At 41.1% G+C, this 72,089-nt stretch overlaps 3 protein-coding genes and 1 non-coding gene across 5 annotated transcripts; 2 read left to right on the top strand and 2 right to left on the bottom strand.

Annotated features, from left to right (window-relative positions):
• Positions 1-20,774: 20,774 nt before the first annotated feature.
• On the top strand, positions 20,775-30,144 carry LOC110929933 (DNA mismatch repair protein MSH5). Its single transcript, XM_022173124.2, has 34 exons — positions 20,775-20,936; positions 21,621-21,652; positions 21,880-21,974; positions 22,220-22,300; positions 22,378-22,450; positions 22,907-22,970; positions 23,162-23,316; positions 23,394-23,495; positions 23,565-23,592; positions 23,668-23,699; positions 23,795-23,852; positions 23,968-24,054; positions 24,196-24,252; positions 24,576-24,677; positions 24,784-24,828; positions 24,946-25,023; positions 25,121-25,171; positions 25,310-25,391; positions 26,189-26,262; positions 26,347-26,446; positions 26,689-26,785; positions 26,896-26,985; positions 27,123-27,187; positions 27,276-27,334; positions 27,497-27,573; positions 27,673-27,759; positions 27,846-27,907; positions 27,976-28,037; positions 28,114-28,167; positions 28,621-28,706; positions 28,777-28,808; positions 28,888-28,911; positions 29,690-29,805; positions 29,901-30,144. The coding sequence occupies exons 1-34, from the start codon at positions 20,898-20,900 to the stop codon at positions 29,985-29,987; spliced, it is 2,433 nt and encodes an 810-aa protein (XP_022028816.1). The 5' UTR covers positions 20,775-20,897; the 3' UTR covers positions 29,988-30,144.
• Positions 25,628-25,823, top strand: LOC118490910. The gene has a single exon (XR_004890135.1). It is a non-coding gene; the product is annotated as a U2 spliceosomal RNA (small nuclear RNA).
• Positions 30,145-30,227: 83 nt separating the features above from the next.
• Positions 30,228-35,006, bottom strand: LOC110929934 (GTP-binding protein OBGC, chloroplastic). Its single transcript, XM_022173125.2, has 7 exons — positions 33,990-35,006; positions 32,970-33,243; positions 31,676-31,964; positions 31,428-31,587; positions 31,223-31,331; positions 30,986-31,123; positions 30,228-30,575 (listed from the first exon to the last, which is right to left on the bottom strand). Exons 1-6 carry the CDS (start codon positions 34,979-34,981, stop codon positions 31,031-31,033), a joined length of 1,917 nt encoding a protein of 638 aa, XP_022028817.1. The 5' UTR covers positions 34,982-35,006; the 3' UTR covers positions 30,228-30,575; positions 30,986-31,030.
• Positions 35,007-39,743: 4,737 nt separating this feature from the next.
• LOC110929935 (E3 ubiquitin-protein ligase Praja-1) lies at positions 39,744-42,787 on the bottom strand. 2 transcript variants are annotated; one of them, XM_022173126.2, is made up of 6 exons: positions 42,635-42,787; positions 41,336-42,164; positions 41,154-41,204; positions 40,721-40,819; positions 40,414-40,578; positions 39,744-40,075 (listed from the first exon to the last, which is right to left on the bottom strand). In XM_022173126.2, the coding sequence occupies exons 2-6, from the start codon at positions 42,137-42,139 to the stop codon at positions 39,932-39,934; spliced, it is 1,263 nt and encodes a 420-aa protein (XP_022028818.1). In that variant the 5' UTR covers positions 42,140-42,164; positions 42,635-42,787; the 3' UTR covers positions 39,744-39,931. The 2 variants fall into 2 exon arrangements, with proteins under 2 accessions (XP_022028818.1, XP_022028819.1); XM_022173127.2 differs by having other exon boundaries at positions 42,573-42,779.
• Between the last annotated feature and the right edge of the window lie 29,302 nt (positions 42,788-72,089).

Raw genomic sequence — 72,089 nt, 5'->3', positions numbered from 1 at the left:
ATATTTCGCCACAACTTTATTTACAAATAATCGGAGGTGGGATTTTCACAAAAATAAACGTGATAAGTATATATTCGGTAAATATATTTTGTCACCTCACTGTTTATGATTATTTTGTGAAGATATATAAATATTATTTTTAGAGTAAAAATAATATTTACTAACCTTGTCAAGCCCGAAATAATTCAAACGCTTATACGTCGAGAATATAAGTTACAACGGTAATTATCATTACCACTTAATCACCAAAACGTAACTTACGCTTTATTCAGAAGTATTCATAAGCGCGTGTGTTGTCAATATATTATTTTGGGGAAAATATTATGAGAAAAAGGAAATATATTATTTTTGAGAAAAATGAATATATTTTGAAATAAGAAATAAAATATATTAAGTGGGACTTAATAAAATAAAATAAGTATACATGTATTTAAATCCCCCATCCTTGGGAAGGAGAATGCGTATCAAATATATATACGAAACGGTTGACTAACTGTTTCCCAAAAATGTAAACTATGAAGCTAAAGCACGGCCATCCGTCTAATAGAATTAGCACATGTAGGTCGTTGCACAACACCTGGATATTGGATTGCTTGATTTTGTGACGCGTTCACTGTGAGTTCATGTCCCCCTTTTCTCTTAACTGTTTTCAGTTTTATAAACTGCGGGGGTGAAATACATGTTACAATGATTATGGATATGTTATACATGGTATGGTTAGCGTAAGGAGGGTTACTTAGATCATGTGAATGGGTAGGCGGAAACTTGAGGTCATTAATCCTCAGGGTAGGACCGAGGGGCAGGAGCGGTAGATCTATTTGGGTGTAGCGAGCCCAGTCCCAGGTCCAGCAGAACGGACCTTGGGATGACTTTGTTCCCGACGCATAAATTTGCTAGGTTTGAGCCTTCCTACTTGCATTTACACATATCAATGGCCTTGCAAACCATTGGTGATCTCTTTTTCCTTATTTGCTACATACCAGGGTTTTTGATAAAGATAAAGGTTTATTTACTCATTTTCGCATGAACTCGCTCAACATTATTGTTGATTTTTCAACTTACATGTATTTCAGGGAATTAAGGATCTGGCACGGTTTAGCAGGATTTCCCGCTGCATTTAGACTCAGAGTCATCCGGGTTCAAGGCTTATGGCTCTTTCCTGGACAAGCCTTAGCCCCTGAACCATGTTTATTTATGTTTGCATCATGGTAGTAGTTGTACTGTTTAAGACAAGTAATGGTTGTTGGGTGTTTACCCATTTAGACAATGTTTGACAATTTTATTTTCAATGGATGACTTTGCATGATTTTAAATTCATATAGCTTGTTATGGTTAAGCTATGGTATTAAGAAGTCACACCAAATTAACCACGCTTCCGCAAAAGCCAGGGTGTGACAGCTTGGTATCAGAGCTCTGATCATAGCGAACTAGGGTTCATTTTGAGTCTAGACTATGATCACTAGGGCTCTCACGAAAATGTTTTTCTGCATACCACTTAAGTCCAGATCCAAAACTTTTTATAAACAAATGATTGAGCACATTTTATTATTTTAGGCTCGGTCTGGGAGGCCGAGGCTCGATCTAACGGATCGAGGTAGTTGTCTAGTGGGACTAGGGAGTCAGTCTGGGAGGCTGGGAGATGTTTGCTAGTGGGACTAGGGAGTCAGTCTGGGAGGCTGAGAAAAGTTGGCTAGTGGGACTAGGAAGAACAGTCTGGGAGGCTGGGAGGCTAGTGGGACTAGGAGGAATATGTGATTATTATGTGGTAACTTGTGTGATTACCTGATTTGCTGATATTTGTGCATACTTGTGATTGTATTACAGACTCATGGACACCTCAGGTACTGGAGACTCGGACACTACTGGACCCCGACCCATGGAGTCAGACGAGATTATGTCATCAGAGCACGAGGTGCACACCTCGGATTATACTAGTACAGACGACGACGACTTTCAGCCGTTCGCACTACCTGACGGCGTCGATGAGCCCATCGTTGGTGGTCCTGCTGCGGATCTTCCTCTCGCTGTGATTCCCGCCCCGATTCCTCTTGCATCCTACCCAGCTTATGAGCTTATGCTTGATGCCGAGGCTGGTGGCGATATTGATCTTTTCGATGATGAGCTATACGAGGACGAGGTTCCTGACCCAGCTCTTTTGCCCGCTGGCGGTCTTTTGATGATCGCCGGTGCTCCTGTCGGAGACTCGCCTGTTCATTCTCCAGCCCCAGACTCCTTCGAGTCTGTGGCATCTGCTCCATCACATGTGGCGAGCACGCAGCTTTTCGTTCGTGACTCGGATCCTGACCAGGCGTCATCTGCCGCCCCTATGCCGAGCTTTGTTTTTGAGCATGACGATATCGAGGATTCTGACCCTGTATTTCCCCCTGGATTCGATCCAGACCGTGATATTGAGTTCGTTCACATGGACCAGCCTGTAGAGGACCCCGTTGACCCTGCCGACCCTTTCGATCCTATCGATCCGGACTTTGACTTCGATATGGCGTTTGTCGATCCCGAGCCTGCAGTAGCTCCAGAGCAGGCCGCTGCTTTCGATCCCGCACATGAGCATGGTTTGGCGCATGCTGATGTTCCTGTTGATCCTATTTTGGCGGGTCAGCCACTTGGCGACGTTCCTGTTGATGATATACCTTTGTTAGATGCTGACCATGTTGTTGATCCTCTTGTTGACCCTCCGATCGCTGACGTTCCAGTTGACCCTCATGTCGATCATATTGATCCAGTTGTTGCTCACGTTGATCCTGTTTTAGCTCCTGTTGATCCCTTACCTATTGAGCCCGAGCATGCTCTGTTTGCAGAGCACATGGATCCCCCTGACGAGGAGGCTCAGCACGGTTGGATACCGGCTGACGAGGATGTTCCGCCGCTTCCTCCTCACCGCACTGATGCTCACCATCCTGAGTTCTCGTTTCAGATTCCTTCATTCATACCTCCAGCGGGGCCTGGAGAGGGCTCTTCCGCCCATCCACTTGGCCATGTACCGATGCCATTACCTGTCATGCCTCAGATATCTCCTGTTTCAGCATCCACTCCGTCTTTTCCTGTTATGCCTTTTGGCACTGTCAGCGAGCCTTCTTTCTGGTCTTCGCTACCCGTTGACCCACCTCATATGGGGCATACCCTAGAGGACCTATTGATGTCATTTGTTCTTCAGCATGATTCCCATTCTCAGCGTTTGCAGGAGCTCGAGAGAGCTCAGATGCCTCCTTATTCATGTCATGGTCCGTCATCCTCATCTGCTCAGCCGTTTCGGTCTTTTCCTCCTGACATTGCTGCTCGACTTTCGATCCTAGAGCAGCAGATTGCATCCGTGATCCGCACCCAGCAGGCCTTAGAGGAGGACTGGCTTCTTTTTCGCCGCTTGCATTATCCTGTCTATCCTCCTCCACCACCACCACCCGTCTAGAGCTTATCGACGTTACCAGGGTAGACACGGGTGAGACAGCCGCGATTGTTATGCACAGCTTTTGAAGACCATTTGACTACACAGATTTTGTTGATACATGTGATGTATTGATTGTATGTAACACTGATATGATGTATTTTGTACAGGGGTGATGTAACCCCTATGTGATTGATGGATGTACTAACACACTTACTATGCTTATGGTCTTGATATATATGCAATCGCCGCATTCTCATCATATCTGATTTACTTGATTGATTATTTTTGTATTTGGACATGGGATGTTGGACATGGGATGTTGTGTGTGATATATTGATAACATGAGATGTTATATGCTATTACTATTACTATATACGTATGATTTCTATGGCCTAATCGACGTACGCATCTTTAGAAAATGGCACCAAGACGTCAACCGCAGCCGATGCCCACGACTCAAGAAGAACTGCAAGGAATCATTGCTGCCGCGATTGCTCAGTATGCTGCATCGCAGGGAGGACCCAGCTGGAGTAGCTCCAACGGCAATGGCAACCAGAATCCCCCTCATGGTAACCCTAAGTCTTTAAGACGTACCATGGTCTAATTGGATTCCTGTAGCAATTGCTAATGTAGTTCCTATATCGAAACGAATGTGCAGGGTGCACCTTCAAGCAGTTTCTGGATTGTAAGCCCACAAACTTCGACGGCACGGGTGGTGCTGTTGCCTTCGTTCGTTGGGCAGAGAAGACTGATTCCACCATCCGCATGAGCAAATGTGCGATCGACCAGCAGGTCACTTACATTTCAGGGCTGTTTCTAGATGGAGCCCTATCTTGGTGGAACCTTCAAGTGCAAACTCTAGGCGAAGCTGCCGCCTACGCCCTGTCTTGGGCCGAATTGAAAGAGCTTATGCGGAAGAAATACTGCTCTCGCGCGGAGATTCAAAAGCTTGAAACCGAGTTTTGGCACTTAAAGATGGAAGGGTCGAAGATAGCGGAATATGTTCAGAGATTCCACGATCTGTCTCACGTGGTACCTTATATGGTTACGCCCGAGTTTAAAAGGGTTGAGCGCTTCATCTGGGGATTGGCTCCTCAGATAATCAGTATGGTGACTTCTTCCAAACCCGCAACCATCACAGAGGCCATTGATCTCAGTGTGGCTCTTACTGAAGAAGCGATTCGGTTAAACAAGTTCGATGAGATTGAACCCAGGAAAAAGGAGACTCATGTGGAGTCATCTAGTGGTAATAAGCGGAGGTTTTCGAGTTTCAAGCAAAGCACCGGGACGGTGGTCAAGAAGGGAGAATCGAATGCACCAGCTCAAGATTCAGTTGGTGGTAGAAAGAAGAGCAGGGGATACATTGGTGCACAGCCCAAGTGCAACTCATGTCAAAAACATCACTCCGGTCGTTGTGGGTTGAAAGTTTGTGAAGCATGTGGAAAGGTTGGCCACCTGAAGGAGACTTGTTGGGCAAATGCTGGCCGGGGAGGTCAGGGAGGAAATGGAAATAGAAACAACCGTGGTGGTGCTGGGAACCGCCCACAAGGAAATCAGGGTGGAGATGGAAACCGTGTTAACCAAGCAGGCACCGTGAACCGAAACCAGGGAAACCACCAAGCTGGGAACAATGGTGGAAACGGGCAGAGGCCCGGATGTTTTAATTGTGGAGATCAAGGGCACTTCAAGAGGAACTGCCCGGAATTGAACCAAGCTCGTGGAAGAGTTTTCAACATGGAGGCCAGGGAAGCGCGCCAGGATCCCAATGTTGTTACTGGTACGTTCCCTGTAAACCAACGCTATGCGTCTGTTTTGTTTGATACTGGTGCCGATTATAGCTTCGTATCGCTAGAATTTAAGAACATGCTTGGTTTAGCCGCTAGTAAGTTAGATATTCCTTATTCAATCGAGCTAGCAAATGGGAAGTTAGTAGAAGCCAATGAAGTGATTAGAGGTTGCGTAATCGAGTTAGGAGAGCGCGAGTTTGCTCTCGATCTACTACCAGTCCAGTTAGGAAGCTTCGACATGGTAATAGGGATGGATTGGTTAGCGAATAACAAAGCAGAGATTGTTTGTCGCGAGAAGATTATCCGTATTCCGACCGACGATGGTGAGACCATTGTTGTTCATGGAGAGAAGCGTGAGACGCCGTTGCGGATTATTAGCTGTCTGAAAGCAAGGAAGTGTTTAAAGAAAGGGTGTGTTGCTTTTCTAGCACACATTGTGGATAAAAAGGCTGCTGAGCCAAAGATCGAAGACATCCCTGTCGTAAGGGAGTATCCGGAAGTCTTTCCAGAAGACTTGCCTGGCTTGCCGCCTCAGAGGCAAGTGGAGTTTCGCATCGACTTAGTTCCAGGCGCCGCGCCTGTGGCTAAGGCACCTTATAGACTTGCCCCGTCTGAGATGCAAGAGCTATCAACGCAACTTCAAGAGTTGTTAGATAAGGGTTTTATTCGACCAAGCTTCTCGCCTTGGGGAGCTCCAGTTTTGTTTGTCAAGAAGAAGGATGGTAGTTTCCGTATGTGCATTGACTACAGAGAATTGAACAAGCTGACGATCAAGAATAGGTATCCTTTGCCAAGGATTGATGATCTGTTCGATCAACTTCAAGGTTCAAGTTTCTACTCAAAGATCGATCTTCGATCTGGATATCACCAGCTCCGGATACAGGAGGAAAGTATCCCGAAGACAGCCTTCAGAACTCGTTATGGGCACTACGAGTTCCTTGTCATGCCGTTTGGTTTAACAAACGCACCTGCAGTGTTCATGGATTTGATGAACCGAGTTTGTAAGCCGTACCTGGATAAGTTCGTGATTGTGTTCATCGACGACATCTTAATCTACTCAAGGTCGAAGGCAGAGCACGAGCAACACCTCAGAGCTATCTTAGAGCTACTGAAGAAGGAGCAGCTGTATGCCAAATTTTCTAAGTGTGAGTTTTGGCTGAGAGACGTGCAATTCCTTGGGCACGTGGTAAATGAAAGTGGAATTCATGTGGATCCAACCAAGATCGAGGCGATCAAGAGTTGGGAAGCGCCAAAGACGCCAACCGAGATCCGGCAATTCTTGGGTTTGGCTGGTTATTATCGAAGATTTATTGAGGATTTTTCAAAGATCGCTCAGCCATTGACGCTCCTCACGCAAAAGGATAAAAAGTTTGATTGGGGAATCAAACAGGATGAAGCATTTCAGTTGCTGAAGGATAAGCTTTGCAATGCGCCAATCTTAGCTCTACCGGAAGGTACCGACGATTTTGTGGTATACTGCGACGCTTCGCGTCAAGGATTGGGTTGTGTGTTGATGCAACGTCAAAAGGTTATCGCCTACGCATCACGCCAACTGAAAGTGCACGAGAAGAACTATACCACGCATGATTTGGAGCTAGGCGCAGTGGTTTTTGCTTTGAAGATTTGGAGACACTACCTTTACGGGACAAAGTGTACGATCTTTACAGATCACAAAAGCCTCCAGCATATATTCAACCAGAAGGAGTTGAATATGAGGCAAAGGCGATGGGTTGAGCTGTTGAACGATTACGACTGCGAGATCAAGTATCATCCAGGGAAGGCGAATGTGGTCGCCGATGCCCTAAGTCGCAAGGAGAGAATCAAGCCCATAAGGGTTAGGGCTATGGAAATGATTATCCAAACCGATCTTCCCTCGCGCATTAGAACAGCGCAAAAAGAAGCTCTCAAGGAGGAGAACCTTGAGAAAGAATATCTCCGTGGGATGGAGAAGATATTGGTTCCAAACAAGGAAGGAACGCTATGTTTTGAGAAAAGGATTTGGGTTCCTTTGTTTGGTGATTTAAGAGAGGTTATTTTTGATGAAGCTCACAAGTCACGGTACTCTATCCACCCGGGAGCGGATAAGATGTACCAAGATCTTAAGGATTATTATTGGTGGCCTAGGATGAAAGGCGATGTTGCTATTTATGTGAGCCAATGTTTGACTTGCGCTAAGGTTAAGGCGGAATACCAGAAGCCTTCAGGACTTCTGCAGCAACCAAAAATTCCCCAATGGAAGTGGGAAGAAATATCCATGGATTTCATTACGAAGTTGCCAAGGACGCCTAAGGGCCATGACACTATCTGGGTGATAGTGGATCGCTTGACGAAGTCAGCACACTTCTTGCCTATCCGCGAAAAGGATCATACAAGCAAATTGGCGGAAATTTACATGAGAGAGATTGTCACTCGCCATGGAGTACCCCTCTCGATTATTTCTGATAGAGATGGAAGGTTCGTATCGAGGATATGGCAATCCTTCCAGGAAGCTTTTGGCTCGAAGCTGAATATGAGCACCGCATTTCACCCGCAGACCGACGGCCAAAGTGAGCGGACGATTCAGACATTGGAAGACATGCTGAGAGCATGTGTGATGGATTTAGGCGGTAGCTGGGATAAGCATTTACCCCTGGTTGAGTTTTCATACAACAACAGCTACCACACTAGTATTGGTGCCGCGCCATTCGAAGCTTTATATGGGCGCAAGTGCAGGTCGCCGCTCTGTTGGTCTGACGCAGGTGATAGACAATTGGTAGGTCCCGATGTAGTTCAGGAAACTACAGATAAGATCGCGCAAATCCGAGATCGCATTAGCGCGGCTCGTGATCGCCAGAAGACCTATGCAGATCTGAAAAGGAAACCTCAAGAGTTTGAGGTTGGGGATATGGTTTTGTTGAAGGTATCACCCTGGAAGGGTGTAGCACGCTTTGGGAAGCGTGGGAAGTTGAATCCACGCTACATTGGTCCTTTCAAGGTTTTGGAAAGAATTGGAACAGTAGCATACAAGTTGGATCTACCTGCCGAGCTGAATAACGTTCACGATACATTTCATGTATCCAATCTAAAGAGGAGTCCAACTCAAGTTAACGTTGCCATTCCTACCGACGAGATTCATATTGATGACACGCTCCACTTCGTTGAAGAACCTGTTGAGGTCACAGATTGGAAAGTTAACAAGACCCGCCGGAGCAGTGTCAAGCTCGTCAAAGTTCGCTGGAATGCTAGACATGGTCCTGAATTCACCTGGAGCGTGAAGACCGAATGAAAGAGAAATACCCCCACCTGTTTCCTAAGAACCCTGCTTCTTCAAGCAGAACCTAAATTTCGGGACGAAATTTATTTAACGGGGGGAGAATGTGACAACCCTCTCAAAACCAGGTATCCGTACGACTTAATTAATTATTAATTATTGCCTAATTACTGTGCTTTACTGAGTTTGCTGATAAACTGCTACTTGATTGTTGTTACTTGTACATATCTGCATCATACTTTGATGTTCCTGTCACTACACTACTTAATTGCTGAACCTTAGTGACAAACATGATGCACAAAAGCACAGTAGCACTAAACGGATACACAGTGAACATGCTGATATAGCCAGCATCAGGCAAACACTGCCTCTAAAGGCCTGAATGAGCCAGAATTATTTTACTACACCCATAGTGTGTGTAGGGATACAAGGGTTGTATGATTACGTCTCTAGGAATAAGATATAGAGATTTGGATGTGCCTAAAACATACTTTAAGCACGAAACACAGCACTTTTATTTACACACTAGCTTCTAGCTAATTAATAAAGTGCCAAAATATGAGGAATTATTCCCGACACTTTGCAGAATAAATTGTGTCGCTAAAAATATTATTTATGACGCTTAACGGATATCTTAAGCACTTTAACGGATTACTATCCGACCGAACAACCGGACAATACCCGGAACATAAAAATATTGCCAAAATTAATATTGGTACTTTTCTGAGCCAGTTAGGGTCCCTGATTACCCTAACACCCGCTTTTAATGCACTAAAGCAACTAACGGGGTTAGACCTCGCACTTAACGCACTTAACCAAACTAAACCGTAACTGAACGATTGGAAACGAACCGAGTACCATTACAACTCAATGGAATCGGCCAACTAGTGGGACCGGGAGAGTACGTCCTTTATTATTTTATATTAGATTACGCGAAGATCGAGACGACTTTTTCTATAAATATCCTCACCTCTCACACCTAAACACACACACACCTCACCTTCACTCTCTCTCCCTCCCTTGCTCTCCCTCTCGGCCGAACACTATCACCACCACCCACCCGCTTTCGAGTTCAAGTCTTGCAATTCCAAGTCCATACAAGTGTCGGTGGTTACGTACAACGGAGCTCGGAACAAACGGAACGCGAAGGACCTCTACCGTTTGCTATTATCCACGCAGTTTTCGACTAGTTTCTTCCCTAGCCCCGAGCTAGAGGTATAACGTTTAAAACTCATTTTTGGTCATGTCTAAAGTGGTTAAAAGGATATTTGTCGGTTGAATGTCGGTAACCCGCTTAATGGAACTTTAAAGTTTGCTAAAACGTGTATATCGTTGGATAAAAGCTCAAAACGCGTGTAAATGTCGTAGTATTTGAATATGTTGATTTTTATGGCCCGATCTATGATGTGGTGGCTCTCATCATCGTTTAACCCGACTTTGTTAAGATCCCGAATCTTGACATGCACTAGATGCCAGCGGTTCAAGGGTTAAAAGGTGAAACTCCACCATACGAGAAACATGAACTTGTATAAAAGTGTTTTAACATGAAAAATAGTATTTAAAACAAGCCGATCTACGTATGTACAAGTGGTATATTCGTAGGACCGGGTGTCGAGAAAATCATGTTTTTATAAAAGTGGATAAAGTGTTAACAAATATGATTTTTATAAACTACAAGTATAGAAACACTTGTAGAATAAAAGATCCGACAAAATAACAATGTTTACAAAAATTGTCGGGAAGTTGTAAGAAGTGATTTGTTCCAAAAACGAGGTTTTTGCAAGACTAAGTTATGTTATGTATAGATCCACTAAAAATAACGAGATCTACACCGTAGTTTTTGTAAAAACTACAAGTTCATGAAACAACGCGGTTTTACATACTAGTCTTCTATTTGAAGTGTTGAAAATTGATTCGGTTGATTTGATAAAATTGTTGAGATGATTTTATAAAAGAAAATGATACGCTTGAAAGCGTGGCCACCTCCAGTTACAGGGGAAACTCTGGCGAAATTTTCTAAAAATCTAACACTTAGAATTATTTACAAGTGTTAGACTACTTTGACATGTTTTCAAAATATATTTCGCCACAACTTTATTTATAAATAATCGGAGGTGGGATTTTCACGAAACTAAAAGTGATAAATATTTATTCGGTAAATATATTTTGTCACCTCACTGTTTATGATTATTTTGTGAAGATATATAAATATTATTTTTAGAGTAAAAATAATATTTACTAACCTTGTCAAGCCCAAAATAATACAAACGCTTATACGTCGAGAATATAAGATACAACGGTAATTATCATTACCACTTAATCACCAAAACGTAACTTACGCTTTATTCAGAAGTATTCATAAGCGCGTATGTTGTCAATATATATTATTTTGGGAAAATATTATGAGAAAAAGGAAATATATTATTTTTGAGAAAAATGAATATATTTTGAAATAAGAAATAAAATATATTAAGTGGGACTTAATAAAATAATATAAGTATACATGTATTTAATTCCCCCATCCTTGGGAAGGAGAATGCGTATCAAATATATATATACGAAACGGTTGACTAACTGTTTCCCAAAAATGTAAACTATGAAGCTAAAGCACGGCCATCCGTCTAATAGAATTAGCACATGTAGGTCGTTGCACAGCACCTGGATATTGGATTGCTTGATTTTGTGACGCGTTCACTGTGAGTTCATGTCCCCCTTTTCTCTTAACTGTTTTCAGTTTTATAAACTGCGGGGGTGAAATACATGTTACAATGATTATGGATATGTTATATATGGTATGGTTAGCGTAAGGGGGGTTACTTAGATCATGTGAATGGGTAGGCGGAAACTTGAGGTCATTAATCCTCAGGGTAGGACCGAGGGGCAGGAGCGGTAGATCTATTTGGGTGTAGCGAGCCCAGTCTCAGGTCCAGCAGAACGGACCTTGGGATGACTTTGTTCCCGACGCATAAATTTGCTAGGTTTGAGCCTTCCTACTTGCATTTACACATATCAATGGCCTTGCAAACCATTGGTGATCTCTTTTTCCTTATTTGCTACATACCAGGGTTTTCGATAAAGATAAAGGTTTATTTACTCATTTTCGCATGAACTCGCTCAACATTATTGTTGATTTTTCAACTTACATGTATTTCAGGGAATTAAGGATCTGGCACGGTTTAGCAGGATTTCCCGCTGCATTTAGACTCAGAGTCATCCGGGTTCAAGGCTTATGGCTCTTTCCTGGACAAGCCATAGTCCCTGAACCATGTTTATTTATGTTTGCATTATGGTAGTAGTTGTACTGTTTAAGACAAGTAATGGTTGTTGGGTGTTTACCCATTTAGACAATGTTTGACAATTTTATTTTCAATGGATGACTTTGCATGATTTTAAATTCATATAGCTTGTTATGGTTAAGCTATGGTATTAAGAAGTCACACCAAATTAACCACGCTTCCGCAAAAGCCAGGGTGTGACAGTAGAAATGCCTCAAAGAAGGCTGATAAATAGAAATTTGAAGCCTTAACGCCTAATTAAGATGTTTCGGTGTATTATGCGAAATGATGTCTAAAGAGGGTTCTAAACATGTCTTGTAAATGAACTCTATAGGACAAGATACCGGGACATCGAGCGGGCAAGCTGGTGGTGATTCTCGTTTGAAGGGCGTGCGCTAAGGTATGTAACATGACTCGTTACATTATGTGAGATTAGATCATGGTAGTTGATTATCAAAGTTTCTAGTTATTTTGAATTGAAGCGAAGGCATTGTTGTATTGAATACTTGTTTGAATAACGAATTAAACTCGTTGGTAGTTGTCATAAAGGAAGGAATTCCATAGACAAGCCAAACGGGTCAAATAATCAAATAAAACATGATTTACATTCCAAACATGATAAATTGATGTATGTAGTGGTTATATTATGACGTACTAGAAATATCAGATTTTTACTACATTGATAATGCAGAATGTTGAAACCCGAGAGTTGGGATTTTGGTTGAATTGCTCAAACCAAACAAAAACATGGATTCCCAGGTGCTACCGTAATTTACGGTGTCACCGTAAATTACGGTAGAGACCAATGATTTACGGTGGTTTTCTACTGTGTTACGGTGGATCCAGGAATTTCCAGCACTCACCGTAATTTACGGTGGCACCGTAAATTACGGTGGAGCCTGGAAAACTTTTATATTTTTGTTGTTTCAAAGTGAAGTTAAACCTTGAAATCTTATCATTCATAAACGTCATAGCTAATGACTTATTTGTTGATTCTTAGGTAATTAGGTGGTCACATGGATGGCGATCAAGCGACTTGATGATGAACCGAACACTCCACTTCGAAGCTTCCGCTATGTTTGAACTTGTTAAATTGTTGTTCTTTGGTTGTAAACAAATTCTTAAACACACTTAGTACGTTCTATCTTAGTCCTTAGTAGATTAAGAAGTGTAACATTTTTGAAACTTATGTTAAACTATTATCTTTTGGTATAAATTAGCTATTAATTCTAGTATAAATATAAGGGTGTAACATAAACCTTCTGTCTTCAACTCCTGGAACCCCTTCCTTTATCTTATAAATCCACTTGCATACTACAACTTTCTGATCTTTAGGTTTCTTCACTAATTCCCAGGTCTTATTCTTGATCAAAGAATCCATCTCTTCTTGCATTGCCCTATGCCATTCTTCCTTTTCTTTAGAACTGATTACTTCATAGTAAGTAATAGGCTCATTGACACATTCATTTTCTGCTGTTATGAAGGCCACAGCAGAAACATTAGTGTTTTGTCTAAACCTTAAAGGTTTAACAACATTTCGTCTTTCTCTGTCTCTAGATAACCAGTAATCACTCTGCTCACTGGTTGTTTCAGTCTCAATAGTTGGATTCTCTTCATTATGAACATCACTTGACATGCTCTCTGATGTCTCCACCTCAATTTGAACATCTTCTTGGCTGGTATTCACTGACTTTGAAGGCTTTCCATTTATCACTTCCTTATAGTAAACCTTTTCTTGAAAGTCAACATTTATACTTTTGATGATTCTTGGACTTTCACCTTCTAACTTCCAAAGTCTATACCCCTTTTCCCTTTCTTGATAACCCAAGAAAATACACTTTACAGCCTTGGATTCAAGTTTATCTTGACTAGTATGAGCAAATGCTAAGGTGCCAAAAATCCTTAGACCTTCATAATTGGGTGGCTCTCCTGTCCACACTTCCATTGGAGACTTCATATTGATAGCTCTAGAGGGACACATATTGATAAGATAAGCTGCTGTCTTTACTGCTTCAGCCCAGAAAGTCTTTGGTAGACCTGCACTTAACCTCATACACCAGACCCTTTCCAGCAAAGTTCTATTCATCCTCTCAGCCAGCCCATTCTGCTGAGGTGTCCCTGGAATTGTCAAATGTCTACCTACACCACTTTCTGCACACAGTTCTTCAAACTCCTTGTTACAATACTCAAGGCCATTATCAGTCCTTGACTTCTTAATCTTTCTCTCTGTCTGATTTTCTATGTAGACCTTCCATTCTTTGAACTTCTTGAAGGCTTCACTCTTGTGTTTGAGAATGAACACCCACACCCTTCTTGAAAAGTCATCTATAACTGTCATGAAGTATCTAGCTCCACCTAGGGACTCAACTCTGGCAGCCCCCCCACAGATAAGAGTGAACATAATCTAGAATTCCTCTAGTGTTATGTTTCCCTTTCATGAACTTGACCCTCTTCTGTTTTCCCATTATACAGTTTTCACAGAATCCCACATCATAACTAGTTAACTATTTTATAACTTGTTGTTTCTTTAGTTCCATTAAGCCTTGACTACTCACATGGCCTAATCTCCTATGCCACTTCAGAGTGGTTTCACTTTCTTTTTCAGAAATCACAGCAGATACTTCATTACTAGCAACACTACCATCCAACAGATAAATGTTATTGTCTTTTCTAGTGCCAGTCAACACTACCAGGGATCCTTTTATCACTTTAGACTTCCCATCCTTTAGTAACACATGATAACCATCCCTTTCAAATGTTCCCAAAGACAATAAACTTCTTTTTAAAGAAGGAATATACCTGACATTCTTCAAGACTACTTCAGTACCATTGTTCATTTTGAACACAATGGTTCCAATGCCAAGAATTTGACATGGTCTGTCATCTCCTAACTGGACTGTTCCAAGGCTGTACATCTTCAATTCTTTAAAATATTCTCTTCTTGGAGTCATATGAAAAGAGCACCCTGAATCCATCACCCAAAACTTCTTAACCTCATCCCAAGTTACACTCAGCACATTTGCACTATCATAGCCATCAGAAGACTTTTCTTGAACTGAATGACTTGTATATGATTTAGAATTGCTGGACTCAGTTTTCTTCCTCTTCCACTCTGGACAGTCTTTCTTCAAATGTTTCTCAGAATTGCACACAAAACATTTCCTCTTAAACTTAGTCTTGGATTTGATCTTGAACTGGAACCCTTGAATGACTTGGAACTTCTATTTTCAGGCCTTCCTCTAACATGTAACCCATCACTACCTTCTTCTTTATCAACTGTCTTTTTCTTCAACTCTTTTGAGTTTAAGGCAGCCAATACCTCCTCCATAGACAAAGTTTCCCTAGCATACATAAGAGTATCTACAAAACTCTCATATGAACTGGGTAAGGATGTCAAATAGAGTATTGCCTTATCTTCATCCTCTAAGGTCACTTCAATATTCTCAAGATCCAAAACAAGTTTATTAAAATCATCTGTGTGCTCTTCTAAAGACTTACCAGACTCCATCTTGAACGTATACAACCTCTTCTTCAGGTATAAACGATTTGCCAGAGACTTGGTCATGTACAGGGTTTCCAACTTTGCCCAAATTCCGGCTACAGAAGTTTCTTTTGATACTTCTCTCAAAACCCTGTCACCAAGACTCAAAATGATTGCATTATGAGCCTTCTCTAATATCTCTTTCTTTTCTTTAGCGGAGAGCTCATTCGGAAGCCTATCTTCTCCCTTCAATGCATCTACCACGCCATTATGCACTAACAACGCTCGCATCATCACTCTCCATAAACTGAAATCGTTTCTGCCATCAAATTTCTCCAATTCGAACTTAGTTGAAACCATCTTGATCTTCAATTGCTGTTGAACACCGTCGTCTTCTTGAATCGAGCCAACAACCAGGCTCTGATACCAATTGTTGTAAAAACACACCAAGAATCAGACTATAATCAATCACCAACACCAATTGTTTTATTACTCTCAAGAAAACGAAAACTATTACAAATGAATTGAAAGAAACAATAATAACTCACTGAACTCTATTACAAGCCCTAATCCCCTTTTATTACACCAGCTAACTGACTTGTAACGGAACTATGACACTGATTAACATCTTTAACCCCTGTACTTATAAGGAATAAGCACTGAGGCCCTTCATCTTTTATTAACCTTCCAAACGTAAAAGAACTTTATAACTGTTGACCTACTTTGACTTTAATATCCTCACAGTCGGCTTAGCTAAGCCGACGCCTTTTATTAAAAAGTGTAGACTAAATCCTAATCATTTAGACTGGTAGAGGTGATGTGTAGGATTTTAAACTTTAAAAAGTTGAAAAACGATGTCTAATTTGAAAGAAGAAAAAAGTCAACTATATCAACTTTTGTATTTATCTCGATTTATTATATTTGTTTTGAAATAAGAAAAGGAGTGAATTATTATATGTTTGTTTTGAAGTTATGAAAAATAATTAATTAAAAAAAAACTATTGTCGAAATCTATGAGTTTAAGTTTATTAATGTTACCTTGTGTTAAGTCTGAGTTTACAAGGTTTATGAAAAACTAACAATTAAGCTTAAAACAATTTTGTATTGATATAAAGATATGTAATTACAAACGAAAAGTCATCATTGTTTTTCATTGATTCAAATGTTTTACAAAATTGATTCTACATACTCCCTCTCAGACTGATCACTATAATAGAGACTGTTCAAATTTGTGCAAATCTAACATTTGATCTAACTATGTTAAACATTGATACAAACCACAAGTACTGTCACATTGGGAAACCTCTTTTTGAGCTATCCCCTGTTGTTTTGATTCCAAACATCTGTTTGGCCAGATAGATGTTTGGTCTTCTTCATCAGACATTTGCTTCTACAGACCTTTCCTCTTCAACAGATCTTGTTTCTTTTTGGACAGCTGTTCCAAGGCTTTGATCAGATGTTTGCTTGTCTTCAACAAATGTTATGATTTAGGTGTTCAAGATTCACTATCTTTAGGGAGAATCTAGTTCAAGCTTCTCTTTAATTCTTGAATACTTGATCATGTTTTGGCTTTAAATATCATCTGTTCTTTTTGTAGGTCCAACACCTTGTTTGTTTGGTTAAAACTTATAGCTAAAACAATTGTTATTTTGTTTAGTTATAGCTAAACAAATAAGGGGGTGTTTGGCGTTGCATTTTCAAAATAGATTATGCGTTTTCAAAATAGATTTTGCGTTTTTAAAACTGCGTTTTGAAAAAGCATGTAGGTACATGCTTCTCCAAAACTGCGTTTTGGAGGCAGATAATCACTTTTTCATCCAAACACTTTTTTAGATTATTTATGTTTTACAAACGCAATAATCAAATAATCAATTCAAAACGTAATCCCAAACACCCTCTAAATATAGCAAGTCCCCATATACATGATCTAATTCATTTACGGATCTATTAGTTGTTAATATATGTGTTGGTATCCACCCATTTTACCACCTTTAATCCATACTAAGAACATATGTAGTCATAAAGCCCTTTGTGGGGCGTTATGTGACAAGTAGCGAAACGCGTAAGAGAGGGCCTTTATGGGGCTTTATATCACAAGAGGGTGTAGTGGAGGTTATATATGTATGGGGCTTTGTATATATGTATGTATATATATGTATGTGAGTGGGGCTTTGAATCTTTCTTCCTTCACGCCGCTAGGGGACTCAAAATCTTAAACCCATAGCGCCCCCTGTTTTGGTGTACATGAGCGCCATGGGGCGCTATGGTTCATTTGTGAGTAATATACCACCCCATTACACATACTCTAAGACGAAGATTTCACCAACAATATTCAAGATATCACTTCATGGGCATGGTGACTTCCTCATTGATTCAAGGATTTAACCCGCAAGCTATTTTCTGAATGGTTTTACCAACTACCACTTTATGCTTCTTTTTCTTTTGTAGATAGTGGTATCATTGTAGCTTATAGTAGAAAAAAATCGATTAAACCGACATGAGGAAAATGGCTATAACCATGGCGTGGTTAATTTATTTTGTTAACCATGGGATAACGATGCAGTTTGTTGCTCCTCTACCTACTATTCTTATGTAATTTGCCCTAATGATTGGAATGAAATATTATACTCTAAAAAAACTACTAATTAGTTGGAAATTTTTTTTAAGGTAATATTCATAGTTGAATATGTGTCCGATACGAGTTCACCATGTTTTTTTATTGCTTGAATGTTTTAAATAATTCTAGTCTTGCTTCATATCACACTTGATCTTGTATCAACCCAAAATCTTGTTTTTACCTTTTAAGTACATTTAATGACAGAGGCGGAGAAATATATCACACACAAGATGATTCAAACACTATTAACATATAATTTAATAAGGTATGTTATGTTAAAATAATCTAAATATATACTGAGAATTAGAATCATCGCTCAAGAGAAAAACAACAAATTTTCTCAACAAGGTAAAACCTTCAATCGAATGTTGACTAAAGAATATTGAACCACCATTTGAAGAGTGGCAATCAATTTTTCTAAAATCAATCAGCTATTGTTTTTTATAACCGAAGTGTTTGATTATTGTTTGATTTAAGGCAATAAACAAAGCGACTCGTACTCACCCAAACTTATTTGCCTAGTAAAACGCCAACATCATTATCACTTGCAACTTCAACCAATCAAATATCCAACAAAATCCGAACACCTATCTCTTTAGTCAAAATCCTTTATTTCAATCAAGATTTCAAGCTTCAAGCCATAACCTAAGCTCATCAAAAAGCTATCTTTCTTGAATCAATAAATAGATAAATTAGTATAACAAACAACCCCCACAAGCTACAAATATGAGGTTTAACATGAATACGTAAAATGCACATACACATTGTCAATTGGTGCACACATACATAGAGAATTAGGTTTCAACCGTAAATCAAATACACCTGTATAAATATGGGTTTCATACACAATCAACTCCAAAATTGAGTTCCAATGCTGAATTAAATGCGCACACACACAACTTTGCAAAAAGCTTAAACATAAGGGTGGAGGGTATGGTTAATCACTCTAGGGTGATTGAGTGAAATCCTACCCAATAATATTATGTCATGTCAACTCTCCATTCCACTCCTCATTTTGCACTTAATCACTAGGTATGGTTAATTAGGGGCAGCAATTCTTGACACGACCCGTTAACCCGACCCGAACCCGACACGAAAAAAACAGGTTTGGGTCGACTAACACGACCCGTTTAAAAAACGGGTCGGGTTCGAGTTGACCCGTATTAAAAACGGGTCGGGTTCGGGTTGACCCGTATAAAAACGGGTTGACCCATTAACCCGTTTAATTATTTAGATAAAAAATCTTTTATATTTTTGTTTTTGTTTTTGTTTTTTCGGTTTCTAATTTACATGGTTAGTTATAATAATGTTAATTTTGACACATTATATTATTTATTTATCACACCCATACTCATCATGAAACATGTTATCGATAACCCGCTTAAAACCGAACAACTCGTTTATAAATCGTCAACTTATATCACTCATTTAAAAATATGGGTTAAACGGGTCGGGTTCGGGTTGATCCGAATTAATATTGGTCGGGTTAGGGTTGAAATCTTTGACCCGAATAATAATACGGGTCGGGTTCGGGTTGAACATTTCAACCCACCAACCCGCCAACCCGTAACCCGCCAACCCATCAACCCGACACGATTGCCACCCCTATGGTTAATCACTCTAGGGTGTTTGAGTGATTCTCACTTTTGAATGGTTGTTCTCTCATTTCTCTCTCTCCTCCATCACTCTTCAATCACATTCGGTGATTGATCACCGTTTTTGGTAACCTCTCTCCTACTCACCGAAAAACATCAACACTAGGGTATGGTCACCGCGCGGTGACTCCTCCTCCCCGCTTAACTCCCCGCACATCATACCCCCACCCTAAACACACATCACATGCGACCCTAAATTTAAGAACATAATTTAATCACATATAGAATTTATAAGGGTGTTTGGCAATGAGTCTATTATCCCTCCATGGTTATGTTGGAGCGGTAACAATTGTTGTAGTTACGCTATTTCTCAGGACAAGAGGTGACTTACAATAAAGGGTGAGATGTTTGAAGAGGAAGAGATGAAGAACTTTTGTTAAGATTTAAGGCATTATTATAATAGATAAAAAGGTTATTTTAACGTGTGATTAAAAACTTAGGTTAAAAACATTGTGTAATTAATGATTTACCTTATAAAACAATAACTTTGGCTAAAAATCAACGGTTAAAATGTTATCCCTCAAATTTCAAACAAATACTTTTTAAAACATAAGATTTCTAGCAAACTTAACAACTTCAAAAGCAGCATTAAATAACTATTTATAAATACTTGTTTTCTAAAAAGTATATTATTTGAATGACCTAACTTAAATAATCAACAATTTCTTACATAATCTGAACTATATCTATAATTTCTAGTTTTATTAACATTAACACTAATAAATATACATAACAAACTCAATACAAATGGTGTAACTTTGCAGCAGCACCTGATATTTTAAAAAAGAGAAAATTACAAAACTAGTTATTGACCACACCTTCTTTTAAAACTAGTCTTCTTATGCGTTTTTTGGAGCGACCATTCAAACATGGGATGCGCCTTTGAAAGTCTTTCGGGAGCTGAAGCGTCCGACATATGGGATGCGTCTTTCAAGCACGGGATGCATCTTTGAATGTCTTTCCCATGCGTGCGTCTAGGACTTCTCCCATGCATCTTTCATACCACATGTTTTTTTTGGGGTTTCAGGGATGCGTCTTTGAAGGTCTTTCCCATGTGTCTGGTACTTCTCCCATCTATCTGAGACTTCTCCCATGCGTCTTCCACGTCACATGTTCATTTTTTATTGGGTTTAAATGACTTCGCTTCAAAGACGCATTAAAAGGTCGCTAGAAAGACACATAAGATGCATAAGATGACTATTTTTAAAAAAGAATGTGGTTAATGGTTACTTTTTAGTTTTTCCATTAAAAAAAGTACCGACTCACATTTCCTTCTTGTTTAAACCCAACGGTACTACAGTGGTTAACGTGGGTGGGTTGCAAGTATAAATCGCTATACCACTCCATCCCAAACACACACACACACACAACTCTCTCTCTCTCTCTCTCTCTCTCACACACACACACACACGCGCGATCGCTTGGCGCCATGGAGGAGGAGGTCGACGAAACAGAATCCGTGCATCAGGTATGTTTTCGAGTAGTTATCACTCGTAATCTGTATAATATTCACTCGATCAGTTCGTTTCTTACATGCATTTGCATTTTATGTGACCTAATTTTTCGCTGTTCCTTTTTTCATGTTATCGTTTGGTGATATCTCAATTAGGCGTTCTTCCTGCTGATATTTGATTTATTGTGCGTTGTGATTTCATATTCTATGTCTATATAAATTTGGATGAACTATTGCAAATCGATCTCTGGTCAACTGCAGATTATTGTTATCATCGATAATTCAGTAGAATAAACTATTAAGTGAGCGATCAGTAAAAGAAGAAGATGAGAGAACAAGGAGTAATAGAATGATATCTTAATAAGCCAATAAGGCCTTTTAAAAAATGGTCAAATTAGGCATTGCCACGTGGATAGGTACTACTCCACATTTTTAACTAACTTTCGGATTAATAAAATGATAAAAACAAAGTTATATTAACTAATGAAAAGTTATACTCCACAGGTTCGTCAGTGATCCAAATTTGTCGTTCAAAAAAAAAAATAGTTAAAATCATCAAATTAATGCTGTTTATTTCATGAATTCCCGCCAAAAAAACAATATAATGTGCTTCCTGAGTGTTATTTTGTTTGTACCAACATTTGATAATTCAATATTATGCTTGTGCTTGTTTGACACTAACATGGCTTTTCCATGCAGGTCTACATGGCATGCCTCATGCATGGTCATAGGTAAGCTATTTAGGTGAACACACCTCAATATTCGTTAATTCTATTGTGATGGTATGCATTGTAATCCAGCCATTCTAGGTTAATAATTAGCATAATGTGCTCCAAATGCTAAGACTACCATCTTGATGAAATTTCAGTTTGTCATTATCATTGAATTGAAGTTTACATATTATTCTTGAATTTTACAATATCCTGCAGTTAACTTATTATGCAAATTATGTTTTCAGAGTTGGAATTTCCTATTATGATAGTCTTACACGTGAACTCCATGTGCTGGAACTTTGGGAAGACGGTACTGCAGATTTTCCTCTAATTGATATGGGTAAAAGATACTTTTGCTTGTTCTCTTAGATACGATATTTTATCCGAATTGGAGCCAATTTTGTTAGCTAATCAATAAGATTTCGATTTTTATTTCCCGATATTGGGAGGATTTGATCGCCCTTCCCCTTTTCAGTGTTAATTTTATTACCTCTTTCCACACAATGGATCAATATCTAACTGTAGGTAACTTACTTCAGTTTAAACAGCAAAATGTTAATATCATAGTTTTTTATAATGTCTCAGTCAAGTATCAGGTTAAGCCGTTGATCATATACACAAGTACCAAGAGTGAAGAATCTCTCTTAGCTGCTTTACAACAGAATGGTAATATCATAGTTTCCTTGTAGTCTTTATGCACATTGAGCTTGTGAAGTCTGTATTTACTCCTGTCAGTAATACAGATGGTGCAAGTGAGGCGCATACGGTGAAGCTTATGAAGAGTTCAGTATTTAGTTATGAACAAGCATGGCACAGGTGTAGTATACACTGAGAAGGTCTTAAATTATACAATTCCACCTGCTATTTGGTTGCCGCCAAAATTTATAGTTAATGATAACTGCTTTTGAGGGTTGGACAAACAAACTTGTCAAGTAAATGGTTAATAATTCTGTCTACCTTTTAGCAAATATAAACATATGGATTCGATAATAAACAGTTCATGGGTATTAGTAAATACTTTCTTGACTTATATTTGTCATATAGCCAACGTTTCCTTATAATCTGTCTATATAGCTTTTGTTGTTTAAGTTGAACTATACAGATTTTAGTGAGTAAGATAGTTGACTGTTCTTAGATAATAGAGGCAAAGGAGTTAATTTGATTACAGTCTTTTCAGTTGCATCTTTTCATTTTGCCTAATGATGTAGACATACTCTAATCTTTCTTCTTAATACCTTTGTTGATATTATCTCTCTTATTATATTAACACAGATTAGTATATCTTCGGGTAACTGGAATGGATGATGGGTTAAACGTCAAAGAAAGAATCTGCTTTGTAAGTTATCACATCATTTTACCAAGTTCCCCTCCTCCATAGGTTCATTGTTGGTTTGATGCATTTCTTAATCATAAATGATATCAGCCCATACCATGTCTTCTTTATGTATTTAATTTCTATGATAGGCCGATGAAATCACATGGTTGTGTCATGATCTGAGTCATCATTTTACTTTTATTAAACTGTAGCTAAGTTCTATGATGGACATTGAGAGTGAAGTGCAAGTTCGTGCTAGTGGGGGTCTTCTTGCCATATTGGAAACCGAAAGAGTCGTGGACACCATTGAACAAAATGAGTGTGGGAGTGTATCAATTGCAATCAATTCTGTCATGCAAATTTCATTGTATCTTATCATAATCTTTTCTTTATTCATACTAGAATCTACTGGTTCCTGCTATAGTTTTCCCATCTTAAATGCAGAAACAAATTCCTTAAAGTTGACTCTGCTGCTCACGAGGCATTGCAGATATTCCAAACCGACAAACATCCAAGCCACATGGGAATTGGTAGAGCAAAAGAAGGGTAATTTTTTTTTTCCTAATTCTGTTTTTTATGTCTCAAAAGTAAGTAATAATATTTGTTTATTTGCAGGTTTTCTGTATTTGGCATGATGAATAAGGTGTGGAAAATGCATTCTTCTTTTAAGTCTGCTTTTCCTTTAAATTTATTATCTGATCGATCTTTTCTATTTTAGTGTGTCACACCCATGGGTAAACGTCTTTTAAGGTAAACATTGATTTCCATGTTAATTTCAGTAATTATAAAACTTTACCTACAAGTCCGTACTGTTGGTGTTGAATGATTGTTGTTTTCGGTACCAGGACATGGTTTCTCAGGCCCATACTAGACCTTGACAACTTGAACAGTCGTCTTAATGTTGTATCCTATCTTTTGTATAATATATTGAAGTTTAAGGATGACTAATACTCAATGTTCTGTGCTTTATTCCATATCCACAAAAACAGTTGTGACTTGTTTCCTTTAATAGATTCAGATATCGTTCTTTGTTTCATCTGAAGAACTTTTAACTTCTTTACGTGATACACTGAAATCTGTCAAGGATGTTCCCCACATACTGAAGGTGCAACACTTCTTTTTCTGTTTGATCATTATAGCTAGTGTCAAGTCTATTAATATACTATAACTGCATAAGAATTATTATTTCTATATCTTTATCATGTATAAGTTTCTCTTCATCGTTTTCATTTCTTTGTCATGGAAGAAATTCAATTCCCCAAGTTCAGTATGCACCTGTGGTGATTGGACTGCGTTTCTAAAGGTAATCTTTGCTCTTTGTTCCATCCTTCTGTTGAAGTTCCACTTAGTAGTACTCATTTAACTGAATAGTGCATAGCGATCAAACTATATCCTATGTTTTTGGGCCGAAACACCTTATTATGTTAAAATCTGCTTCTGCAGTCAGGAACTCATGTTAACTATCTTCAGTGTATGAATGATATTAACAACTGGTTTGCATTTATGCATCTGTTGTAGTTGTTGATTATTGACATGAATATTAGATGACAACTTGTGATGCATGCCTATACATTATATGGCTTTATTAACAACTTTTCTATAACCATGTATGCTTTTATCTTGTAGAGCCTTTCTGCACTGCTGCATATCAACAAAATATTTGAACTAGGAATTTCTGAAAATCTTCAGGAGCAAGCTAACTATTTCAGTGTAAATATTGTTGAGAAGGTATTAATTAATTTTCCCAAGCATGGTATCCCTGCAGTATATTGTCATTTTTACCATACTGTCGCTTTAATTGACAGGTTATTAACCAGTTTTTGGGTTATGACAGGCTGCTTCATGCATATCAATGGATTTAGCTTATGTATATGAACTGGTTAGAAAGATATCTGTTTCTTCCTCCTCTAAGTTCTAGCTTAATGTTAAGTAATGTGGATAAATGATTCCCGGTTGAGTGTAACAGTTATTTTCTGATTTCGTGTTATATTTATAGGTAATTGGTGTTGTTGATGTAAACAGAAGTAAAGACAAAGGCTATGAGACAACTGTGAAAGATGGTTTTTGTGACGAGGTTTAGGACGTTATCAGTGGCTTTCTTAACTACCCGTTTACTTCTTTATGTGTATTTCCATTCTCTTGACAAAACTTCTTTTCGTATTTAAATGCAGCTGGATGAACTGAGGCAAATATATGAAGAATTACCAGAATTTTTGGAAGAGGTGCTATTAATTCACATTACAAATTGTTTTCTGGTTATACAAATGTTCCTAATTGAGGCAGCATTGGAACATTAAACAAAATTATCAAGTAACTTTGGGTATCTATTGTGCTAATCTGATTATACCACTGCTCAACAGGTGTCATCATTGGAACTTGCACGTCTTCCTTACATGTCTAGAGACAAACTGCTTCCACAAGTTATTTATATAAATCAGATAGGTATGCTACATTTTTTACCGTGTTTGATCTTTTACTGTTTATGAGACATTAATCAGTGGTACTTTTTGATCTTTAAAGGCTAGTTATACTAAATAATAATATGCATTACTTAAGGTATGAATTTTAAGAGATGACAACGAAAGGGAAAAATTAACTCACAGTCCCACATCGACTCTATGAACAATAGCAGCTGAAGGCTGTGCCTATATAATGAGCGGCCCAGGAATGGAGAAAGCATACCTTTCTCGGCCTTTTGGCTAAGATCAAGTGTAGTATCTGTTCTTATCAGTTTAATATCTGATACGTGGGCCATCGGCCCACTCGATATTAATCTAATTTTTTATGGGGAAAGGCCCATCTCAATAGCTTGCTATTGGGGCCTTTACGCGTCGCCTTGGTGTTGCACTATTGCCTTGGCCTGGCGCACCCCTCCAAACCCTAGTTAAGATTTTATAAAAGAAATATGTTATTTTAATTTATTCATTATCTTACTGATAATCTTAATACTTAAATTATTACTTTTTTATATAAATTTTAGTAAATTTTAATCAAGTTTTGTAGTTGAGTGAACTGCTATCTATTGAAATAGGTACGTTAAATTTCTTTTAGTTTTAGTGAAATTATGTATTTTACATTAATACCTGAAAATTGATCTTTTAGAAACTGTTGCAAGGATCATATAAAATCTGGAATTGAGTGGACTGATAGCTTTTCAAACAAGTTGAGCTATTGTTTCTTAAATGTTGAAATTGAAGACGTCTTTTATGCTCTTACTTTCGATTAATGTTTCAAAATAGGATATCTGATGTGCATCTTTGAAGAAAAGCTAGATGAACGCATTTTAGAGGAACTTCAAGACTATGAATTTGCTGTAAGCTGGGTTATTTTAAGCATGTCCTGCTCCCGAAACGCTTTTTTCGGATCCTAATTTAGAAAACGCATGTTCTGTTCCTAGTTCTCTGATGAAGATGGTGATGTTAAGAGGTTCTATTACCGCAATGCAAAGACAAGAGAACTGGACAGCCTTTTAGGAGACATATATCATAAAATTCTAGGTAATAAAAAAAGGATCATGTTCCTTTCTCGTATTTTTTTTAATGAAAATTAGAAACAGATGCTTGAAACCAGTGAAATGAGTGTAAAAATTCATTGAAATTTTCATTCAGAAATTCCTTTTTCTGCACACAAATATACTATATATGCTGCGACTTTTGGAATTAAGTTGACTCTTCTTGCTTATATATGTTTTAATTAAAAAATTCTCATTTCCTTTTTCTATTTACCCGATCCTATCAAGACATGGAGAGAGCTATCACAAGGGACTTGGTGTCACATATTCTCAAGTTCTCGATGCATCTGCTCAAGGGAATCAATTTTGCAGCAGAACTTGACTGGTTAGATACATTCTTAATTTGTTTATTTCATTTTTTCTTCATTTCCATAGAAGGATTCTGTAACATGATATTTTGTATGTTCCTGACTATAATTGCTCATGGCTGTGTAGCTTTTTGTCATTGGCATTGGTTGCTCGTCAAAACAATTACGTAAGGCCCATACTGACTGCTGAAGCTGTGCTTGATATTCGTAACGGAAGGTCAGAACTTTGTATTTATACTTTTTTTCCTCTTCAAAAATACAAATATGATATTCTTCAAGCCGCCCTTTTCATAATGGACTGCTTAAGTGAATTCATATGCATTTAAGTAGAGAGTAACAGATAGCTGGTTCTAGACATGTTTTGCAGGAAATGACAGTTGACACTTTTATTCCTAATGATACAAAGATTATTGATCATGGTATTGTTTCTTAGTTTATTTGGATTTAGATATCATTTATTACATCATAACGTTTCATTTATGATTTTTTTCATATTTCATTTTTCAGGGAACGTTCATATAATTACAGGACCTAATTATTCAGGAAAAAGCATATATATAAAGCAGGTTATATCTATATAGCATATGTTTCTATTTTCATTTGTTTCATATAAACTTTCACGTAGAGTCCTATGAAGCCCGTGTTCAACGGTCACGGAAAATCAAAAGTTATCATGGTTGATTTTTTCTAATTCAACAATCACATTGTCATTAAAAATTAAAATACAGGTAGCATTAATAGTTTTTCTTGCCCACATTGGAAGTTTTGTTCCAGCAGATGCTGCGAAAGTGGGCTTAACTGATAGGTTGGGTTTTTTTAATCCTTTTTATTTTATATGCGATTATAATAATCTTGAAATGAGTTTACTAATAGAAGACTGACTACCATAAATGGCAAATGATAGAATTTTCTGTGCCATGGGAAGCAAGCTTATGACTGCGGAACAATCCACATTCATGATTGATTTGCACCAAGTTGGAATGATGCTAAGGTATCTCTTTTATGTAAACTGAATGAGATCTCACCATCCAATCAATTTTTTTTTGGAAGTCTATACTGATGTTAAAAACTTCAAAGGCATGCTACTTCTCGGTCATTATGTTTACTAGACGAATTTGGCAAGGGAACTCTTACTGAAGGTTAGTCATTAATTTTCCATGTTTAATCGATTTTGTATTGTACACTAATCATGCTCATATTTTTCTAGATGGTATCGGTCTGCTTGGTGGAACTATTGATCATTTTATCTCGATGTATGCTCCTCCGAAGGTTTGTTGCTCTTTAAATGTCACTCATTTATCATATGAGACTGTTTCCTAGTTGTACTCATGCACTTATGCTGCAGGTTCTAATTTGCACTCACTTGACCCAGATATTTGTTGATAGTCATTTATCTCAGGTATGCAATACAATAACTTTGAAAGATATATAGTTTCTTGCAGTGTTGTAAGAATCGCTAGGCGCTAGTCGGGCGGTGGGGTACCGACTAGCGATTAATCGGGATTAACAGGGATTAATCGGATTGAGATTTTTATATGTAATTTTTAGTTACATATATACACACACTTTTATATGTAGTTTTTTTTAAAGTAGACATGTTTTAACCTCTTATTGACCATTTTTTTAAAGTATTTGGAAGGAATTTATAAGGTTTGGTCGAAATTTGGCCAGCGTTTGGCCAAAATTTGGCCAGAATAGGACCGCCATTGACCGCCTAGCGATAAATCGGCCATTAATCGGTGAACCTCCGATTAGTGATTAATCGGAGACTAGTCGTGATTTTTACAACCATGGTTTCTTGATCATATCCATGTGTGACGGTTTAATGTTTCTAATCATTGATAAACACCAGTCAGATAAAGTCAAATACTACACCATGAGTGTGCTAAGACCTGACAACAGTAATGAAGCCCTCGAGGAAATTGTATTTCTATATAGGTAAATCATCAACGCTTTAAAACTTACCTTATTAGCATGTGCAGTTAATCTGACTTCTTGTATATGTTAGGCTGGTTCCTGGACATACACTTCTTAGTTATGGTGAGTTAATATTTGATTTTCACTTGTATCTCGGTTTTTATATCTTCGTTTTTGTCACTCACTTTAATTCTTGTTTCAGGACTTCATTGTGCTCTACTTGCCGGTATGTTTCAACCATGCTACATTAAAATAAAAGACGCCGAGTAAATTTTATACCCTCGGATATCATTTTACCAATTACTACGATATATTGCCCAAATACTCTTAGTATATTAAGAATGTAAGGAATTCATACTTTGATAGAAATAGAACCTGTACTTAGGGGTCGAAACGAGCCAAAGCGCTCACAAGCTATCGACATCTGCTTGTTAAAAGCCTAAAAGCTTGAATAGAGCCCCGAGCATAAACGAGCTCGAGCCATACCTCAAGCCTGAAAATAAGCTTGTTTAATAAATGTGCCCAAGCTTCACTTATCGTACTCGAGTAGGCTTGCAAGAGTTATAATTTGTTATATATTTACATAATAGTTATTATTATTATTATTATTATTATTATTATTATTATTATTATTATTATTATATTTTTGTAATAAAAACAGCTAAAGAATATATGATATGTTATAAAGTTATAATTATAACTGTATGTAAACAAATTAATAAAATAATTCATGAAAAATAAACGACCCAAGCTCGAGCCCAACTCGTGAGATCCAGAGCTCGGCTCATTTACCCCCTACCTGGCAGAAGTAGAGGGAAATAATTGTCATGGTAGAGTACTAGAAGCAAATGCAAAAAGGTATCTGTTGTGACCCTAACAAAAAAATTCTTGTTCCCCCAACCGAAGGAAAACGTGTGAATTTTGGTTTAGAGGGAAATAATTATTGTACAAGGTCATTCCATTTCTTCTTTTTATCGGGCTTGCGATATCATACAATCTTGTAGGTGTTCCTCAAGAAGTAATTAAGAGAGCGGCGTTTATATTGGATGCTACCACTAAAGGTATACATATCGATCGAGCATGTGATGAAAAGATAACAGCTCAAGATCAGCAATATAAGGTGCCATATTCATAAAGATTATATATTCGCATTCCAGTTGTGTTTATCTGCTTGCTTGCTCCATATTAACTCTAGCGATATGAATCAAATGACAGAATGCTGTGGAGAAGATGGTAGCTTTCGATGCCATCAATGGCGATTTGTCCCTGTTCTTTCAAGATATGTGTGCTGGTCAACCATGATTTTTGTACCTCAAATCATATTTGGTACTGTTCAAAATGGTATGTAGATTTCTTGCTTAACTTTAGTCTCTTAGCATTATGATGGGGCAAACAAACAAGAACAACTGAGGATTACAACATCGTTTAACAAAACATTAGGCATAGATTGCAAAACTTATATCTTTAATGACACGATAATGAGGATCGATTATATATGTATGTGTGTCCGACCATGAGACGTTTAGTGGAGGCACAACTGTAAAAGCACCCTGAAAGAAAATTGATAAAATATCTAATGTTCAACTATTACATACATCTCTCTTTATAGGATAAATATAAATCAGGCAAGTCAAGCCTAAAGCACCCCAGGAATTAATTTGACTACCTAAACAAAGGCGTAAATTAATGCATTCAAATATCCCATGTTTTACAACATAAAAATAATTTGAAATTGAAAAAATTAGGAAAAACTGTTGAGTTCCAACTTGGGGTTCCATATGATGAGATTCGGATCCGACATTCAAGCCCAACCGTCTACGGCTGTTTGTCACATGGCCCAATGAGACGTATATATCCAGTACTTACTGCAACTCCAATACATGTCATCCACTGCACACAAGTGTGTACAAATCCTTAGGTTTAGCAAAGTGATAACCGTCAAAACACATTTTACGCTAGTGAAAGCCTAACATCATAATCATACTATAGAGTAATAAATGGGTGATTGGATATGCATTTTGAAAGTTATCATATGATATGGAAACAGTTGTTACAAACATATGTTAAAGAATGGAAAAAGGAACAAAAAGGTCATTTTTGCAAAGTATAGAGATGTTTTGTGGAATGGGAATGGAAGTCACTTAAATACTTTGTTTAAAAGTGGTAAAAGAAGGTAACACTACCCTTGGATAATCAGTTTTAGTTTTGTTATGACTAGTACAAAACTGGTTATCCAAAGCCGATTTTACTCGCGATATTAAAATATATAAAAGTTGCGCAAGTGGCTGGAAAATGCACACCTTCATAAAATAACCAGCACCTTTCTTTGACTAGAATAATATGGTTTATTGTTTCCAATCAGCCCACTTCACAGAATCTGTTGAGATCTTCCTGTTAGGGCCAGAACTGTTTGGAGAATTATGCCATACCATCTCCATCTAGCATAAACAAAAAAACATATTAATTAGCACAAGTCTTTAAATGTATTCAAACACAAAACAACAGGGAGCGGGTCAAAACGGGTTGGTTGACCATACCTCACCAATGATGACTGTGTCACCTTCCTTCACACCACGCTTAATTAACGACTTGTTAACACCACATGCCTCTAGCACATGCTGAAACCTTCTATCAGAATCCATATATCTATTGCAGAACAAGTAAATTTAATTTAAGTATCATTACGATTCACAACATTAACCAAAAAACAAGCAAAGTAAAATACAATTAGAATAAACTTACCTCCAATTAGTCATTTGAACAAATCGTTGCAAACCCGCGCCTTCAATATGCCATGTATTGGAGCTACTATCATAAGAGATCTCAAATTCATTTATGGGAGCCGTTCGTTGCTTTTTCACCATTTCGGCCACATGACTAAAATGCACCGGATCTCTCCAACCTACACAAGACAAAAATCATCAATATACATAAAAGAAAAACATCAAATGCTTATGAATTTAAGCTAAAAGATATAAAAAATTGCTTACCATCTTCTTTTTTATCTTCAACTTGTTGGCGTATAAGCTCATAAGCAGCAGTAATTAATTCTCTAGTCCCTTGTCTATTTATTGCACTGATGCAAAAAGGTACAATCCCACGCGACTGAAGGTGTTTCCGGAATGATTCCCATCTTTCATATGCATCAGGGAGATCCATTTTGTTGTATGCAACTATATATGGTTTTTCAGCAATTTCAGGACTGAACATTTCCAGTTCAAGTCGAACTGCGTCGTATTCATACTCCGGTTGTTGAGATGAGCCATCAACAATGTGTACCTAAGCCTCCATTTTTATGATAAAATTATTAATTCGCAATAGTATCTTAAAATGCATCAAACAGAAAAGCTTTTGAAATAATTAACCAGATATTAGAGGTAGCGAAACAGGATGGCGGGTCACGGGTTAAAACACTTTCTTATTACAATTTTTATAAATAATTAATGTTTTCAATATAGTATACTTTATAAAGTAAAGGAAAAATTACAAGTTTTGTCCTTTATCTTTATACCACTTTTCAGGCGGTGTCCTTTTTAACGAATGTTGACAGACGGTGTCCTTTACTATGTATTTTATTGCAAGTTTAGTCCTTTACACCTAACCCTGTTAATTGTTGGATGTAAAGGACTAAACTTGCAACAAAATACCTAGGTAAAGGACTAAACATGCAACAAAATACCTAGTAAAGGACACCGCCTGTCAACAATTAACAGGGTTTTTTAACTAGGTTGGGTGTAAAGGACTAAACTTGCAACAAAATACCTAGTAAAGGACACCGCCTGTCAACATTCGTTAAAAAGGACACCGCCTGAAAAGTGGTATAAAGATAAAGAACAAAACTTGTAATTTTTCCTAAAGTAAATTGCAGGTTGTATGCTTTAAAAATACGATTTGGGTGATTTTCAACCCACTTAACTCACCCGACTCATTTGACCCATTCATTTTCATCAAAACTTTTTTATTTGACCCACCAGTTTGGGATAAAACATAACCCAAATCGACCCATTTAAAACAAAATGGATCAAAACCGCCGCCTCTATGTTAGTAAAAAAATCAGTATTCTCTGCAGCACTTTTATTAAGATGTAATAGACACAATGGTAATCAAATAAACGTTTCAGGTTGAGAAGCAGAAAGGAACACATAGTAAAGTAACACACGTTAAAGACTTGCGGGGGTATAAAAGCCCAAGTGCAATCATTTCAGCCATAATTCTCAAAATTTTAGAAATAAACACCTAGAAAGTGAAACAAAAATGTAAAATAAATATAGAAAAGAGGTATACCAGAGCCGAACATCTTTCGGTATGCCTAAGAAACTCATGGCCCAAACCAAAACCTCTGTGTGCACCTTCAAGTAAACCTGGAAGATCGGCTACAACTATAGTTGCATCGTAATCAAATGATACCACACCCAGATTCGGAAGCAATGTGGTAAAAGGGTAATTTGCAATGTTTGGTTGAGCAGCACTGATAACACTTAGGAATGTGCTTTTTCCCGCGTTTGGAGCTCCCACTATTCCAATATCTGCAACTAATTTAAGCTCTAATTCCAACCACCTGATCATAAACACCAATCACAAATGATCATTAAGGTTCAAATCCAGCTTCCACTGGCATTCCGTCTTAAAAAGATGTGTTTTACAAATCCCATTAGTTAGTGGGGTACCGACGGGATTCGTGAGTAAGATAACGGGTTCTATTCATTGTTATATGTTACTTTCAATAATGCACACCCAAACACCCCGTAATTGACAATTAAGTCTGCAAACAAACCGAACGTTTGGCGAACAGTTTGTGAACCGTTAGGCGGGAAGTTCGTTTGTATTCGTTCGTTTAATAAATGAACGAACACGAACAAGAAATCCCGTTTGTTTACTTTAAATGAATGAACATGAACAGAGGCCACATTCGTTCATTTATGTTCGTGAACATTCAGTAACGTGTTCGATAGTTTATTAGTGCTTTTAAATTTCTATATTTTATTTAAATACTTCAATCTTGACAAATATAATATTTTTTAAGTATCAATGTATTCTATATTTTGTTCATGAACATTAGTGTGTGTTCGTTACCTAATATTAACAAACAAACACAAACGTTCATTTCATTAACAAACGAACACGAACATAAAATCCCGTTCGTTAAGTGTTCATGAACAGTTCGTGAACGCATATATTTCCTTAACAAACAAACAAACACGAACAACGGAACAAGGCTTGTGCGTGTTCATTCGGTTCATTTGCAGCCCTATCAACAATGTATATAAGAACGGAAACGCTGAAAATGCAACAAAATGAACTCACATTTCAGGACCTTCTTCACCATTCTCCGCAATTCTCGGCACCTTATTCGTTCCCGATTTAAACGAAGCGTTACCCCTTCCACCTCTACCACCAGGCAACAACAAAGCCCTATCACCTACATGTAACAACTCCAACAACACATCACCAGGAACCCCATCTTTTCCAGCCGCCCTAACCACCGTCCCGGGCGGCACTTTCACAACAACATCCTCCCCTTTCGCCCCGTTCATCTTACTCCCCTGCCCATGATCCCCCCTCCCAGCCCGAAAATGAATACTATTCCTAAAAGGCAACAAAGAATTCATAGAACTATCAACTTCCAAATACACATTCCCCCCTCTCCCGCCGTCACCGCCCGACGGTCCACCCAACGGCACAAACTTCTCACGCCGAAACGCCACCACACCGTTCCCACCGTCCCCTGATCGAACGTAGATTTTCGCCCTATCGAAACATCTCATCACTGCAGGCACCCCTTTCTCCTTCTCCCTCACATCTTCCAACTCAAATCCCAATCCTAATTCTAATTCTTCTTCATCACCCTTTTGTTCATTTTCATTTTCAAACCCTAATTCATCTACAATATACTCTTCATCATCATCAAACTCATCATCTGAATTCACCTCAAACAACTCAAATTTCCCATAATCAAACCCATCATTTTCCAAATCACTCTCATCACTATCCAACTCTAAATCAGCATCCTCTATCTTATTAACAGAAACTTTCTTATCTTTATGGGTTGGTACTGCCAAATCAGCAAGCTTGATTTCTGAAGACTGATCAGAGGGGATAAAGAAGTCATCTTTAGGGGGTAAGCGAGTAAAGGTGGTTGCTTGACCACCGGAAATGGAGGATAGAGGTGGGGTGGTAATGGGTTTGATCTTTTTTGTGTTAGGGTTTCTGGGTGTGAGTTGTTTTCTGGGTTTGTTGGTGCGAGCTTGAGCATATGGAGGGATGAAGGTTAGGGATAAGGAGGGAACAGAAGCCATTTGTGGGTGTTAAAGTGAAGTGGTAGGATTTAGTACTTGCAGGCAACAAACCCGGCCCAACTAGGCCGGTTCAACCGGTTATCTAACCAAAATCGGACCGGTCAACCTTCATATATTTCTTTTTGAAAGGCAAAAAAAGGATGGTGTTGAAAAAGGGTGCAATGAAGATAATACAAGCATAATGGTGTTGTTGATTAGAAGAAGCCGGAGGCGGATCCAGCTTACATTTGTGGGTTTTCAGGAACCAGTGTATTTGGAAAAAATGAAAAAATTTCAGTGAGAACCTTATATAATTTAGAAAAAAATAATGAGAATTAAATAGAATTTACCAAAAGAAACTTATTAGTATAAAATCCTGGATCTGCCACTGGAAGAAAGTACTCATGTGTGATAATGTGTAGAGTGGCCATAGAGTCGAGCACATAGTATGTATTGAAAGAAGCCAGAAAGTGAAAGTGGTATGGTCGTCTAAGTTGGTGAAGAGGTTGAAGATGGTCGTGTTTGTACTCTAGTGTATCTACATATTACACTTGATTGAGATCGTTATTTAGCTTGGCCAATGCCATATTTGTAGAGGGAGATGGTGAAATGCTTCTCATGCACTCACATGGTTGGTGTTTAAATATAACTTATAAGACCAAGAGATGTGGAACGGGAAGAAGGATCGAGAAGGCGACGGGATTTCGGTTCAATCGGGGAAATCACCCCGTTCATCCCGACGTACATTTAAAAAATTAGACCGTTGTTTAACAGCTAATTTCTATTAAAAATCTATTTTTATTTTAAACACTATATAACCCTCAGTTTAACCCCCAAAATTCACAACACTCTTCATTTTTTACATTTACTTCTCTTCCATTCAAGTATATTTAAAAAAAAATCACCACACTCTCTATCTTTTATATTTTTTTCTCTCGCATTAATCTTAATCTTTTAAAAAAAATCGCCATGAGTTCTTCATCGGACGAGGAAAATGCCGAGAATTTTTTTCCTCTCACATAACTTCCGTGTCGATCACTTTGATGACGAGTGGTGTTCGTAGGTTTATTTTATGTTTTTAGTGTGTAATTTGTGGTTTTTTTAGTTGTAATATTCAAGAATTTTTATGCAAAGTTGAATTTTTGTTAAAAATATTTGGATTTATTATAAATAAAATACATTTTAGATAAATAAAAAATGTGTTTAAAAATAAAACATATTAAGTAAAAAATATTAAATAATGGAAGGAGGAATGGGGAAGAAGGGGAACCACACCCCATTTTGGAAGAGGATAATAAGGTGGAAGGGGAGTGTAATGTGGCGGTGATGTGGACATGGGGAAGGGAAAACACACCCCATGGTCTAATTGTCCCATGACTCCCATCAATGTAGTACCCGTCAACATTAACTAGTTTTGACCAAAAAGCAACTATAATAGACCAATTAAAATGTGGTTTAATTTAATGAGGTTTAACCTGAAGTTTAAAATTAAATACTCAAATGATGATGGCTTAAAACATATTTATATAAAAATAGTTAGTTCTAAATCACAAATAGATTTCTCTTTTAATTTATCAACACTAATTCTAATTTTTTTTTTTCCAAGTTAGATTTAAGTAAACTAAAAGGCAACTTCATTCAGGTTTATTTTCTTATACGCCTTCATGTAATTTATTACATCCATATATACATTTAAAAATCATGTGGTGTTGATGCATGTAATTTATTGGATTAGTCATAGAGTCATTTCTATTAGTATTTAAGTACACCAAAAGGCAATTTAATTTTTGGTGTTTTTTTCCTTCTATGCCTTCATGTAATTTATTTTATCCATATACATATAGATAAACATAGAGTCATGTCATAGAGTCATAGAGTCATGTCTTCATATGTAGGGCTACATACGAGCTAAACATTCAACGTACCTTCAAGAGTTGCTCGGCGAAAGGTTCATTTACGTTCGTTTGTTTAATAAAGAGTGAATTTCAAGTTTTGTCCTTTATCTTTAGGCCACTTTGCAAGTTTTGTCCTTTATGTTTAAATTTGACGAGTTTTGTCCTTTATGTTTAAAAATCAAGCACGTTTTACCCTTTATGTTTAAAAATCAAACACGTTTTGTCCTTTATGTTTAAAAAATCAAGCACGTTTTGTCCTTAAAAGTCAAGCATAAAGGACAAAACGTGCTTGATTTTTAAACATAAAGGACAAAACTCGTCAAATTTAAACATAAAGGAGAAAACTTGCAAAGTGGCCTAAAGATAAAGGACACAACTTGAAATTCACTCTTTAATAAATGAACATGCATGAACAATAAATCCCGTTCAACTGAGTATTTGCACAAACATGAACAAATTGTAAGTTCAATCAATTGTGTTTGTGAATATTCAGAAATATGTTAGTTCATCCACGCGTATTCATGTTTCTGTGTATATTTATCTTCCTTTAATAAAGCTTTTTAGATAGATCATTTAAGATTTACAACATTTATATAAATTTAAAAGAGAAAAAAAGAGTAAACTGCCATTTTGGTCCCTGAGGTTTGGTTACTTTTACCACTTTAGTCCAAAACTTAAACCTTTTGCATCCGGGTCCCTGTGGTTTCAGTTTTATTGCCATTTTGGTCCAAAAATGAAATCAGGTCATACTTGTCTTATAAAATCCTGCAATTTTGTCATTTTCCTCAGGGGCAAATCAGGTCATATTTTTCTTATAAAATATGGTATTTATTTATAAAAAAGAAATGATCATTTTGCCCCTACGGAAAATGACAAAATAATAGGATTTTATAAGACAAATATGACATGATTTCATTTTTGGACAAAAATGACAATAAAACTGAAACCACAGGGACCCAGATGCAAAAAGTTTGAGTTTTGAACTAAAGTGCCAAAATTGACCAAACCACAAGGACCAAAATGGCAGTTTACTCGAGAAAAAAAGAACCTATAAGTTTCGAACATAATATCTCACTCCTTTTCATTTCCAATATCGACCGAATCCTGCCTTGCAACATGGGTGAATACACACTAATTTAAATTTAACTGGTTATTTTTAATTAATAAAAAAAAAACAAAATTTTATGATTATTTTTTAACCAAGAAAACAATGCATATTTTTTATTTTTAGTTGATCGTATCTGTACATTTCTGTATCCAATTTACTCGTAAATCATAATCATACAATTTATGCTCAAATATATTTTTGGGTTTTGTTGAACACACCAATATAAATTAAGATATATTTTTATTCAAATATAAAAACCATAACACTATAAAATAATAAAATTAAATAAATTTACATTCACTAGAAAAAAAAGCATGTAAGTTAATGATAGGGTAATAGTTAAATAGCAACACCCTTTTAGTATAACTCTTTTTTGTTGAACTGTTACTTTCAGTAGAACTAGCAAGTAGCAAGGCGCTAGAAACCAACAATACAAAATAACATTACAACGGGCATTTGGCCCAATCCGACCAGTTAAATTCTTATAAAACGGTCTATTTTTAATCCAAAGAAAGCTACACAATTTGATATCTTCCACCACTTTAGCAACGTTCAAAACACCCAAAGAGAAGACCCGCTCGTTATTTGCCTTCCAGATAATCCAACAAGCCGAAAGAATGATACCATACAGAATATCACTTTTAGTTTTGTTAAGGTTATGGTTCTTATGCACTCAGAAAAGATCCAATGTCGAAAACTCAAAAACTGGGGAGATCTTGCACCTATTGGACATTGCCAACCAAATGTGTGAGGCAAAGGCGCAACCGGACAGCAGGTGTTCGCATGTCTCCTCCCCATCCGAGCAAAGCGTGCAATCAGAAGACTCGTTTTCGAGCTCCTTCATCATAGAGATCCTATTTTGATTGTGGCCTTTCCAAGCGAATATCGTCACTTTTTGGGAATCCGTTTTCTCCGGTCTAACACACACGAAGGGATCTGGTTGGAGGCGACAAACAAGATCTCTTTCATCGAGGAGATCATAAATCGTTCCCCCTTTTTACCCAGCCAGCGCCAAGTATCATCTTTATTTTGCGGTTGGAAATAACCCATCGATACATGGAGTGTCTTAGGAATAAGCTTACTTTCTTGCGACTATACCTTCATTAAGGGGTGATGACTAGTATATGTTAGGTCGTGAATCAATGATCCAATGGAGACCTCTTAACCCATCCGAAATCTCATAGAGGACAGCGTGCTCTATAGATTTTGAGCTATTTATAACTAGATACTTATTGAATCTTCGCAACCACATACAAGACAGCTGAATCAGGAAAAAACTGGTACAATCCATCATTTTACTATATGGAAAACTCGAAACAAAGTGACGTTCTCAGGAGCTAAAATTTCCATCCTGGGATTCTAGAAAAGGTTAAAGAGCAGGTCCAACATCAAAGATTTGGAGTGGGCGAATTGGGTGTCTTTTTGGTTTTAAGGTCCTCTAATTCTTGTACTTGTGTTTGTGTTCATTGTAGACTTGCACTATATAAATTACCACTTTCTTCAAGTATGTTCTATCATAACCGAATTGTCTCTACTCTATATAATTTTGAAGTAGAAAAAAACATCAAACATACGAGAGCATGTTTACATTGCAGTACTAACATATATTCTACATGGTGATGTACTCATTATTCATATCACTAAAGAAATGTTTACATTGCAGTACTAATATGTAGACATATGTTCTACGACGACTTGTATTGATAATTTATATGACAATAAAATAATAAAAAGAAACTCATTATTCCATATGAAGGGAACAACAAAATGGAACCAAAACTAGTTAAGAATGAAAGTGTAATATGAATTGAATCAATAGTCTAATGTTTTGACAAACAATCTGAATCTGAACCATTCAGATTTGAGACCATATAATAAAGTTCTAAAAGCCAAAAAACCAACATCCCTATGTATTCATGTACATGTGACTATAAAAGAAAAGGAAATCAAATGTGATTTGTACCAATATCAAGCATCTGTGGATAAAGGTTTTGGTGAAGCCTTGCAAATGGGACACCAGTTCTTGAGGCCCAACCACTGGTTTATGCACGGAGTATGGTACCCATGTCCGCATCCCAGCCTTCCCACTTCATCTCCCCTCACAAATTCCTCCTGCAAAAAATTAAAAAAAAAAACAATACAATAATAATTTACCCTCTAAAAAACTTATCCATTTCCAGTAAAAATGATTTTTGATACGAGCAATAACATTAAAGGGATTCATAGACCATATGATCTCACATAAGATGTGTCCCATAGCTTAATGTTTATAACTTCCTATCTACCCTCCAAATGCCACATGTTAAGCATTCAAATGAGGATGTAATAGTGGGGCCCTTTCGTAAAGGTATAGATGATTGCCATGTGGCATCAGGGCGATAAGTAGGAAGATTTTTGAAAGGGTATAACATTGTATGAAGTTTATGCAAATGTAAAAATATGATAATCACCTGACAAATACTGCATTTGTTGTCGTCTGTGCAAGCACTACGCCTCATTTTTCCGTCCTCTGATAGTGAACATTCATATATGCCTGTTTTGATGCATTTTGACAATTCCTCTTCAGATAACGCTGTGCTCACGGTACCCATTTTCTCTTCAAGCACGAGTAGTTCCTGTGAGCAAAAAAAAAAAAAAAAAAAACAGAGTACAATTAAGCATTAACTCACAACTTTTAATTTGTAGAAGGTGACGATTTGCATAAAACCGATAGAACAATAAAATATGAATAATAGAGTCAAAGGCACGAATATAAACCTCGTATGACATGTTATCAATATCCAGTCTCATGTCCCTATGTTGATCAAAGAAATTAAGCCCGCCAAAGAATAAGCTTGCCTCGAGTGAGAGTAATTGCTGTAGATATAAAAGTAACGTTAGAACCATGTACAAGTTTGACCTCATTTTTACGACTTTACTTAACGGTAGCTGAACAGGCAAGTTAGGTAACGGGTCGGCCTGGCCAACACACACACTATTTTATCTTTCTTATGTTTAATTTCACATATGGTTGATGTAGTATTTGGTGTATATAATTACAGAAAAAAAAAATATTATCACACTAATTTATTTTAAAAATGATTTACAAGGTTTGGACATTCAGAAAATACTTTGGGCGACTTCGAGTCCATTTACCCATAAACGGGTCGGAATTGTCACCTACAATTTATAAAGACAGTAGATTAATTACCTCGTATGTTAACTCTTCATCTTGCCCGAACCTATTAAGTGCCAGTAGTACCTGCAAAGGACCACGTTACAAAACGCAACATTACTACATAACATATGACATCAAAATAAAAAAAATTAAGTAAAAGAAATCAAATCCTTTGATCCCTTGAGAATTTAAAACAACAAACTCAGAGAAGTTACATCTGTAATTCCATCTATGCTATAATGTCGCGTTCCATTATCATTCCCAAAGCCAACAACTGAACGATCTGTAGAAGTATCACTCGTACTCTGATCACCATTAAGACTTAATTCTTGAGTTTGCGGCATGTTGGCAATATCATTAGCAGACTGCTGACTGTTAGACCCTTTGGAATTCTCCAAATTCACTGCTTTTCGTGTCCTAACCGATGAAACACCATTTGTTCTAGAAGAAATCGTATTTCTTGAGTTTTTCGAATCAGAAACACGCCCTTCATTCGTCGACACCCCAATGATCTTTTTACCTTTACTACCAGATGAACTACTTTCTCCTTGAGTCAGTCTTTTCTTCCTGCCGTTGTTTAACTCGCCGTTTTGAACTCTTAAACTATTGTCCTCCTTCCTAACTTCAACACTTTTAGATTTCAACTTACGGGTTTGAGTTCCAGACACATTAAGTTCTCGAATTCCAGACTCATTCGAACCACTGCTTGATTCGATCTTAGAACACACCCTTTTGTCCGAATTGTCGACAGGTTTTAAGCATTTTTTGGATGAACTGCCGGTTACTATTTCCTTGCTAGACGACGAACGAACAGTAGGCTTCAAGGGTTTTGGTTTTTCTAAGGCTTTATTTTTAGTACCTTTGTTATTATTATGATTAACTCTGCCACTGCAACCGATTCGATTGCATAATTGACCCGTTCCATCTCGAGCGCCAGCAGTATCTTTTACAGCAGCGATCGGTTTCTTTTTCGGAGCAGAAATCCCACTAACACCTCGTTTACTACAAGATCCATCCATATAACTGTCTCTAAAAATCCCTTATCTGCCATAATTTTTTTTTTCTAAAATTAGACATAAATAAAACCTTAAACAACAGAATATTATGCTATCCTAATCGCGAAAACAACGAAAATCATACACCTATAATTCGTTAACCCTTGATTAATATTTATATAAATATTTCAAAATTTAATCCCCTAAACCCCAAATAGAAAGAATAACTCCCCATAACATCATCACAAACCCTTAAAATATAATGAAACAAACAATAAGAAAATAATCATGATTAAAATTAAAATTAAAATTAAAATACACACGAATATTGATCATCTGCATGTTTTTGGGTAATCATTATTCAATTTGTTTCAATTTATTACGGATCATAATCATAATAATATAATAAAACCACACACGAAGAACATATATCGATAATAAAACATAAAAAACAAACCGTTGAATGAACAGATGGAAGAAGATAAACCCTAATGGTATGTTGTTTTGGAAAAAACTTACGATTGAATGTTGTTGTAGGGAATGAGAAGAAGGAAACGTGGAGGATTGAAAGAGATAACACGAAGGTGATGTGGGACTAATTCATATCCACAGTATAAAATAAAAATAATCTGGATAATAATGTGGTGATGATGACGATACGAATGAAGAGAAACAAAGGACAAATTAAAAGGGGCAAAAATGCCGGCCGGCCTATAGAAATATTTTGGAAAGTCAACACTCAACGACCGTCTTAGGTGGGTGGATCATGACCACATCTCTAATGATTCGGTTTACCAAATCTCGGATCCACATTTCACTTATCATTATAAATAATCTATACATATAATAAAGTAAACCATTTGGTGCCACATGTCGCTCTATGGGGTGATCTCAATTATGTTTTCTCGCCTAAACAAATAGATATTGTTAATAAAATAAAAAAAAAAATTACACAAATTTTAGAGATAACCAATTTTAAAACTTTAAATTAGAATAGGTACATGGATTATATAAGAAAAAACTAATAAAAGATAACTGATTCACTAACAAAATCAATCATGATTTTTAATTGGTTAATCAAAACAATTTTAATTCATATATGATTTTTAATTGGTTAATCAAAACAATTTTAATTCATATATTGTTTTAACTAACGAAAACAATCGTGATTATTAATTGGAAATAATTCATTCATATATTATTTTAACTATATTTATTCAATTGGTATAATACACGAGTTTTGAATCTATCTATATATATTGTATATACTAGGTTACAACCCCGTGTATTATACGGGTTGAAAAAATAAATATAGTTAACATATGATGCAAAATGATAATAATACTAACAACAATAATAAAAGTATCACACTTCATGATAGCGTTAGGTTATAAGCCAGTTATCTTTTATGTAATTTCATTTGTGTAACATCCTGATTTTAGAACTACATATTACTAATAATACATTTACCACGAAGGTAATAATAATAATAAAATGTATTTAGTTAGAAAATATATAAACAATATCTATAATTATGGCTTATCACTTATCAGTTAGAAAATATATAAATAATAATTAGACCTAAAGAATAGGTAAAATAAAAATAAAACTTATCTATAATTATTGTTTATCACTTATTAGTTAGGAAATATATAAATTATATTTAAACCTAAAGGATAGCAACTAAATTAGAGAAAAAAAGGGGTAGAAAAACAATTGTGAGAATGCATAGTAATTCAACACGTGTCTTCTTATAGGTTTCTTTTATTATATAGTATAGATTATTGTATTATTATTATTATTATCTATAATAAAATAAACTTCTTGGGGACACATGACACTTCCTGAGCGCTCTCTAATTGTGTTTTCTTGTTTAAATCAATCTTCTAATTTGGAGAGTTTATTAGTGGCGATAAGCATAAAAAATAGAGAGCAAAATGGTGATGATGATTTATTATTTTATTTTAAGTGTATTTAGTTTCTTTCCTTTTAAGTTGGTTATGAAAGATGGCAACCACTCTTATTTATTTTTTTATTAGTTAAAGTTAGTTTTCCATGTTTAACCACTTTTGTTTTATTAGTTATCTATTAAATATTGCGACTCATAATAATTAAGATGTACGAGTTGATGGGTTACATTTATATTAACTCATTTATGTCAATATGGTATATAAATGTTATTGTCTTTGTTTTGCATTTACAGGAAATACCTATATTATATAGTTTAAATTGTTCAACCCGTGTAACACACGGGGAACTAACCTAGTTTAGTTATCATATCATACTAGATTTTAGCCGGTGCCGCGCGTTGCGGAGGCAACGTCACGCCTGTAACTTCGTTACATGGGATACGATGATGACATTAACGTGTGATGCTCACACGTGATGTGACGCGTTTTTTACTTTGTTATACATATTGCGTTAGTAACAATAACTTGGTTAGAAATAAATAAAAAGATATGTAAGAACTGCTCAATTTACTTCAAATATATTTATTAAGATTTATGACAAAAATGTAAGAATTGCTCTAGTTTCGCAATGGTTGTAAAGTATTTTGATTAATGTTGTTTTGTTTTTCTAAACAAAAGATTATGAGAATGTAAAATTGTAAATGATTATTATTACGTTTCATATAAATCATTACGAGAATATTAATGATTATTATTAGGTTTCATATAAATTACTCTATTATCACAATATATAAAGGTTGTCATATATTGAAGGTTAAAAAAGAAAAGTAGTTAAAGGTTGAGGGTTAGTATGTATATTTGTTAAAAGGTGAAGGTTTAAAGAGAAAGGTCCACCGACCTTTCTCTTTAATATATAGTATATATATCATATATATGATATAAATAATTAACATTAAGGTTGGCTTGATCTAAATACAACCCCTCCTCTGTTATACACTTGTATTTCCGTGTGAGAGAAGCCCTCACCTGTAAGTATTTGAGAAGGGGGTTGTATTTAGTAGCATCCTTAAGATGTTATATATGATCAAGACTCGCCACCAAGGCTTTGGCCCAGTGGTAGAGAGAACTCTGTAAATGTTTAGAATGAGGTCATATGTTTAATACTCGGGGAGCGTAACATTTAACTTTTCAAAAAAAATATATAATTAGACTCGCGTTGGTTTAGTATGGAAGGAAGCGTTAAAGTGACACATAACAAGTCTATACCCCCGTGAAAAGCATGGCGAATGTGCCCTTGGCGCCCCCGACGTCACTTATGGATGACATAAAAGTATGTCAATGAGATATTTGTTCTAATACGAAAAAAGCGTTCAAAGGTAAACGAAAGTATTTCAAGTTGAAGCGCGGAATATTGTTTACATAACTTTTATGTTTTCTTAAATATTGCTTAAATGGATGGATTGTGCGTCCATTATGCTCATGTCTAAAGCACTTTCATGATAAACTTCCTAGCCGCTATGTTTAGTGGTATTACCATATTCATTGTCATGTGCAGTTTGAAATTGCAGATAGACTCAATAAGTATGTGAAACCTAATGAGAAAAAAATGTAATTAAAAAAAGAAAATAACATCATTCGGTTGATGCACTTAGTATGCATTCTCGTTATGTAATTAAAAAAAGAAAATAACATCATGCACTTAGTATGCATTCTCGTTATAGACATTGTTTGGTAGACCCAATAGGACACAACCATTAAGAAACGGAAACAATTGCAACACGTATGTCCTACCTTTAATTATCATATCATTTGAGATCTTTAAGTTGACACAATCTAATATATTATGGTCACTTCATAAGACTATGGGGTATGGAGGGGTATGGGTTGTGGGCATTGCTCGACACACGTCGAACCAGGGTGGTGTAGCCGGTGTTAAACCCTTTCAACGTCACAACCCATGCCCTATACCCACCATTCTAAACGTTGAGGCATGGATTGACTTGGTGATTAAATATGATTGTTTCTTGCAACTCTTCAAACTTGCTCTATTATAAGGGTGAGAGGGGCACTCCCCTAAGAGGGGTGTCCCCTCTCTTACGCACCACCAATCAGCATATGTCACGTCAACTCCTCTCTTAAACTCCCCTAACACCCCAATTTGATGGCGGCACTCCCCTCTTAGGGGACTTGTGTTTTTTTTTTATTTGTTGTAAAATTATGCATGTTTATAAATTAAAAAAATATTAATAAAAATAAAAATTAAATAAAAGACATTTCATTAAATTAAAAAAAATTACAATCAAACTAGAAAAATAAAAATTACATTCAAACTAAAAAAATAAAAATTACATTCAAACTAGAAAAATATAAAAACAAACTACTCGTCGTCGGAACTCACTTTAAGGTGAGGTAGATCTAAACTTCCGAGATGCTCAACGAGATCGTGTTTTAGTCTCCAATGCGTTTCTTCGTCAATGAGCTCGCTATAAGCTGTATCATCGAAGACGGGTTCGACTGGAGGATCTTGAATATGTACCGGTGTTATCACCCTTCCGTCGTCTTTTATAATCATGTTATGTAAAATAAGGCACGTATACACGATGGACCTTATCTTTTTCACCGTTTTCGAACGCATTGGACGATTTAGTATTCCCCACTTCGCCTTTAACACACCAAACGCGTTCCACATCTTTTCTTGCGGCCTCGTGTTGCCTCTTGAACTTTTTTTCATTCGGGATGTGAGGATATGGAAAAGACTTCACAAACACGGACCAGCTAGGGTAGATCCCATCAGTAAGATAATACCCGCGTTTGTATAAGTGGTCGTTCACCTGAAATGGACAATTTGGCGCCGTTCCGTTTCGTTGAGTAAGAAATAATGGAGATTGTTGCAGCACGTTGATGTCGTTTTGTGAACCCGCCGGGCCACAAAAAGCATGCCAAATCCACAAATCTTGAGACGCCACCGCTTCTAACATAACCGTCGGGTATTGATGATCGCCTCTCATATATTGTCCACGCAATTCTGTGGGGCACATTCTCCAGACGAAGTGTGTACAATCCAGACTACCCAACATAGCAGGTAGGTGATGCCTCTCCTCATGAGCCTGATACAATAGCGCAACGTCGTGGCTCGTTGGTCTACGTAAGAATTCACCGGCATACATTTTACAGACCGTCTCGCAGAAATATTCAAGGCACTCACAAGAGGTCCTTTCAGACATATTTAAATACTCGTCGTTTTCGTCTGGTGGGTTACCGGTTGCAAGTTGTTTAATCGCCGAAGTAACCTTTTGCAACGGCGTGAAAATTTTCTTCATTCTCCCGTCCAAGCCCTCTTGAAACCACTCGTCATTCGCTTCCACGTCACTAACAATTTTTAGGAACAAAGACTTGGACATACGAAATCTCTGACGAAAAGTATCGGCATTAAATTTTGGATTTTCGACAAAATAATCGGCCATGAGTGTCTCATGGCCTCCCACACGATCTCGACAGACTATTTTTTTTACTAGACGATGCCGTGTCTAGTAGCTCCGCTTGTTGGATGAGATTTTGGAAGAAAATTAAGCTACCATCGCTTGACGATGAATCTTCATCGTCGGGAAAGTCGGGTAGGGGAGAAAAAACGGAAACTTGGAATCCATTTTGTGTTGTATTTGATAGATTTTTTTAGAGTGAGTTTGAGAATGGTGGGTGTGGTAAAAAATTTGATTAAGTTGGTTGTATTTATATTGTTAAAAAATTGAATTTTTTTTTAAATATGACTGATGAAACAATGGTTAACCGGGTAGGGTTAACACACTGGTCTCGTCAAGAAGGGTTAATCCCTTCCTCTCGGAGATCGCTGGCTGGGTCACCGGTGGATGATCTCCTGCACAAGGAAACAAGCCGTGACTCGTAACAAGGAGGATGGGGTGGGGGGTGCTCCTTGTTACCACTCTCCGGCGTGAGAATCAGTAGTTTGCTTGGGAAGCAAAGCAAGATAATAGTAGTAGTGAGAGAGTTGGCAAGAGATACCTCAAACCTGGTTTGGGGTTGGTATTTATAGCCGAGGAGTGAAGGAGGAGATTGATGGATGGGCTGACGACGAGCTGCACCGTTGCAGGTGTGTCAGTCTCGCCGGCCGTGGGGGTCACGCCACGTCAGCCCATTGCTTTAATAGCTCTGACAGGGGACTGTTGCCGGCGCCACTTGCCTTGTGGTGTCAGCCACTTGCCTGGCGTGTCAGTCCACTTGCTGGATATGCAGGGTGCGGTGCTAGCCGCATCGCTGCATGCGGTAACGTCTGAAGTTACCGCGTCTCCTACTTGTGATCAAGAAATACGCGAGATGCGGTGTTGGCCGCATCATCGTATGTGGAGACTATTTGCTCGCTTCCCTTGTCGTGACGAAAATGGCCATATGATGCGGTGCCAGCCGCATCGATATGCTCATCTTCTTTCGTACTTGGGTCAAGCTATTCATCTTCGAACCGAATGGGTTCGAAGGGTGTGACCGCATGGGTGCGGTTTGCTTACTGGTAGGGGTTTGTTTGATGCGGGTAATGGTCGTTTCGGGACCATACCCCTTCAAGTCCCCCCAGTCTAGTGTTGCTCCCTTGTGCAAGTTGCACGTGGGAGGAGTACTGGACTTATGGTGTAGGAAGGTAGTGTGGCAGTCTGGAGAAAATTTTAGGCCAGATCAAACTGGTGATCTGGTAAAAAAATCCGGCTATGCCTCTTCCGTACCGGTGAAGGGGTTTCGCTTGATGCGAAATTCTCAGCCGGTGCATGTCATCAGGTGGGTTGCCACCTGTTGTTGTGTTGAAGGCCTGTTAGGGACCTTCATAGTAATGCTGCACAAACTTCGAACCAACCTCTTGGATGGTGGTTCGAAGGTTTGCACATGTTTCGAACCTCTTGGAGGTGGTTTCTTCTTCGAACCATTTGCCAGAATGGTGCACGAAGAAGAAAAGAAAAACTTGTAAACCAACCTTTGCGGTCGGGTTTGAAGGTTTTGGATGTTGTGTTAGAACTTTGCTCAAGTTCTATGTTCAGCATCCTATGATGAGATGACCATCCCTTTTTTGTGGGGTGTTCATGTTCGTTTTGATAGCTCTCAAGTAACCGTACGTTCTTTGCGGTTACTTCGTTGCGTCATTGTTGGCCGTGTTTGGTCGAACAATGTGGATCGAGACTATGGGTAAATAAACATGGTCATAGGCAAGGTGATGCCCATCGTTGTTTATTCCATGCGATCCATTGGTAGGTAAGCAAAGTCTTAAGCAGACTTGTTACCGCGGTCCGTTGGCAGGTAAACAAAGTCATAGGCAGGCTTGTTACCGCTGTTCGGACACTTGCTGCTTGATAAGTGCTTGTTTAGAGCACGTATCTGCGTTCTTTCTGGAGCCACTTACCTTCACGCTCCAATACCGAGTTTATAACGAGGTAGCCTCGTTCGGTGATGTGGAGTGAGCTTTGCTCTTCCGTAGCAACCACTCTGCGGAAGCTATGGTTATGTCTGTAGCTCTTTATGGGTGTCTGCGATGTTGCAGTCCCATATTCGCTCAAAGTGTGCTTGTTGCACGGATGTAACTCTTGAAGGTTCAGGAGTCAGGGCTGCTGATGTGCGGGCGCGTAGATTCCGTTCCTTCTTTTTTCTGAAGAAGTTGTTCATGCACCCTCTGCGGTTCTACGCGCCCGCACATCAGCAGCCCTGACTCCTGAACCTTCAAGAGTTACATCCGTGCAACAAGCACACTTTGAGCGAATATGGGACTGCAACATCGCAGACACCCATAAAGAGCTACAGACATAACCATAGCTTCCGCAGAGTGGTTGCTACGGAAGAGCAAAGCTCACTCCACATCACCGAACGAGGCTACCTCGTTATAAACTCGGTATTGGAGCGTGAAGGTAAGTGGCTCCAGAAAGAACGCAGATACGTGCTCTAAACAAGCACTTATCAAGCAGCAAGTGTCCGAACAGCGGTAACAAGCCTGCCTATGACTTTGTTTACCTGCCAACGGACCGCGGTAACAAGTCTGCTTAAGACTTTGCTTACCTACCAATGGATCGCATGGAATAAACAACGATGGGCATCACCTTGCCTATGACCATGTTTATTTACCCATAGTCTCGATCCACATTGTTCGACCAAACACGGCCAACAATGACGCAACGAAGTAACCGCAAAGAACGTACGGTTACTTGAGAGCTATCAAAACGAACATGAACACCCCACAAAAAAGGGATGGTCATCTCATCATAGGATGCTGAACATAGAACTTGAGCAAAGTTCTAACACAACATCCAAAACCTTCAAACCCGACCGCAAAGGTTGGTTTACAAGTTTTTCTTTTCTTCTTCGTGCACCATTCTGGCAAATGGTTCGAAGAAGAAACCACCTCCAAGAGGTTCGAAACATGTGCAAACCTTCGAACCACCATCCAAGAGGTTGGTTCGAAGTTTGTGCAGCATTACTATGAAGGTCCCTAACAGGCCTTCAACACAACAACAGGTGGCAACCCACCTGATGACATGCACCGGCTGAGAATTTCGCATCAAGCGAAACCCCTTCACCGGTACGGAAGAGGCATAGCCGGATTTTTTTACCAGATCACCAGTTTGATCTGGCCTAAAATTTTCTCCAGACTGCCACACTACCTTCCTACACCATAAGTCCAGTACTCCTCCCACGTGCAACTTGCACAAGGGAGCAACACTAGACTGGGGGGACTTGAAGGGGTATGGTCCCAAAACGACCATAACCCGCATCAAACAAACCCCTACCAGTAAGCAAACCGCATCCCATGCGGTCACACCCTTCGAACCCATTCGGTTCGAAGATGAATAGCTTGACCCAAGTACGAAAGAAGATGAGCATATCGATGCGGCTGGCACCGCATCATATGGCCATTTTCGTCACGACAAGGGAAGCGAGCAAATAGTCTCCACATACGATGATGCGGCCAACACCGCATCTCGCGTATTTCTTGATTACAAGTAGGAGACGCGGTAACTTCAGACGTTACCACATGCAGCGATGCGGCTCGCACCGCACCCTGCATATCCAGCAAGTGGACTGACACGCCAGGCAAGTGGCTGACACCACAAGGCAAGTGGCGCCGACGACAGTCCCCTGTCAGAGCTATTAAAGCAATGGGCTGACGTGGCGTAACCCCCACGGCCGGCGAGACTGACACACCTGCAACGGTGCAGCTCGTCGTCAGCCCATCCATCAATCTCCTCCTTCACTCCTCGGCTATAAATACCAACCCCAAACCAGGTTTGAGGTATCTCTTTACAACACTCTCACTACTACTATTATCTTGCTTTGCTTCCCAAGCAAACTACTGATTCTCACGCCGGAGAGTGGTAACAAGGAGCACCCCCCACCCCATCCTCCTTGTTACGAGTCACGGTTTGTTTCCTTGTGCAGGAGATCATCCACCGGTGACCCAGCCAGCGATCTCCGAGAGGAAGGGATTAACCCTTCTTGACGAGACCAGTGTGTTAACCCTGCCCGGCTAACCATTGTTTCATCATTGGCGCCCACCGCAGAGGGATATATTATAAAGGGATATATTACCTTTTCCGCATCACTCACGAGCACACGTGAAATATGCGGAAGTGACACACATGAACCCATTCAGATGTGTCAGATGCTCAGAACCAGTGTTGTTCTTTGGACTGAACCGCATCTCAGGAACAGGCAAAGTGCATTGCCTTCCTTTTCTTCAAGCTTCAAATCCCTCCTGACCGGTTCACAACCGCAGAGGGTGCATGAACAACTTCTTCAGAAAAAAGAAGGAACGGAATCTACGCGCCCGCACATCAGCAGCCCTGACTCCTGAACCTTCAAGAGTTACATCCGTGCAACAAGCACACTTTGAGCGAATATGGGACTGCAACATCGCAGACACCCATAAAGAGCTACAGACATAACCATAGCTTCCGCAGAGTGGTTGCTACGGAAGAGCAAAGCTCACTCCACATCACCGAACGAGGCTACCTCGTTATAAACTCGGTATTGGAGCGTGAAGGTAAGTGGCTCCAGAAAGAACGCAGATACGTGCTCTAAACAAGCACTTATCAAGCAGCAAGTGTCCGAACAGCGGTAACAAGCCTGCCTATGACTTTGTTTACCTGCCAACGGACCGCGGTAACAAGTCTGCTTAAGACTTTGCTTACCTACCAATGGATCGCATGGAATAAACAACGATGGGCATCACCTTGCCTATGACCATGTTTATTTACCCATAGTCTCGATCCACATTGTTCGACCAAACACGGCCAACAATGACGCAACGAAGTAACCGCAAAGAACGTACGGTTACTTGAGAGCTATCAAAACGAACATGAACACCCCACAAAAAAGGGATGGTCATCTCATCATAGGATGCTGAACATAGAACTTGAGCAAAGTTCTAACACAACATCCAAAACCTTCAAACCCGACCGCAAAGGTTGGTTTACAAGTTTTTCTTTTCTTCTTCGTGCACCATTCTGGCAAATGGTTCGAAGAAGAAACCACCTCCAAGAGGTTCGAAACATGTGCAAACCTTCGAACCACCATCCAAGAGGTTGGTTCGAAGTTTGTGCAGCATTACTATGAAGGTCCCTAACAGGCCTTCAACACAACAACAGGTGGCAACCCACCTGATGACATGCACCGGCTGAGAATTTCGCATCAAGCGAAACCCCTTCACCGGTACGGAAGAGGCATAGCCGGATTTTTTTACCAGATCACCAGTTTGATCTGGCCTAAAATTTTCTCCAGACTGCCACACTACCTTCCTACACCATAAGTCCAGTACTCCTCCCACGTGCAACTTGCACAAGGGAGCAACACTAGACTGGGGGGACTTGAAGGGGTATGGTCCCAAAACGACCATAACCCGCATCAAACAAACCCCTACCAGTAAGCAAACCGCATCCCATGCGGTCACACCCTTCGAACCCATTCGGTTCGAAGATGAATAGCTTGACCCAAGTACGAAAGAAGATGAGCATATCGATGCGGCTGGCACCGCATCATATGGCCATTTTCGTCACGACAAGGGAAGCGAGCAAATAGTCTCCACATACGATGATGCGGCCAACACCGCATCTCGCGTATTTCTTGATTACAAGTAGGAGACGCGGTAACTTCAGACGTTACCACATGCAGCGATGCGGCTCGCACCGCACCCTGCATATCCAGCAAGTGGACTGACACGCCAGGCAAGTGGCTGACACCACAAGGCAAGTGGCGCCGACGACAGTCCCCTGTCAGAGCTATTAAAGCAATGGGCTGACGTGGCGTAACCCCCACGGCCGGCGAGACTGACACACCTGCAACGGTGCAGCTCGTCGTCAGCCCATCCATCAATCTCCTCCTTCACTCCTCGGCTATAAATACCAACCCCAAACCAGGTTTGAGGTATCTCTTGCCAACTCTCTCACTACTACTATTATCTTGCTTTGCTTCCCAAGCAAACTACTGATTCTCACGCCGGAGAGTGGTAACAAGGAGCACCCCCCACCCCATCCTCCTTGTTACGAGTCACGGCTTGTTTCCTTGTGCAGGAGATCATCCACCGGTGACCCAGCCAGCGATCTCCGAGAGGAAGGGATTAACCCTTCTTGACGAGACCAGTGTGTTAACCCTACCCGGTTAACCATTGTTTCATCATTATGGTCCCGAAACGACCATTACCCGCATCAAACAAACCCCTACCAGTAAGCAAACCGCACCCATGCGGTCACACCCTTCGAACCCATTCGGTTCGAAGATGAATAGCTTGACCCAAGTACGAAAGAAGATGAGCATATCGATGCGGCTGGCACCGCATCATATGGCCATTTTCGTCACGACAAGGGAAGCGAGCAAATAGTCTCCACATACGATGATGCGGCCAACACCGCATCTCGCGTATTTCTTGATCACAAGTAGGAGACGCGGTAACTTCAGACGTTACCGCATGCAGCGATGCGGCTAGCACCGCACCCTGCATATCCAGCAAGTGGACTGACACGCCAGGCAAGTGGCTGACACCACAAGGCAAGTGGCGCCGGCAACAGTCCCCTGTCAGAGCTATTAAAGCAATGGGCTGACGTGGCGTGACCCCCACGGCCGGCGAGACTGACACACCTGCAACGGTGCAGCTCGTCGTCAGCCCATCCATCAATCTCCTCCTTCACTCCTCGGCTATAAATACCAACCCCAAACCAGGTTTGAGGTATCTCTTGCCAACTCTCTCACTACTACTATTATCTTGCTTTGCTTCCCAAGCAAACTACTGATTCTCACGCCGGAGAGTGGTAACAAGGAGCACCCCCCACCCCATCCTCCTTGTTACGAGTCACGGCTTGTTTCCTTGTGCAGGAGATCATCCACCGGTGACCCAGCCAGCGATCTCCGAGAGGAAGGGATTAACCCTTCTTGACGAGACCAGTGTGTTAACCCTACCCGGTTAACCATTGTTTCATCATTGGCGCCCACCGCTACTCTTAGCACTTTTTAATCCATCCCTCTCCCTCTCAAGATCATGACTGATAACCAAAACACCAATGCGGATAACCCAAATCCCCCGGTCCCAACAGGGGTCCACCCTTCGACCCCCCAACCCGGACACATTGGCACGTCCACCCAAAGGATCCCATCCTTTGCGTTCGGACACGACTTATCACAGGCCCCAACTGTGCTTCCACCAGGCGTGGACTTACACTCCTGGTACCAACAGCAGACTGACCTGCTGATAGCGGCTTACAACCGCGCTTGTACGGAAGCAAACGTACAAGCTGGGCCTACTCCAATACAACATGCACCTGCCAACCGTATACTCCAATACGATGGCAGGTTACACTCACGTCAGGCTTCCAGAAGCCGACATGACGACCGTGGATCATCTTACTGTTCGGTCCATACACTCAATGAGGATACTTCCTCATATGAGTCCCGCTCCAGAGGGCCAGTGCATACCCGCCTGGGCCCCTATGGGGAAGATAGGAGGCGGTCAGCCTCCAGGCGCGGCCCAGGCATCCAGAGCCGACTGGGCCCGCAACCTTACACGGAAGGGTACGATCATACCGACCCTGACGATCAAACATACCGCGGGGAGTCTCACGACACCAACAGCAGACCAGGGGGACGCAACTATGTTCCTCCCAGTCACCCCCGCACTACATACCTCAGGGCGGCAAAGCGCCCTGTGCACGAACCATACAGGCCAAGGGCCGCGGCCGAAAATTCAAAATTCGTCCCGCACATCGCCAACGCCGATATCACAACGACTAAATTCCCAATCAACATTGGGAAATACAGTGGCTCGACCGACCCGGACGACCACATGAACATCTTCACAGGCGCAGGCGTCAATGGCAGGTGGGACGAACCCACCTGGTGCAATTTTTTCCCCAGACCCTTATCGGTCTGGCGAGGGCATGGTTTGATTCTTTGCCAGTAGGATCACTGGATTCTTTCGAGGACTTGCGCGCCAAGTTCCTCGCCCACTTTAGCCAACAGCGACGCCACGAACGCGATTCGTTGGACGTCATGAACATCTGGCGAAGGGATGACGAATCGCTCGAGGCATTCGTCATCCGTTACAATAAAGAATGCCTAGAAATAGGCGACGTGGCGGACCAAATGGCGCGAAACCATTTTATTCGGGCCGTCAAAGACAGAGAGATGGTCATGACCATCTCTGGCAAGGAGGGTTTGCCTAAAAAATGGGAGGATGTCATGACCGCAGTCAAGACATATGCCCAGACACAGCGGTCGCTCGAACCGCACGTCAAAAAGGCAAAGCCCCAAGCCGAAACATCCCACCAAGGGTCCAAACGTAACAACAAACGAAACCGGGATGCAGGAAATCGGGATATTACTAAACCGTATTTCCCGCAACCCAACACGTTTGACCCACAATCCTACAACCCTGCCCGAGACACTCGGGCACCAAGAAAAGAATCTCGGGACCGCAAATGGACCGAGATCAACCAGTCGCCAAGAGAGGTCCTCCTCGCGGACCCACAATTCTTGCGACCGGCCCAACCAATGAAGTCCAAGAAAAGTCAGGACCTCACACTATACTGTGAGTACCACAAGGACTCGGGCCACACCACCAACAACTGCATCAGTCTCCGGCTGGAGATTGAGCGGGCGTTGAAAGAGGGGAAACTGCAACACCTTTTACCAGGCGGACAAAAGCCCACCAAGCATATCACCCCTCACAACGAAGGTACCTCCTCCGGAAAGAGAGCCATGTACGTGGCCTCCACCCACATGATATACGGAGGCAAGGGCAGGCCGCGAAAAGCGGCACGAAGACCGGACAATGATTGGAAAGACGAGCAAGTCGTCTTCCCAAAAGTCCGAGGCGGACCGCGTGACAGACGCGCCGTCGTCATTTCAGGCCAGCTGGCCCATTACTGCACCGAGCGTCTATTCATCGACCCGGGCAGTACATCCGATATAATCTACGAGCAATGCTTCAATCAATTTGACCAAGAGGACAAAGATCGGTTGCAGGCCGTAGATTACCCGCTGGCCGGATTCGCAGGGGAAACAGTCTTTCCCCTAGGTCAAATTACATTTCCCGTGCGTCTTACCAACGGTAAACACACGCGGACGGAGGAGGTAAACTTCATGGTTTTACCCCACACCTCCAACTATGACGTCCTCCTTGGGAGAGAATCCCAAGGAGATTTCAATATGATCACATCCGTCCCCCACTCCGCGGTTGGTTTCCCAACCGCATCGGGGGTTGCAATCATCTACGCCCGCAAGGACGTCATGATGACGGACGAAGCACGTCCGACAAAGGTCGCAAGGCCCACCCCCGTCGACCAACCGGAAAAATGGGTTCTCAACCCAACGCATCCGGAACAGAAGGTCACATTGGGTCATGCCTTATCCTCGACCACCAGAGCGCACCTGAAGGAGCTCCTCTTCAGGAACCAGGACATCTTCGCGTGGACTCCCGCAGACATGACAGGGGTCCCACGTGAAATAGCGCAGCACTTTTTGAATACCAAACCAGGTATCAAACCAGTGATCCAAGGCCAACGCCACCTTGGGTCAGCTAAAAATCAGGCGATGCAAGAGCAGATCGAAGAACTGCTCTCCGCAGGTATACTGCGGGAAGTCAAGTACCAGACTTGGTTATCCAACCCTGTCATGGTAGAAAAACCATCCGGGGGCTGGCGCATGTGCGTCGATTACAAGGACCTTAACAAGGCCTGCCCCAAGGATTGTTACGCGCTTCCAGAAATCGACGAAAAGGTCGATAACCTCGCACCATTTAGGTGGAAGTGTTTCCTCGATTGCTACAAAGGGTACCACCAGGTACAAATGGCACTTGAGGATGAAGACAAAACGGCATTCCGGACCCCAACCGGAAATTACTGCTATACAAAAATGCCGTTTGGGTTGCGCAACGCGGGCTCAACCTACCAGAAACTGATGAACGACACTTTCCGCGGTCAAATAAGCAAAAGTGTCGAAATCTATATGGACGACCTGGTCGTCATGAGCATGGAGGAAGATACCATGCTCACCGATATCGAAAGAACATTCCAAACCCTGCGAAGCGTCAACATGAAGCTCAATCCAGGGAAATGCTCGTTTGGAATGGAAGAAGGCAAATTCCTTGGGTTCATCGTCACCAAAGATGGATTCAGGGTTAACCCGGAAAAAGTGCAGGCGATCGAGCGCATGCCATCGCCTGCATCGATGAAAGATATGCAACGCCTGGCCGGAAGGCTGGCGGCACTCAACAGGTTCTTGGCTAACCACGCAGCCAAGTCATACCCTTTCATCAAGACCCTGCGAAGCTGTTCAAAGAAAGAACAATTCCAGTGGACCACAGAGGCCGAAAAGGCCTTCCAGGAAATGAAGGAGTGTTTGATACAACTCCCAACACTAACCGCACCATGCAAAGATGAGCCACTCATCTTATACCTATCCGCTGCGGACAACGCAGTGGGAGCGGTATTAATAGTGGAACGAGCGGGGGTTCAAACACCCATCTATTATATCAGCAAAATGCTCAACGACCCGGAGACGAGATACTCAATAATGGAAAAATTGGTACTAGCACTGGTACATGCTTCAAGACGGTTACGACGCTACTTCGTAAACCACATCATCACAGTGCTAACCAATTACAGGATCGGCCCGATCCTGTCCAAACCCGACATCTCTGGGAGATTAGCAAAATGGGCAATTGAGCTGGGCGCACATACAATACATTACAAACCGCGCCCTGCCATCAAAGGCCAAATCTTAGCTGATTTCGCCGCTGAAGTACCAGCGGATCGCACCCAAGAATGCGAAGAATCCCAAAATCCTGCGCCCCCACCACCCTCCTCAGAAGTATGGGCACTATTTACCGATGGTGCATCCAACGAGGACGGCGCGGGCGCAGGTCTGCGACTCGTCAGCCCTGACGGCCAAGAGCTTACATATGCCATCCGCCTCGATTTTAAAAGCACTAACAACGAGGCAGAATATGAAGCACTATTAGCCGGGCTACGTTTAGCAGTCAAAATCGGCGTGCAACATCTGGAAGCGCACGTCGATTCCTTGTTAGTTGCGGGCCAGGTACGCGGCGACTATGCCGCCAAAGGGGATATCATGATCCTCTACCTCGAGCAAGCCCTGCAGCTAAAATCCAAATTCGCTTCATTCAATATTCGACACATTAATCGAAGCGAAAACAAATCTGCGGATGCACTATCAAAACTTGCATCCACCAGCTTCCAACACTTGGCAAAGGAGGTACGTATCGAGATTCTGCAAAATCCTTCGGTTCCTCTACGCCAGGTCAGTGTCATCCAATACGGAACAACGTCATGGATGACACCAATTATCGCATACCTTCAGTCAGGTGTGACTCCCGAGAGCAAAACAGAGGCACGTAAGTTGCAATACAAAGCATGCCACTATCAAATGGGAGACGGTATCTTATACCGAAAGTCATACCTCGGACCGCTCCTCCGATGCGTTAATCCACAAGATGCCACATACCTTATCCGAGAGATACATGAGGGCATATGCGGCATACATGCCGGACCACGCATGGTCGTGGCAAAAATCATGAATGCCGGGTATTACTGGCCCGGCATGCACCTGGACGCCGTCAAAGAATTACGCAAATGCATGGACTGCCAGCGCCATGCACCAAAAACTTTGCGGCCAAAAAACAATCTGGTCCCCGTCACTACTGCATGGCCTTTTCAAAAATGGGCGATCGACGTAGTGGGACCATTCCCGGACGCACCAGGTGCAGTTAAATTTATCATAGTGGCGGTTGATTACTTCACAAAATGGGTAGAGGCGAAACCACTCGCTTCAACCACTGCTATGATAACAAGAAAGTTCATTTGGGAGCACATCATCTGCCGTTTCGGTTTACCAATGTACATTGTTACCGACAACGGCACCAACTTCGCTGCCGACGAATTCCAAAAATGGCTAGAAGAGCTGAACATCAAACACATATTCTCGTCAGTCGCACACCCGCAAGGGAACGGCCAAGTCGAGAGTATAAATAAAGGCCTAGTCGACGGAATCAAAGCACGATTGGGAACAGCCAGGCGTGGCTGGGTCGATGAACTCCCAAGCATCTTATGGGCTCACCGCACTAGCCCAAAAACAAGCAATGGGGAAACACCTTTCAGCCTCGTCTATGGGTCTGAAGCGGTGATACCCGCGGAAATGGGCCTCCCATCTCCTAGAATGTTGGCTATCGAAAAGCTAGACAACAACAGGGAACGTAGGATCGATTTGGACCTCCTAGAAGAAAGGCGCGAGAACGCCGCCATCAACGAGGCCAAATACAAATCCAAACTGGAAAAGTATTACAACGCGCGAGTCCGCGTTTGTACTTTCACTCCAGGGGACTACGTCCTACGCGACAACGAGGCATCTAATGCCGAGCGCCCAGGAAAACTTGCCCCCAGGTGGGAAGGACCCTACCTCATCAGCGAGGTCTTAGGGAAGGGCGCATACAGGTTACAAACACTAGAGGGCGAACCTATCGCCAGAACATGGAACGCACAACAGCTTAGACGCTGCTATATGTAAGCTATGTTCCTACACTCTCTATGTAACCTGTTGGGCCGCAGGCCATTTGCAAATAAATAAATAAGCAATTTTCTACATTATTGTTTGTTATTACTATTACAAATGCGTGTTCCACTTTGTGGTATCCCAAAAACAGATTGGCAAAATCTTCATTCATGATACCCATACAAAGTGGTAACCACACACAAATATTGTAATAGGCCAGCAAAAGACAAACAGACTTGCATGTTTTATCCGGCCGGATACACAAGTTTTTGTTAAACACAATTCCTGAGCCCCAAAAAGGCAAACAATGGAATTGACGCGGACTCATACGACAAAGGTATGGAGTACACTCGACCCCATTCACAAATGGGTAGAGTTCCGATAATATAAGCTTTTACAAAGCTTAAAGCAATTCTAAAACCCTCACACGGTAATTAACAGAATTGATGCATACACATACAACAAAAGTATGGAGCATACTTGACCCCGTTCATAAATGGGTAAAGTTACGCATACACACGTTCAGACATGCAAGAATTAAAAACACTTGTACAAACTGAACAAAGAAACTTTATATTCAAAAAATTCAAGTATCCACATGATGCTTACTGAATTTACATAAAGTTCCTATTCTATACAAGAGGAATACAAAAAGGAGGCACACTTGCCAACCTAAACCCTATTTTGTACCGCTGGTCCCCGCATCTTCTCCGGCACCACCAGCGGGTTCTTCCTCTTCCACATCAGGATAAAGCATCCGCAAGCGGTCAACATAGTCCGCAACCTCCAAACACTCATCCAGCTCCCCTACACAGGCAAGGGGCGTGTCATAAAAGGAGGCTACGGCCGCTTTCAGACGGCCCTCGGTATCTACATCCCGGAACCCGGATGCCTGATCAGTATAACCGCCTGCGGATAGTACATTGATGTGCCCAATGCAGCGGTTAAAACCAGCCTTGAAGCCAGCATCACGCGCACGTTCCTTAACCAGGTCCAAACCTGATGAGGTCTCAGGGGCATTCATTATGGCCTCGACAATCTGCAGTAAAAAGATCATAAGTCTTGCGTGCTAATCCAAGCAAATGTAAAGGCAAAGGATACTTACACGCGCGATGCCGTGAGTCCGCAACCACTCACGGTCAGCTTCCAGTTGGTTAAAAGAGGACACCAAGGCATCCTTGGCCTCAGTAGCAGCGTCGGCCCGCTGCTCCGCAGCAGACACGCGGGCAGTAAGGTCCGTAACCGCGACCTCCCGGGCCTGAACCTCAGCCTGTTACAAGAACAGCAAACAGTTCACTCAATGAATATTTTCAAAACAATAAAGACAAAAGCAACAACGCTAAAGAAACGTACCTGCAGGCTTTCAACAACTTTGCCTAAGCGAATGCGCTCCGCATTCGCCTCTTCAAGAGCCTTAGAAGCACGGCTCTCCTTCTCTGCGGCCTCTTCATAGGCCTTTGAGGCACGAGCCCCGGCTTCTTTGGCCTCTTCAAGGGCCTTCAAGGCGTCGGCCTTCGCCTGCAACGCCTTCACAGAAATGGCCTCAGCCGCAGCCTTCTCTTGGCTCAAGGTAGCATTCGCTGCCTTGGCATTTGCTAGCTCCTGCCGAATATGAAACAGAAGATTGTTCTGCTTAGCCCAAGATTCGTTCCACTTCTTGCGCTCGTTGGATGAAATTTCCTCCCAACGCTTACGCTCATCAGCAAGGAGTTTAGCAAGGGAACGCACCTGTTTCAGCTGGGCAGCGGCAGCCCATTCAGAAGTCTGTTTCTGCTTTTCAAAAGCAGCCTTATCCTTCTCAAGCTGCTCCGCACCCGCACGAGCAGCCTCAACCAACTTCTCGGCTTCCGCCCGCATACGAGCAGCCTCCTCCTCGCGGCGGCCCAGCACCTTATAATCTTCCAAAATGGCATTAGCCACGATGGAAGTACCTACCAGCATTGACGAGAGCTGGTTTACACGCAGCTCTCGGGGCGCGGCACGGGCACGCTCAACTTCAAAAGGGGTGCCCAGACCACCCAGAATCTCCTTGCAGGCCGCAGGGTCATTTGAGATATCGTCCCCCTGCATAACAGTCCAGGGGGGTCGGTGGTACACCATGCTGCGACCCGGGGAGTAGGTGCGGTAATAATACTCCAATTCAGACTCCCCAGGCTGAATTGGAGGCCCGTCATAACCTGCACCACCGGCAGACGAGCCGCTACCTTTCTCCCCAGCAGGAGACTTCTGCGGCTCAGCATCCTGCTGCCGCACCTCAGCATCAGACTTCTGCTTACCGGCATCTGAAAACCTCAAGTTCAATCCGTCACCCTCATCAGGAGAGATCAGATTGTCCGAGGAGTCCACAGTGTCAAAAATCCGGTCAGCAGTCGCCTCCACCGTCTTCTCCAAAGGGGGATCACGAACTGGCCCAGCAAAAGGGGCCGCAGGCTCCTTAGGCGCGACCTTCTCCTTCAATACACCCGCACCCGCGGCAGCGGTGTGCGGAGGAGACGCAGGAATGTCAAAAAAGAATACCCCGCATCTCGGGATTCTGCAATACAAAGAGTATTCAATGAGTATTTCCCACTCATGGTACATACAAAACAAAGAAAAGGGATATACTTACCAGCAGCAACTGCAGGTTTCTTCTGCACCGGAGCAACTCTCCTGGTCGGCAGTCTCCGCCTCTTCGGTTCACCACCACCAGCAGCTTTCTGCTCTGCCCCCCTTTTCTCTCCAACAACGGGGGGAACCACAGCAGTTCCACCCGCGGCCGCACCACTACCTATAACACCCAAACCCTCAAGGGTGTCAGATACTACGACGTAATCGGTATATCCCCGAGAACAAGATTGATAGGTACCTGCGGCTTCGAAAACGGAAGAAGGGGCAGCTGAGCCTTCAACACTCCCCTTACCACGACCCCGCACGGTCTTTTTTACCGTTTTCTTCTCCACAGTCTTTTTGGGGACGCGTTTCTCAAACTTCCCCAAATCCGCAAGGACACCTGGATTCACACAATCAACAGAACCAGTCAAAAAGATAAACTGAAAAAACTAATGCCACGTAAGACGTACCTCTTGCGTCTCCCGGAACCGGGGCTTCCAGCACCGCTTTTGATGGTACGCGGAAGTTCTTCAGAATTTCAAGGTTGAAACCTTTCTTCAACTCAACCGCGGCCAGTTCAACCTGGCCCTTGAAATCAGGCTCGAACATCCTCCACAAGCCAACCGCATCCGCTGATACATGCATGCAGGTTATCGCAAAGGCTTATGCAATAAGGAAAATAACAAAGGGTAACGAACTTACCACCACCCTGTTCCCGCAACACGGGTCTTTCCTTCCTATCCGGTCTCGAGAGCATCATCCGCAATATCCATAGTTGGTCATTATCCAACTTCTTGAGTTCAATAGGCCGCAGCCTAGAGAACCAGTCCGCGGTCTTTGCGGAAGCAACAGGAATATCTTCATCGGAAACTCCAACATCGACGTTCCTGAAAGACATGTTAGCATAGACCGCACAGGCTTTCACGTAGAAGAACCTCTTCTTCCAGCCTGTCACACCCTTAGGGGGTGTCATCAACTTCAGACTCCCATGCCTTTGAGTGAACGAGAAAAAACCGGTGTTCACCGTCAACTGGTAGAAACGCCGGAAATTCTCCACTGAAATGGGCAGGCCATGGGCACGGAATGTGTACTCAAAATTCCGAATTCGGAACATTCCGAAAGGACTAAGCTGGGAGATATGGAGGTGATAATACTCCAATATCTCCGCCACAAACACCGTCACCGGCAACCTAAGGTTACCGTGGGTGAAAAAATCCGCCCACAAGGTTATATAACCGGCCGGAGCATCGGCACCGGTGTCCCCCACTTGTGGGTAAGTAGCATTCCAGTCTTTGGCCATCTGAACAGTGGCCATCAGGGTTTTAAAACTACCTTTTGTCCACTTCAACACCGGTAACCCACCACCGGGAACATCAACGTCATCATCCTCGTCTTCTTCCTCAGCCACTATCGGCTGTTCAGGGTTTTCACCCTCCACATTATGTGGATTCGATGGTTCAGCCATCAAAAATATCAAAGAAACGGAAGATGGTGAACAGAAACACTAGAAACCTCACCAGAAATTCAGAAAAAATCGTCGGAGAAGACAGATGACAACTTTCTCTCAAACGGCAAATTTTTTGAATTTTCGACAAAGTGAGAGGAAACCACAAACGGTTATCCCCTTATATACCCATCGCAATTAATGCGGAGGGAGAAAGCAAATCATCACGTTCAAAAAGAGCGTATCTTGCAACAACACGTGTCGAGCGCCGTTTTAGCTGACGGTTATCACGCGCGCGTGGCCGCCCACGCGCCTGACAAAGAAGACGTTTACACTCCCTGCTACAGTGCATTTAATGCCTCGGGCAGTACAAATGTCCTTTCATTTCAGCACATGCAGAAACGTCTCACCAACTTCTACCAACTCACACGTGCGATCAAGCCACGTAGGCAAGAAAAAGCGACAACATTATCCAAAAAACCTAAGCGGCATGCGGTTTCTCTGGTTTAACGCACCATAACCCATACCGCATGTCGTTTTTTTATATACCCTAAAAAATAGGTAGAAATATATCTATCTATACTATAAAGGGATATATTACCTTTTCCGCATCACTCACGAGCACACGTGAAATATGCGGAAGTGACACACATGAACCCATTCAGATGTGTCAGATGCTCAGAACCAGTGTTGTTCTTTGGACTGAACCGCATCTCAGGAACAGGCAAAGCGCATTGCCTTCCTTTTCTTCAAGCTTCAAATCCCTCCTGTCCGGTTCACAACCGCAGAGGGTGCATGAACAACTTCTTCAGGAAAAAGAAGGAACGGAATCTACGCGCCCGCACATCAGCAGCCCTGACTCCTAAACCTTCAAGAGTTACATCCGTGCAACAAGCACACTTTGAGCGAATATGGGGCTGCAACATCGCAGACACCCACAAAGAGCTACAGACATAACCATAGCTTCCGCAGAGTGGTTGCTACGGAAGAGCAAAGCTCACTCCACATCACCGAACGAGGCTACCTCGTTATAAACTCGGTATTGGAGCGTGAAGGTAAGTGGATCCAGAAAGAACGCAGATATGTGCTCTAAACAAGCACTTATCAAGCACCAAGTGTCCGAACAGCGGTAACAAGTCTGCCTATGACTTTGTTTACCTGCCAACGGACCGCGGTAACAAGTCTGCTTAAGACTTTGCTTACCTACCAATGGATCGCATGGAATAAACAACGATGGGCATCCCCTTGCCTATGACCATGTTTATTTACCCATAGTTTAGATCCACATTGTTCGACCAAACACGGCCAACAATGACGCAACGAAGTAACCGCAAAGAACGTACGGTTACTTGAGAGCTATCAAAACGAACATGAACACCCCACAAAAAAGGGATGGTCATCTCATCATAGGATGCTGAACATAGAACTTGAGCAAAGTTCTAACACAACATCCAAAACCTTCAAACCCGACCGCAAAGGTTGGTTTACAAGTTTTTCTTTTCTTCTTCGTGCACCATTCTGGCAAATGGTTCGTAGAAGAAACCACCTCCAAGAGGTTCGAAACATGTGCAAACCTTCGAACCACCATCCAAGAGGTTGGTTCGAAGTTTGTGCAGCATTACTATGAAGGTCCCTAACAGGCCTTCAACACAACAACAGGTGGCAACCCACCTGATGACATGCAACGGCTGAGAATTTCGCATCAAGCGAAATCCCTTCACCGGTACGGAAGAGGCATAGCCGGATTTTTTACCAGATCACCAGTTTGATCTGGCCTAGAATTTTCTCCAGACTGCCACACTACCTTCCTACACCATAAGTCCAGTACTCCTCCCACGTGCAACTTGCACAAGGGAGCAACACTAGACTGGGGGGACTTGAAGGGGTATGGTCCCGAAACGACCATTACCCGCATCAAACAAACCCCTACCAGTAAGCAAACCGCACCCATGCGGTCACACCCTTCGAACCCATTCGGTTCGAAGATGAATAGCTTGACCCAAGTACGAAAGAAGATGAGCATATCGATGCGGCTGGCACCGCATCATATGGCCATTTTCGTCACGACAAGGGAAGCGAGCAAATAGTCTCCACATACGATGATGCGGCCAACACCGCATCTCGCGTATTTCTTGATCACAAGTAGGAGACGCGGTAACTTCAGACGTTACCGCATGCAGCGATGCGGCTAGCACCGCACCCTGCATATCCAGCAAGTGGACTGACACGCCAGGCAAGTGGCTGACACCACAAGGCAAGTGGCGCCGGCAACAGTCCCCTGTCAGAGCTATTAAAGCAATGGGCTGACGTGGCGTGACCCCCACGGCCGGCGAGACTGACACACCTGCAACGGTGCAGCTCGTCGTCAGCCCATCCATCAATCTCCTCCTTCACTCCTCGGCTATAAATACCAACCCCAAACCAGGTTTGAGGTATCTCTTGCCAACTCTCTCACTACTACTATTATCTTGCTTTGCTTCCCAAGCAAACTACTGATTCTCACGCCGGAGAGTGGTAACAAGGAGCACCCCCCACCCCATCCTCCTTGTTACGAGTCACGGCTTGTTTCCTTGTGCAGGAGATCATCCACCGGTGACCCAGCCAGCGATCTCCGAGAGGAAGGGATTAACCCTTCTTGACGAGACCAGTGTGTTAACCCTACCCGGTTAACCATTGTTTCATCATTGGCGCCCACCGTGGGGATATATTACCTTTTCCGCATAAAGGGATATATGCGGAAAAGGTAATATATCTATCTATACTATAAAGGGATATATTACCTTTTCCGCATCACTCACGAGCACACGTGAAATATGCGGAAGTGACACACATGAACCCATTCAGATGTGTCAGATGCTCAGAACCAGTGTTGTTCTTTGGACTGAACCGCATCTCAGGAACAGGCAAAGCGCATTGCCTTCCTTTTCTTCAAGCTTCAAATCCCTCCTGACCGGTTCACAACCGCAGAGGGTGCATGAACAACTTCTTCAGAAAAAAGAAGGAACGGAATCTACGCGCCCGCACATCAGCAGCCCTGACTCCTGAACCTTCAAGAGTTACATCCGTGCAACAAGCACACTTTGAGCGAATATGGGACTGCAACATCGCAGACACCCATAAAGAGCTACAGACATAACCATAGCTTCCGCAGAGTGGTTGCTACGGAAGAGCAAAGCTCACTCCACATCACCGAACGAGGCTACCTCGTTATAAACTCGGTATTGGAGCGTGAAGGTAAGTGGCTCCAGAAAGAACGCAGATACGTGCTCTAAACAAGCACTTATCAAGCAGCAAGTGTCCGAACAGCGGTAACAAGCCTGCCTATGACTTTGTTTACCTGCCAACGGACCGCGGTAACAAGTCTGCTTAAGACTTTGCTTACCTACCAATGGATCGCATGGAATAAACAACGATGGGCATCACCTTGCCTATGACCATGTTTATTTACCCATAGTCTCGATCCACATTGTTCGACCAAACACGGCCAACAATGACGCAACGAAGTAACCGCAAAGAACGTACGGTTACTTGAGAGCTATCAAAACGAACATGAACACCCCACAAAAAAGGGATGGTCATCTCATCATAGGATGCTGAACATAGAACTTGAGCAAAGTTCTAACACAACATCCAAAACCTTCAAACCCGACCGCAAAGGTTGGTTTACAAGTTTTTTCTTTTCTTCTTCGTGCACCATTCTGGCAAATGGTTCGAAGAAGAAACCACCTCCAAGAGGTTCGAAACATGTGCAAACCTTCGAACCACCATCCAAGAGGTTGGTTCGAAGTTTGTGCAGCATTACTATGAAGGTCCCTAACAGGCCTTCAACACAACAACAGGTGGCAACCCACCTGATGACATGCACCGGCTGAGAATTTCGCATCAAGCGAAACCCCTTCACCGGTACGGAAGAGGCATAGCCGGATTTTTTTACCAGATCACCAGTTTGATCTGGCCTAAAATTTTCTCCAGACTGCCACACTACCTTCCTACACCATAAGTCCAGTACTCCTCCCACGTGCAACTTGCACAAGGGAGCAACACTAGACTGGGGGGACTTGAAGGGGTATGGTCCCAAAACGACCATAACCCGCATCAAACAAACCCCTACCAGTAAGCAAACCGCATCCCATGCGGTCACACCCTTCGAACCCATTCGGTTCGAAGATGAATAGCTTGACCCAAGTACGAAAGAAGATGAGCATATCGATGCGGCTGGCACCGCATCATATGGCCATTTTCGTCACGACAAGGGAAGCGAGCAAATAGTCTCCACATACGATGATGCGGCCAACACCGCATCTCGCGTATTTCTTGATTACAAGTAGGAGACGCGGTAACTTCAGACGTTACCACATGCAGCGATGCGGCTCGCACCGCACCCTGCATATCCAGCAAGTGGACTGACACGCCAGGCAAGTGGCTGACACCACAAGGCAAGTGGCGCCGACGACAGTCCCCTGTCAGAGCTATTAAAGCAATGGGCTGACGTGGCGTAACCCCCACGGCCGGCGAGACTGACACACCTGCAACGGTGCAGCTCGTCGTCAGCCCATCCATCAATCTCCTCCTTCACTCCTCGGCTATAAATACCAACCCCAAACCAGGTTTGAGGTATCTCTTGCCAACTCTCTCACTACTACTATTATCTTGCTTTGCTTCCCAAGCAAACTACTGATTCTCACGCCGGAGAGTGGTAACAAGGAGCACCCCCCACCCCATCCTCCTTGTTACGAGTCACGGCTTGTTTCCTTGTGCAGGAGATCATCCACCGGTGACCCAGCCAGCGATCTCCGAGAGGAAGGGATTAACCCTTCTTGACGAGACCAGTGTGTTAACCCTACCCGGTTAATGATGAAACAATGGTTAACCGGGTAGGGTTAACACACTGGTCTCGTCAAGAAGGGTTAATCCCTTCCTCTCGGAGATCGCTGGCTGGGTCACCGGTGGATGATCTCCTGCACAAGGAAACAAGCCGTGACTCGTAACAAGGAGGATGGGGTGGGGGGTGCTCCTTGTTACCACTCTCTGGCGTGAGAATCAGTAGTTTGCTTGGGAAGCAAAGCAAGATAATAGTAGTAGTGAGAGAGTTGGCAAGAGATACCTCAAACCTGGTTTGGGGTTGGTATTTATAGCCGAGGAGTGAAGGAGGAGATTGATGGATGGGCTGACGACGAGCTGCACCGTTGCAGGTGTGTCAGTCTCGCCGGCCGTGGGGGTCACGCCACGTCAGCCCATTGCTTTAATAGCTCTGACAGGGGACTGTTGCCGGCGCCACTTGCCTTGTGGTGTCAGCCACTTGCCTGGCGTGTCAGTCCACTTGCTGGATATGCAGGGTGCGGTGCTAGCCGCATCGCTGCATGCGGTAACGTCTGAAGTTACCGCGTCTCCTACTTGTGATCAAGAAATACGCGAGATGCGGTGTTGGCCGCATCATCGTATGTGGAGACTATTTGCTCGCTTCCCTTGTCGTGACGAAAATGGCCATATGATGCGGTGCCAGCCGCATCGATATGCTCATCTTCTTTCGTACTTGGGTCAAGCTATTCATCTTCGAACCGAATGGGTTCGAAGGGTGTGACCGCATGGGTGCGGTTTGCTTACTGGTAGGGGTTTGTTTGATGCGGGTAATGGTCGTTTCGGGACCATACCCCTTCAATGACCGTTGCCCAACGTCCACATCTTCGTGCATTCAACGCGGTGCCTCCCCGCCGAATCCCCTCCCCGAATCGGGTCCCCGTAGTGATGGCGGCGGTGTTCCCGATCGGGGGATGGGGTCACCGAACACCCTCCCCGCGAGTGCCCCGATCACCCTAAGGCCATCCGTAGTCATAAAGCCCCTTGTGGGGCGTTATGCAACACGTGTCGTGCCACGTCACACAGGGGCTTTATGGGGCATTATATCACTAGAGCTCGTAGTCATAAAGCCCCTACCTATCATTACCTAATTATTAATTTTAAAATTTATTAATTAATTAAAAAACAGTTGCTTTTTTTTATTGGTCCATTTTTGAAATCCTCCCCTCATCAAGCGTTATATATATAGCGCCATCCATCATCTTTTATATCATAAAGCCCCCTGTAGTGGTGTTTAGGGCTTTATAGGGGCTTTATAATGGCATATAGCGCCCCACTACACAAGCTCTAACAAAGATAAACCATCGTTTTGTGACGTGCTGACATATGTCCAACCTTTATTTTTTGGAATTTGTAATTCAATTTTATAAGATGTCGATTAACCCTAGATCTGTAATACGTCATTACATTAACTTGATTAATTTATTTATTTTTAAACAACCCGTTTATTTCTTAAACAATACAAAAATTTTATAAGAATGACGGGTAAATTGTGAGGGCTTTCGATGTATAGATGAAACTGAATATAAAGCGTGTAAGTATTACCTCCGCCGGGGACGAAAAAAGATCGGTGAATGATGAGATTGGAGTTGTGGTGTTCCGGTGCACGCAGAGAATCGAAACAAGAAAAGTGGAGTTTGGGGAAAGTTGCGAGTATGGTTCTGAGGTTTGGTTACAGAGAAGCTCGCCGATTAATGAATTTAAATCGAAATCGGTTACACACGGTTACGTCGGGGTTGGTTGATTCTAAGATTTGAGTAAATCGATCAGTTACTAACGGAATAATGATGATTTAAAACAATTACTCGCGTTAAGTGTGATTAATTCGGTCAAACATGGGTCGCCGGAGAGTTTGATTTCGCCGGAATAATGTTGGTATTCAGCGCCATTCTAGGAACTTTCATTTCAGCCCTTCTATTTAGGGGTTATTGATAGAATACTTCAACTTTGATTTTTGTTATACAACTAAATAACTTTATAAAAACTTTTATAATTTCTTTTTATACACTTTAAATCAGAATTTGTATATCTTAAATAAAAAGATTGAGTTGATATATTATAAAAAGAGTCGAACGACTTCATTCATATCATGTTTTTGTGTTTGATTGAATGGCTTGATTTCCAACACGCTCATGGTCTGTTTGTAGATTTCCTAGGCCTAATACAACTAGTAAAATTGCCCTTAAAATAAATATTTATATATATGAACAGTATTTATTAGTAACACACTAATTGTTTACATTAGGGTTGTTTACGAGCTGAGCTGATGCGAGCTTAAGTGCGGCTCGACTTCTAACCGAGCAAGCTCGGCTTGATTTTTAAACCGGGCTGAATATCTGAGTTCGGCTTAAGTTGTTTTATAAATCAAGCCAACTCAGCTAGGCTCATTTTGTCTTGAGTTCAAGTACTAATTAAACTTGTTTAACCTTTTTTAATTTGTGTTTAAGTAGTCATTGAGAGATAACCAAGTTTTGAATTTATAGAGAGAAGCTATCTCTCAAGTTTGTTGTTGTAGGGACAAAAGAAGGGAAAACTTTTTCCATTTAGCCGATGTGGGATAAGTAAATCACAAATGAAACAAAGGGGGAGGAGAAATGAGCGGATGTGGGATGAGTAAACCACAAATGAAACAACGGGGAGGAGTGGTGAGCGTTAAAAAAGTAAGCCAACTCTCGAATAAGTGACCTCACCTATGGCTTGAGGGGGTCTTACCATTTTCAGCATCACTACATTTATGTTTAAATTATAGATTAAATAATTAAACAATAGTTACCTTTTTTAAAATGTTAAACAAGGAAAAATACTCCCCCCCCCTCCCACCAAAAATTGGCCCGTGTGCGGTCACAGACTTGGCACACTCTCGGGGCCAACCCTGACTAGCCTGGACGCATGAAAAACATATGCATACTATCCCCCATCGTAGGCGTATACTAAACCCATTTGTCAAATGGGTATTTGCTTTTAAATAACTTACTCTAGTGTCTCGAATTGAGTCGCGTGTATACATTCATGTAAACTACTTCAAATAGATGATAAAAAATGATCAAGTCTCAGGATGAGATCGAAACTTTAAACTTTAGTTTAGTTCGGTTAAATATGGTTAACACATCATGTTTTTACAAATCATATTGTGGTT

Source organism: Helianthus annuus, chromosome 3 (assembly GCF_002127325.2).
Source record: "Helianthus annuus cultivar XRQ/B chromosome 3, HanXRQr2.0-SUNRISE, whole genome shotgun sequence".
Lineage (NCBI taxonomy): Eukaryota > Viridiplantae > Streptophyta > Magnoliopsida > Asterales > Asteraceae > Helianthus > Helianthus annuus.
Note: the sequence above shows the minus strand (reverse complement) of the source record. Positions and strands in the feature narration are given on the sequence as shown.

Bases quoted from the DNA above. Each gene is read 5' to 3' on its own strand.
- LOC110929935 (XM_022173126.2), bottom strand. From the start codon at position 42,139: ATGGATGGATCTTGTAGTAAACGAGGTGTTAGTGGGATTTCTGCTCCG. The intron at 40,579-40,720 runs GTTTATATTCGT...TTTTGCTCACAG, and splicing joins TTGATAACATGTCATACGAG to GAACTACTCGTGCTTGAAGA. The intron at 40,076-40,413 runs GTGATTATCATA...AATTTTTTGCAG, and splicing joins ACAAATGCAGTATTTGTCAG to GAGGAATTTGTGAGGGGAGA.
- LOC110929934 (XM_022173125.2), bottom strand. From the start codon at position 34,981: ATGGCTTCTGTTCCCTCCTTATCCCTAACCTTCATCCCTCCATATGCT. The intron at 33,244-33,989 runs GTGAGTTCATTT...GTTTATGATCAG, and splicing joins GGTGAAGAAGGTCCTGAAAT to GTGGTTGGAATTAGAGCTTA. The intron at 31,965-32,969 runs GTATACCTCTTT...ATGGAGGCTTAG, and splicing joins CCGAAAGATGTTCGGCTCTG to GTACACATTGTTGATGGCTC.
- LOC110929933 (XM_022173124.2), top strand. From the start codon at position 20,898: ATGGAGGAGGAGGTCGACGAAACAGAATCCGTGCATCAG. The intron at 23,496-23,564 runs GTAATTTTTTTT...GTTTATTTGCAG, and splicing joins ATTGGTAGAGCAAAAGAAGG to GTTTTCTGTATTTGGCATGA. The intron at 27,908-27,975 runs GTTAGTCATTAA...ATATTTTTCTAG, and splicing joins CAAGGGAACTCTTACTGAAG to ATGGTATCGGTCTGCTTGGT.